The sequence below is a fragment of the Hesperophylax consimilis genome, chromosome 7 (assembly GCF_061612785.1).
Source record: "Hesperophylax consimilis isolate HC1 chromosome 7, BYU_Hcon_1.0, whole genome shotgun sequence".
In the NCBI taxonomy this organism is placed as follows: domain Eukaryota; kingdom Metazoa; phylum Arthropoda; class Insecta; order Trichoptera; family Limnephilidae; genus Hesperophylax; species Hesperophylax consimilis.
In genome coordinates, this window is record NC_142842.1 from 16,496,028 (window position 1) to 16,568,116 (window position 72,089).

At 34.1% G+C, this 72,089-nt stretch overlaps 3 protein-coding genes across 3 annotated transcripts; 1 reads left to right on the forward strand and 2 right to left on the reverse strand.

Annotated features, from left to right (window-relative positions):
• Nucleotides 1-23,327: 23,327 nt before the first annotated feature.
• On the forward strand, nt 23,328-25,857 carry LOC149422376 (uncharacterized). Its single transcript, XM_089633762.1, has 4 exons — nt 23,328-23,980; nt 24,480-24,641; nt 24,873-24,971; nt 25,635-25,857. The coding sequence occupies exons 1-4, from the start codon at nt 23,818-23,820 to the stop codon at nt 25,739-25,741; spliced, it is 531 nt and encodes a 176-aa protein (XP_089489888.1). The 5' UTR covers nt 23,328-23,817; the 3' UTR covers nt 25,742-25,857.
• Nucleotides 25,858-33,973: 8,116 nt separating this feature from the next.
• On the reverse strand, nt 33,974-36,400 carry LOC149422377 (uncharacterized). The gene is made up of 4 exons (XM_089633763.1): nt 35,851-36,400; nt 35,190-35,351; nt 34,860-34,958; nt 33,974-34,196 (listed from the first exon to the last, which is right to left on the reverse strand). Exons 1-4 carry the CDS (start codon nt 36,011-36,013, stop codon nt 34,090-34,092), a joined length of 531 nt encoding a protein of 176 aa, XP_089489889.1. The 5' UTR covers nt 36,014-36,400; the 3' UTR covers nt 33,974-34,089.
• A 4,495-nt stretch (nt 36,401-40,895) lies between these two features.
• emc (Basic helix-loop-helix domain-containing extra-macrochaetae) lies at nt 40,896-53,319 on the reverse strand. Its single transcript, XM_089633764.1, has 2 exons — nt 52,765-53,319; nt 40,896-42,122 (listed from the first exon to the last, which is right to left on the reverse strand). The coding sequence occupies exons 1-2, from the start codon at nt 53,140-53,142 to the stop codon at nt 42,078-42,080; spliced, it is 423 nt and encodes a 140-aa protein (XP_089489890.1). The 5' UTR covers nt 53,143-53,319; the 3' UTR covers nt 40,896-42,077.
• Nucleotides 53,320-72,089: the final 18,770 nt, after the last annotated feature.

Genomic DNA, 72,089 nt, shown 5'->3' on the forward strand with positions numbered 1-72,089 from the left:
CATTAGGGCAGATGCGTGACACATCTGGCCTGAATTACAGTGTCCATCATTAGTTCAGATGTGTGACACATCTGAACTGCAATATTTCGGACATCATTATAGTTTTCACCATCGGGCAGATGTGTGACACATCTGGACAGCATTACAGTGTCCATCATCAGGACAGATGTGTGACATATCTGGCCTGCATTATTTCGGACAGCATTATAGTTTTCATCATCAGGGCAGATGTGTGACATATCTGCACAGCATTACAGTGTTCACCATCAGATGTGCGGCATATCTGGACAGCATTTCAGTGTCCATCATCAGGGCAGATATGTGACACATCTGGACAGCATTACAGCATTATAATATATATAATAATGCAGTTATCTTGTATCACGATGAGCCTAGACATTGGAGAAGTTTTTCATTGCACTTTCAGACGCTTATATTTCTCATTTTGATACGCCACAGAGCAGTTTGTTCATTTTAATTAATTCCCAATCCTAGAATCTTTAGTTGAATATCACTTTTCGTTAACCGATGTCATTGCGTATTATTTTGAGAAACAAATTCTCTTAGTTGTTTGCTTTTTGTTAATATATTTTGCTGTTCCAACAGAAATCCCACACCCGAAGAATCTAGTTCTGAATTCATAACATGAACTCCAGCGACCAAGGAGAACTATGAAGTGTATGAAATTAACAATGATTCCTTTCCCATGTGAGGAACGACTGGAGTTGTGGTCGAATATAGAATTAAATTATTTAAAACCCAGGTTAATACTTACAGAGTATGACTTTTCGTGTGAGAAATTTCGTAGAAAAGTGCCTACCAACATTTTTATATAAACATGTTTAGGAAAAAGAATGATTGATAATTTTGATAAAAAAAATACATAACACATACTTAGAAAAACCACAAAACATTTTGTGATGTGTTTTTTTAAGCAGAAATTTCAACCTAACTGATAATAAATATTTTACCTCGTCGAGAAACACAATTTTCAATTTCCAAATAATAAACAGGATGCATTGTGGTGTGTAAAAAATACACTGTGGTATTTCTCATGACTGCTACAGTGGCGAGAAACAAAAAAACATTTTTTATAAAATAGCCAACTTTAAAACAAAATATATAATAGTTTTAAATTACTAGTTAAAAGTCTTAGTTGTAAATCACTAGATATTAATCTTAGTTATAAGGCACTAGTTATAAGTCACTAGCTATTAAACTTAGTTGTAAGCAACAAGTAATAAATCTAAACCATAGGTATACATTAAATGTATTAACTAAATTGTTAAGCGCCTTTGAGGTGATTTTCTTACGAAAACAGTACGAATCCAGTAATAATTATTATTATTTATTTTAAGCGCTTTTCGATAAAAAGTAATGCAAGTCATAATTACGGTTAGTGCTCAACAACACTTCGTTATTACACCGACCGCTGTTGCTTTCCGCCATTACATTTACCTATTGTACAGGATTTTCCAATAAGAGGTGTTATTTTGAATAGTCCGCTATTTCGGTAGATGTTACTTTTGAAGCTGTCATTTTTTGACATTTGACAATTAAAAACTACGCCATTAATAAAAATGGAACAATGCACGCTTCAACAACGCACTGAAATTCACTTGAGTGAATCAAATGCAAATCATCTTGAGTGATGAGGCCCATTTCCACCTCGGTGGCTTCGTCAAAAAGCAAAATTGTCGCATCTGGGGCTCGGAAAACCCAAGAATTATTGTTGAAAAGCCTCTTTATTCTCAACGTGTGACTGTTTGGTGCAGTTTATGGTCTGGCGGAGTCATTGGACCTTACTTTTTTGAAAATAAGGCTAGAGCAACAGTTACGGTGAATGGATTGCGCTATCGAGAGATAATTAATGATTTTTTACGGCCGAAATTGAATGGTATTGATCTGGAAAACGTTTACTTTCAACAACACGGTGTTACGTGCCACATAAGCAACGAAACCATTGATCTTTTACGGGAAAATTTTCTTTAAATATCAAAATAACACCTCTTATTGGAAAACCCTGTATTACCTGAGAATATACATAAAATATATAAAATGATATATTGTTTTTTTTTATTTGTACAGTTACCAATAACCGAAAAATAAAATTTGTAGGGACGTGAACGACCAACACTTTTAATGGTCACATCATTGATAAATGAACGTAATGGAATGGTGTTCCGTATTTATTGTTTGTTGTCTACATATTATAACTGAATTCTAAGTTTCTCGTTTTTCCATTACTATTTACTGAAACTGAAACTAATCAAAAAGTGTATCAACATATATTTAAAAAATACTTCGGAAGAATTCTTCCCTAGTTCGTGCGAAATTAAGAAAGTCGAGAAATTGTTTTGAACGAAATATATTTACTAAATTTTGTCTTATCATAACCCACAATAAAGCATTTACGAATGCAATCTTTAAAACTTGCTCTTTATTTTTCTATCAAATTATTAATTTTACCTTTGCAGCTGCCAACAGTTGATCAACCCTGATTTTTCAATCTCATTTTATAAATGTATAAAATGTATTATCAGATCTTCCAATTCTTTCTTAAGGAAGAATCCTCCAAGGGGTTACATCGTGCCTCTTTAAAGTGATTAAACCATGGCAAAACTAAATAATTTTGCTATAATTTTATTATTGAGCTTGTGTGTTTGGGCGCTAGTCGTTTCCAAGTCTCTCAGGCACCAGAGAAAGCACATTAGATGCGCGAGTGACTATAGAAGATGTATTTCAAGACGGTGTGTTATTCCAAACCCTCGAAGAGGACCGGGAAGAAGGACATGTCGTCTTTGGCGACCAATTTTCAAGTGCTGTCGCAAGAAAAGTTCAACTACTACAGAAATTCCTCAAATAACAAATACACCATATTCCACAGCAAATAATGTTCCTGGAAATTTGAATTTAACAACGGATTTTACGAGTTTTCTTGATCCTACGAATGTTACTTGGGATTCGCCAGCTTATACCACCGCTATTCAGTACCTCACAGCAAATAATACTTATGAAGATTGGGACTCATATAATTCGTCAAGTTTTCTTGATCTTCTGAATAATACATCGGATTCGCCAGCTTATACCACCGCTATTCCGTACTTCACAGCAAATAATACTTATGAAGATTGGGACTCATATAATTCGTCAAGTTTTCTTGATCTTCTGAATAATACATCGGATTCGCCATCTTATACTACCGTTACACCGATCCCAAGTGTCGCTGGATTTATTTCGACTAACATCATAGTTGCTCCTGTAAATTGTGGTGAGGGGAATAAATTGGATCATTTTGGAGGATGCAGAGAGATTCTGTAACTAAAAACAGGTATTGATAAACACATTTTGATTTATAAATGCTCTTAAATATTTAAGATTTTCATAAAAATATTGTTTTGATTTGATCGTTAATAGTCATTTTACTACCTTAATCGCATAGCGCCCGTTAGGTGACTTTTCACAAAAACGGCGCTATATCATGCAAATATTACTATTATTTTATACTAAAATTTATATTTGGTAAAGTTTCATTGCGTTATTGTTGTGTAACATTTCCTCAAGGGCTAAAATTGTTGAACATCTACTGATATTACCTGTAAAATCATTCGCTCTACCTACTTAGATTGTTTGAGGCTTTATGAAAAAAATGAGAATTGTTTTTTTACAGATGTTGCGGTCTTTGAGCAGTTTCAGAGTTGTGGGATATTTAACTACATTTAATGAAATCATTAAAGTCAAACTGTTAATCGCTCCTTTGTCAATTTAAAGAAGAATCATTCGAAATGTTTGTCCGTTAAAATATTCGAAGAAAATAGTTTTTAAGAAATTAATAATTTGAATCGACGATGGAGCCTTTATCACAAGCAAACACTATTCGTTTATACAGTTAAGAATCCAGTTAAGAAACTGCGACCTGGTGCCTACTTGTTTTTTAACTCTTTAGAAATATATTTTTATTATTTATTAAAAAAAAATCACAATACATTTGTATTTTCATTTGTAAAATTTTATAAGCTTTTTTAATGTAATAATTGAAACCATGTAGGCAGATGTTTGAAATATCTGGACAGCATTATTTCGCACAGCATTATAATTTCCATCATCAGGGCAGTTGTGTAACACATCTGGACAGCATTACAGTGTCCATCATCAGGGAAGATATGTGACACATCTGTAAAGCATTACAGTGTCCATCACCAGGGCAGATGTGTGACACCACTGGGCAGCATTATTTCGGACAGAATTTTAAATTTCCAGTCACTTGAATTCAAATAAATTATTCGCAAATCGTCAATACAGAAGCGTACAGAAAGTTCCAATCAACTGAAACCGGACTACTTCGTATGCTATCAGACATAACTCTTACCGTAGAATCAGGTAAGTTATCACTTATCTCACACCTAGACATGAGTGCAGCATTTGACTCGATTGATCATGAATTCCTCATTAGGAGATTATAGGAAAAATTCGGTTTGAATTCCGACATCAAAAATTGGCTGGTATCCTATCTATCCAATCGCTTACAAGCCGTGAGAGTTGGAAATAAATTATCTTACTTCGCAACACTTTCTTCCGGGGTACCTCAGGGACCTGTTTTGGGTCCACTTCTCTTCATCCTTTTTACAAATGATGTCGCCAAAATAATCAAGTCATTTGTTCTCTTGTCTCACTGCTACGCTGACAATCTTTATTTTTACTGCGCTCCAAACGAAATCAATAGTCTCAAGATCCGTAAAACTGAATGTCTAGAAGCAATAACTCGTTGGATGTCTTCAAACAAGCTGAAGCAGAATCCATCTAAGACTGAGTTTCTCTGGGTGGCCACAAAAAACGTCAACATTTCATAGACGGCAGACTAATGGAACCTAAGCGTAAGCCAAATACTGAGTTTGGTGACTGCGCTTTCGGAGCATCTGGGCCGAAGGCTTGGAATAAACTCCCTCCGGAACTAAGATCCATTACAAGTCCAACAGACTTCAGGTCTAAACAAAAACCTTACCCTTTTGAGCTGTCATACCCTTATATTAAATATACCATTCCTGAGTCAAAGTCCAGTTATATTCAATTTTCTAATTATGTCCAAAATCCTGTATCTAAATTTCGCTAATAAACAATTAGTTAATGTTAATTAAGTGTTAATCTCAAGTGACCTACCATGTAAGTAATGTACTTTATATTATCTCCATATATATTTAGTAATAAAATAGATCATTGTAGAAATGTATTATATATTTGTACAGCTCCCATGAGGTGATTTTACACAAATCATCCAAATATTATTATTACCAGTTTTTGTACATTATAGTCTTGGAAGTTTTTAAATGTTTCTTCAGTCGGAGATCTAAAGCACTTCTAGTTATCTTCTTTATTCTATCACAGGGTTGGTAATAATTTACAATTTTTATAGTCATACCGATTACACGTGAGATACATAAATAAATAGAACAATTTTCTAATTTGTGTACCTATGTTAATATTATGTTTGTATTTATTTCAAAAGTTTTTGATTATTGTTTAAAAAATCATTAGACCTAAATGTAAAGACTCCTCCCATAAACACGAGCTCCTGGAGCTCAACTTATGGAGAAATAGAATAATAACGAAAAAATTATATATATAAGTCTGCATATTGTTATCATTAATAATGTTAAATAATAAATAAATAAATAAATAATAAAAAATAAAAAATAAAATAAAATAAAATCGTCAAGCTTTAATTCAAACTAAAATTCATTTTTTTGTATATATTCGATAAGCACCCTTGGGGTGACAAATTATTATAAGCAATAATTATTATATATAATAAAAACACATAAATTTGTTTTTGACCACGATAGTTTTATTTTCACTCTACCGGTTTCGGAAGATCCCTTCCTTCGTCAGGAGAATATTTAAAAGTTTTACAGTTTTAAATATTCTCCTGACGAAGGAAGGGATCTTCCGAAACCGGTAGAGTGAAAATAAAACTATCGTGGTCAAAAACAAATTTATGTGTTTTTATTATAAATTATGATGAGCCACAAAGTGAATGCTTTTTACAATTACGCAATAATTATTAGCCTAAAACCCTATTATAAATTGAAAAATTAAATGCTGAAGGAATTGAACCCGCACCTTCTGATTGCCGGTCAGGTGCATGGAACCACTGTGCTACGTCGGCTTATTTTTAACCGCCAAATATTCAATAAATACTAGTATTTCAATCAACAATTATTGCTTTTTGATTTTTTCCCCTTGGTGTGGTTTAATCGACAAAACGTCACCAGAGAAACTATTATTATCTACAATAATTACATAATTTTACGCAACGTTTTTTTAAATTTTTCGCAGTGTCGAGGTAAAAGTTTTGTATTTATACATCTTTATCAGTAACAAACAATGGTTTTTAATCTTGCGGTATGCGGAAATACTTGTCCAGCGTTATCCGAATATTAAAAATAATAATTACCTTCTATAAATCTTGGCTTCTGATTTCTGAAATTCATAAAAACCTTGTAAGATTTTCTTTTACAAACACACGATAATCAAACATCAAAATTTTAGAGTGCCATATTAGATACTTGCAACGTATCTTAGGATTCAGCGCCCTAAAGTCTATTTTCTTATTATTAGTAGTTGTTCTGTGAACAATCAGTAAACAGTTAGACAACTAGTGAACAATTAGCTGTCATACCCTTAAATTAAATATACCATTCCCGAGAGAATGTCCAGTTATATCAAATTTTCCAATTATGTCCTAAATCCTGTATCTAAATTTCGCTAATAAACCATTAGTTAATGCTAATTGAGTGTTAATCTCAAGTGACCTACCAGGTAAGAATTGTACTGTATATTATCTCCATAAATAGTAATAACATTGATCGTTGTAGAGGTGTAAACTCAATGTAATAAGATTTATAATGTAAAGAACCCGTTATATAAACTGCTAAAAAGCAGTTTATAGGGACTTTTTGCCTTATATTTGTAAAGTGTGTAATATAAAATAAAAATAAATAAATAAATACATACATTTGTACAGCTTCCTTGAGGTGATTTTGCACAAAAACGACGCTATACAAATCATCCAAATATTATTATTATTAAATCTACATGATTATTCAAATATGATATTATGATTGCCAACCGTCCGGACATAGGTAGTAGGTAGGTACATAAAAGGTAGGTACATTTGCATTTTTTAATAAATATACTTATAATATTTTTCAGATAATTATAACTATGGTTTAAAATAAATCTGTCTTTGTGATGCGTCATCACAGAAAAATGTGTGTAACTATTTATTAAAATCCTTTTAAAAACGTATTTCCTAATATAATATTCGTCCATTCTGAATATATCGTAACACGTGTTCATGCAGCTACGTTTTTCATAATAAATTTAAAGACGAAGTGCTACAATTTCACTATTTGTACCATCATCCTCATGTTTCGTGGTTTACTGATAGTTTTTAGGAAATCTGGTCAATTCATTCGTTAAAAGCGTGCAGTCCCCTTTTTAACAGGAATATATATAATTTGACCAGAATTTGAATAAATTAGGCATATTTTATACTAGTAAGTTTTTTCTGTGCCCTTGCGGTAATAACTCACTAAAACGTCATTATAAAAAGTGTATAAACACTCGAGTGATTTTCGGCATATAATGCCGAGTTTGCGAAACGTCTTGAGTGATCACACGCCATAATATGCCATTTTAGACTCGCAGAATTCACACATTTACGTTTCTTTTTAAAAATACAGGATAAACGGTAAAATATAGGTGAATTCATTCGTTATATAGCACTATAATCAGTTTATATGTCTCCCTATTAAATAGTGAGGTACGATTTTTTTAAATGGCGAGAAAATTCCAACTCGAACGCCAATCACTCAACTCATATTCCAGTTATTGCCGCGAGTACTTGAGTGGTTATGTACATTGTATTGTCACTATTATGAAGGTGTGGACTGTGGATATCCACTTGCACAACGTGTTATTATGATTCGAGTATTTGTCGGTATTCTGTATTGACGTTTCAGTTCAAAATGTCAAACCACACAATAAACATTTGCAGTTGGGTATCATTCCTACAAGCTCACCGCAATATAAACGTATCAATTTCCACATATTATATTATGAAGTCACATTCACAGAGATGTTTTTAACATTTTGTAATTTTTGTTATCCTCTCCACCAGATAAAATTTTTTTGACGTTATGTCTTCATTATTACCCAAATAAAAAAAACATTGCATTTTTCTTTATTTTTGTTTAAACACACTTTTAAAATTATTATCTCTACGGGTTCTATTTGAAATTCTAAAGTGGCCATTTTTGCTGAAATTACGCCCCACAATAGTAAGGCAACGTTTATACTACACAATTTTTATAAGCTACCATTTTTTTTAAATTAATTTGCTTTTCATTTATAAGATTATTGGGTTTGTTTTCTTAGATAATCACTAATAAACACCCCTAAAGTTTCGCGGTATGAACATCGATCCAAGGTAACATAACATTTGTTATTATTTTTTAAAGATAAACTAATGTTTATAAGACAAGGTTTTATGCATAGCATAAAGGATAACACATAATTAAAAGCAATAATTAGTCGCTTGAAATATCAATACAAATTGAAAATATCTCCCAAGTAAAAATAAATGCCGCCAACGGGAAAATAGGAGATATTTTCAATTTGTATTGATATTTCAGGCGACTAATTATTATAACATTTGTTGTTAATATGCATTTTATACTTACAATGAATCAGCAACGCACACTATAAGAAAAATATACGGATTTTCATGAACACTTCTTCCGACATCGTGATAATATATTCGTAATTTACTAAAATTTTATCAGGAAACCTCTTGATTAATTCGTTGCCTGCAATCCATTTTTTACGCAAAACTTCAATAATTTAAATAAATTCTTAATTATTTAGCAGTACTCACTTTTCTCCGTGCCTTTACCTGAATTAATTCCGGCCAAATGATGATTGTTTATGTATACCTACTGTCAAAGTTCCTACTTTTTTTACTTTATCCCACATTTGTGTGGGTGCAAAATAAATCAAATTTCTCTTCACCCTCCGTTTTTTCACACAATTGAGTGGTTTGCATTTCTATAAATGTGTACACTGTAAAATATTTATTTTATTTTTCTCGACACAATATAAACCCAATGGAAAGAAAAAAATAGTCTCAGGACCGAAAGAGTTATGATGCACGAATAATAATTCAAATAATACGTAGGTACAAAACAGCACATGAGAACCTTTGAACCAACCAGACTTATCGAATGAGCATTGTAGCTCTACAGCGATCAATTCTTGTGTATTGACTAATACAAAATATTTGTACGTGCAAACATCAAAGTTCGTTTGTTCCACGTTTGTTCCCATTTATCGGCGGCCCAAAGAATCTAAATATGTATTTTTTTGCTGCTGATTGACTTGAGTTCATTACATATTTAAATATTTATTCAGTGAGGTCTAACACCGGACAACAATTAGAATTGCATTGCGTGTTTTGAGGTCATATGCTGATGAGTTTTTGTGTTGCGTACTCACTACCTACTCGTGCATATTTAACACAATAATTAATCCAGTTTGTATCTAGGTAAATAGTTTGTATGCAGCCTTGCCTTACCTTGTAGCATTGCAGATAACGACTTTGGAGGTGAGATTATTTTTTAAATTTATTCATTTTTACATAAATGATGCACTGTGCCTTAGGCTGGAGAGAATTTTTAAAATTTTTAGAATTTCAAAATTCTTATGTTGATGTTATGATTGACCCGATAATATATGAGAAAAATCACCAAATTAACCTACGATGACATCTTCAGGATGCGCAGTTAGCTTTTCAAATACAAAATAATATTTTTTACTAGTTTTATTACTATACCACTAGACATATTAGACTATACAGTAGGCCGGAGTGATTTTTTTATAAGTTTTCGAATTTTAAAATTCCTACATATTTATAAATTACGCTTTACTATATGAGAAAAATCAAAGAATTTTATTGGATTGCATCTTCACTTGGCGCGGTTATTCATACATTTATAAAAAAACTTATTTTTACATGTTACTAGAGCACCGTACAAAGCGCAATTAAAATAGCTTTTATTGTTATTATTTATGGTGGCATTTGTTGTACCATTGTTACTCGCTCTTGCAACTCTTTCTAGCGACTTCCGTTAAAACAAACAGTAACATATTGTATTAGATGCAATTGTATTAGAGCATGAAACTCAAAATTACTCTCGCGCATGGATTTCTTGATGCCAAACTTATTTACAAAAAAATGCCCTACGCAACAAAAAATTCGTGTACCTACTCTGTTTCGTGAAACAAAACAGTTCATTTATTTCATACAACTTTTTACCGTCTTACTGTAATAATATAAAGTAACATTTGAGGTGGAAAACGATTGATTATTTGAATAACGGAAAAGTGTTTCGATTAGATAAATTGGCATTGCGAAAACAGACAGTGTAGTTTTGAAGGGCTTTTACAAAAGACGGCACAACTAACAGAAATTGGTTTGATTTTATTTTATTCAGTACATCATACCGTTTTATGTATCAAGTCCTGTAGATGACATCAGAAAGATGGTGGCCCCCTAGAAGCGATACATCGATGAATTCGATTTCTGTCGGCTGTATTTTGACATATATCGACAAGTATAATGGCAATTTCTTTCCGAATTCGATCTTTGAGTTCTTCCAAGGTGTGAATCTGATGTTTAAAAAATGGTTAGGTTATGGTTTTCACAAACCTTCAGCTAGCCCAAATTGCAGCCGGAAGGCCCGCTGAGTGGCGACGAAAGAACAACCATATTAAAGAAACATATGGATGGCGAAACCCCGGTGTTGTCCAGACCAAACCATGGTAACGACTGAAAACAGCACGACCCTTCAAACAGAATGAGACCATTCTCAAGTTCCTGCTCCAATCACACTGAAAATACCGGCCCTTCAAAACTGCACGTTTCTGCACCCTGTGTTAGCAAAATATTTAGAAAAAGTCCTATAAAAAGCTTATATTCCTGTCAAAAGCCCTTAGCAGATAATTAAAAAAAAAACATAAAAGCACAATTTATTTTTAATATATATGAAAGAAAATAGAAATATCAAAGAATTTTCTTTAAAAACAGACTTTTATGGAAGTTTTGGGATACGCACAAGTCCGGTAAATATTGTAAGAATCTGTCTTTGATCTTTTGGGAATTCTCGGTCTATAGATACTAATTTTGGATATTTAGACAGTGTTGGAGTGGGAGTCACGATTTTCAGAAACGAGGAACCGTCTCGGAAAGAAAGAATGCTGAACGCACAAATAAAATTCCCATTGTGGCTGTGGTATAAGGGGATGACCCGTTTATAGTGACACATGCGAGTAGAGTTTGAGTAGATGACATCAGCTTTATATATTATACATGGATGGCTCATTCGAACTAAATAGGTAGTACTTCGTGAAAGTTTAAATGGAATCCGAGAGCTGCAAAACACGTTGAAGATAATTTTATAATCTCAAATAATTCTGAAAATAACGTGGTCCATGGTTGGGTAGGATGCTTTACTGGCAGTCAGAAGGACCGAGGTTTAAATTCGTAACGACTTACTCTCTTTTCAAGATTAGTCATTACTAAGTAAGTATATACAATATCTATTATTCATGAGTAAATAATTTCTTTAAATAAAGAAATTAAAAAACTAATATTAATAGGCAGGTAAACAATCATTTACTCGATATGAAAAGTAAGGGAAACCAAAAACATTTCAGATGCAAAATTTAAAAAAGAACAAAAAAGGGAATATTACAAAAAATTTATAACGTATAAGAATTATTTATTTTTTATAATCTTTATTTTGGCTTTCACCCATTAGGGGTGATCTAAGCCATAAACAATTAACATTTTTTCTTATTTACAAATACAACAAATTACAGAGTATAATTGATTACACATCATAAACATAACATAACGTAACATAACAATAATAATAATAATAATAATAATAATAATTGGATAATTTGTAGAGCGCCGTTTTTGTGAAAAATCACCTCAAGGGCGCTGTACAATTTATTTCCTAGGATCTACATTTATTATAACGTAACATAAATAAACCTAACATAAACATAACATAAACATAACATAAACATAACATAAACATAACATAAACATAACATAAACATAACATAAACATAACATAAACATAACATAAACATAACATAAACATAACATAAACATAACATAAACATAACATAAACATAACATAAACATAACATAAACATAACATAAACATAACATAACCATAACATAAACATAACATAAACATAACATAAACATAACATAAACATAACATAACATAAACATAACATAAACATAACATAAACATAACATAACATAAACATAACATTAACATAACATAAACATAACATAAACATAACATAAACATAACATAAACATAACATAAACATAACATAAACATAAACATAAACATAAACATAACATAAACATAAACATAAACATAACATAAACATAACATAACATAAACATAACATAAACATAACATAACATAAACATAACATAAACATAACATAAACATAACATAACATAAACATAACATAAACATAGCATAAACATAACATAAACATAAAAAAAACATAAACATAACATAAACATAACATAAATATAACATAAACATAACATAAACATACAACATAAACGGTACAGAGCTGGTAATAGTAGGTTATCACAAAATTATAAAAATAGGACCCTAAGTACAATATAAGTGGGCGTTTTTCGTTATTTAACCAAAGATTTTTCTAAAATTACCAGACATATAAGAATAAAACATGCAAACGTAATACACAATACCATTAAAATACACACATCATTGAATACAACCGTATCTCATAGAAGGTACCATAATTAAAGATATTTTTTATTACCTTCTTTATTAATGTGCTGTATTTTATTTTACCTCAGTTCTATTTTATTTTATTACAATTTATTATTTCATATTATCTTTTGAATTGAATATTATTAAATTGTAAAATGGGGGCTCAATACGGATAAAGCACCCAGTGAGGCCCACATTCTCAGTTATTGTGCACCTAGAAAACTTACTGATATATATTATTTCGAATTTATTAAAAAAAACTCTTCAAATTATTCGTATTCCGGTTAAAAACGGAATTGCAGGCCAGGAATGATTTATAGATTTCCTAAAAAACTTTCAGTAAAACACGAATGTTTTATTGCGATGTGTTTGATCATTTCTAATATTTTCATATTTCGCACGTAGAAAACTTGCTGATATGAAATACTGTTAATTTATTAAAAATCTGGTCAAATTATTCGATTTCTTGTTAAAAATGGCACTGCGGGCCTATAACGAATGAATTGAAACAAAGTATCAGTAAAAAGCAAATGTTTTATGAGGACAGCGTAACACGTTTTCATACAAATACTGATATTAGGACTGACATACTTATACCTATTATAGCATGCCGCCGTGATATCTATTCGGAAAAGGACACGTGTTCTTGATATATTCTGAATTACTAATATTTTATCAAGAACTTAGCATGCTGTAACTTGATTATTTTTCTCCGTGCGTCATTGTAGATTAATAGGACTAACGCAGTTGAATAAACACGTGTTCCGATATATTATATAAGTACCAAAAGTTTATCAAGGAGCGGCCTGCTATCACGTCTTTAACAGGATTTTAATAAATCCGTGTATCGAAAAAAATAAAATGCAAATAATATTAATACTAAACCTCCGGAAAGAAGCGAGAATTGCTCACCTAAAGGGGTGGTTTTTTAAACTAGAAAAATGTTAGCGCAGACCCGTGAAAACCACGGAATATTATAATTGGAATATTTGTGATGCTGAGAGTTTCAAAATAATAAATTTTCCTTTCAAATATTAGCTACATAAAAAATAACAACATCTGTCAAGCATTTTAACAAAATAAATACGCATTTCAAATAAATTATTATTAATTAATAAAATGATTTTGGTACGTGCTTTATCGCCTGTCTGATATAATTTTATACTTCTTAACAGTTTAATTTTTTTAAATTAAATTTTGTTCATTGAACTTGAATAATTTTTAGGCATTACGCAGGAATAATGGAGAAATTTTTTATAAATTTGACAGCATGACCATTTCCTAATAAAATGTTAGTCTTTCTGAATATATCTGAAAACGTGTTTACGCAGGTCTGCCGAATAAATATAATGTTCGAGATGCGAAAATATTATTATTTTGAAGAACACGTGTTCCGACTTCCTGTTTGTTTTGAAATTTGTCAAATCATTATTTATGGTCCTTCAGTCCCGTTTGTAACAGGAGTAATATCAGTAAGTTTTCTTCGTGTGGTAGATATTTATGAAACAAAAGCATACACACCAACAATATTGGCCAAAATTTGATCAAATTATGACACTAGTCGAGAATCAGGTAATTGGAGAAAAAATTGTGATCGATGCTCGTTCTACCCATTTCTGCCTTTTTAACTAATTTGTGATTTGAAAGCTAGATCTAAATGTTTTTTTTATAATTAGGAAATTTATTTAAAATATTGTTTAATTTGAAAACTAGGTTGTGTTCATTGTTTTTGATCTGAGTCGTAGATTCGTCTTGCCATTGAAATACTTGATATTCAAAAGCCATACCAAAATTAAATTATTCATCTACACACCGCCTACTACTGCGGTTGCCAGGTTGGTTTATTTCCAGTCTACAGCAGTATTTTCCTTATTACGCTATAAAATAAATCGCTTCTGAGTAGGTACCAATACTTACAGTTCTTGCAAATCATTCAATTTAAAATTTCACATCGCTCATTATTCGCTTCGCGTAACACGGTAGTCGTGACACCAACTTCTCAACCGGTACTGCAATGGAAACATAACCATATTGCAAAGCAATTTGAAACCACCTCATAAAAAAGTATCGAAACGATTCAGAGACAATTTTGCAATTGAATTCAAATAGACTGAACTTTTTATTGAGTGTTCTATTCGTGTGGCCTGATTAAAAATGCACACCCATTAGTAAAAAGAAAGTTTTCAAATCTTCCATTTTAGTTTTTCAATGAATAGTTAAAAAGGATCTTTGATGTGTGTTGTGGTTTTCGTAGATATTTCAAAACAATAGTAAGTTGTTCCGGATTGTCGTGTGTTTTCTAAACGTTTTTTTTGTACTTTTGTTAAACTCAACAACAATGCCAGAGTCAACGACTTCATCATTTCCTACTGGAAAATCTCACTAAAAGCATAACGCTGACATATCCGTTGTAACGTTGCAACGTCAAATAAGGTTACAACAGAACACACATTGGAAAAACGATACGAAAAAGAGCAATAAATTCATAATTTGGACGATATGTGCTACAGGATAGGCGTAAATCTTACGTACGGGTGAAATACGTCAACAAAAGATAAATTATGTATTTTAATGATGATCAAACAAGAGAGTCTAAAGGTGCGAATAGATTTGCGAACGGAAAACGCGAGGCGAGCCTCAAATTATTGGTAAGGAAAGAAGCAACAGCAAATGGCACAAAACGTCGCTTACGGTTGCTTCGTTCCTTTCTGTGTATAAGTAAGATATGTATACGCAGCATAAGATATCTACTCTAGAATCTAGATCTAAATATCACAATCTAAAGAATCTAATCTAGATAGATCGAAAGATCACCTTTACAGTAAAGCAAGGAAACAAGTATATTTGCTGAAAAAACTTTCAGTGGGTTCTCAATATACATTATCTTTATAAAAATCTGTAAGGGATCTTGTTGTTAATTTTTGTAAATATAATATGTGAAGACGGAATGATAACCTTTGTAAAATTTGTGCGAATAGGTTATTTATTTATTCAGGCCTTGAAGGCTTTTGCATGCATACATTGTTTCAGGTTGTTAATAAATTTATAATAAATAACATAATAAACATAATGAATGATATAAGCAGGTACAATACAAGTTATCATAATCTGTTATACAAAGAAGTTCAATAATATTGTATAATAATAACAAGAATACAAAATAAGTACGTAAGAGGAACGGCCACGCGCCTTCTTCATACAAAAATTAAATTTGAATTTGAGGCCAAAATAATTGACTACATAATTATTTTTGTAATCAAAATGTGTAGCAAATATCTAGTACGGATACGTGCAGCTTATTTGTATTTTAAATTATAAAATATATGCAATTAAAGAATTAAATTTTTAACGATTATAGGGGCAACTTTGACAGTCAGTTAATGGTAATTATTAAAAAATAATCTTTCCCAATGAACTAATGAAAAATACAATGAAATATAAATTTAAAAATAGGCATCTGAATTTAAAATTTACATGCGAAAAATATTTGTTCAAACGTAAATCGGTCGTTTGAAAATTATATTTTAGCCCATTAAAATAATTTATTTAACAATTATTATTTTTTTTTTTTAAATTTAATAAAGCTGTAACAAAAACAAAAACCAAAAAATACTTGCAGAACTTAATAATTATATTATTAAGTTTGATTTTAATTAAATTTAAAAAAAAATTAAATGGAGTTCTACGAGTTAAACACAAAAACAATAAATATATTAACAATTCATATTGTTTTATTTTATATTTCATCATATTTGCATAATGGGAAAGACAAGCTTTTTTAGTAATTAACATTAAGTCACAAATGATTGAAAAATTAGACTATTTCTTTAATGGACCAAATTTTATAATTTGAAACACAAATAAATAAATTACTACACTTTTACTATTCTTTTCAAAATAAACAAATAATGTTTCAGTTTGGTTAGGTATTTTGGTCTCAAATTCAATTTTATGTTTCTTATGAAAAAGGCCGCGCTTCCCCTCAATAGTCCAGTCAAGATGTACATCCGTGCTTGCAAAAGGTCCAGTCATTCTGAATTTTTTATATGTTGTTAGGACCTAAACCAGTATTAAAAAAAAAAATTTGCAACTTCGAAAGTGCTGTGCGAGCGGCGGTGGACCTAAAAAACCAGGAAATTTTCGGATTTTTTTCAGTTTTTGCTCAATATCTCAGTAAAGGAAGAGTCTGACCGGTGTAGTCTGTATACACACTTTTAAAGTAGACTAAATTTGCTATAATTTGAAACCAAAACAAGCTATATAAAATCATTGGTTTTCAAGATACAGTTCTTCAAAAATAGGCAATTTTTTCCAAAAAGTGAAATTTTTTCGAAATGGTCACTTATTTTGTAAAATAATTTCTAAAATACGCATCTCACGTCAAATATTGTATGGAATAAAGTTGTTGTAAATTTAATAAGCTTTTATTTAAGACTAGATTGATATCTGTAGACTAAACGGTTCTCTCAAAAATGGCAGATAACCAAAAACAGTCATAAGTGGGTTTTCGGTGAAATGCAAATAAACTGTTCTCGCGTCTTTTTATGGTTTTATTGTGATGTGAAGTAAATCCATTAATCTTCGTGAGTTTATCCTAGGGTTATAATATAATTACGACTATTTCAAATTTCAAGTACCCATTAGAACCTATACCCATGGTTACCCATATGAATGGGCACGCATATTCACGAGCTGTTCGAGCCCACATTTTGGCAAACCTCACACTGGCCAGCATTGTTTTTATGAGGTTGACATAACTCCTGAGGAGCGAGACGAGACTGAAAAATTGCTGCGAGACACTGAAAGGTCTCTCACTATATCAGCAGAAGAAATTGATACCTACCAAATACTAAAGGCAAAATTTAAAAGTGCCTTGGAGGAAATTAAAGCGAATGGTCTAACATCACAGTTGTGGGTCCAATACTTTCGTATGACCACTTTGATAAAACTATTCATCCAGGCAGAGTGTGCTGGTGATTGGAACCTTCATTTGTACACTGTCCACAAGATGCTCCCTTTTTTCCACGTAGCTTGACATTTTTTGTATGCTAAGAGCGCGCACCTCTATCTTCAGGATATGATGGCTCTATAAGATCGGATGGATAAAAGTGAATACGACATGTTCACAAAAAGATCCTTCACCATTTGCCGGTCTGACAAGTTTTGGTCTGGGTTGTGGTCAGACCTAACAATTGAGCAGAAGCTGATGCGATCCATGAAAACCTACGGTGGGTTGACCCAAGGAAGAGGAATCTCCGAAAGTGTTCTGGCAAGGTGGACAACAGGAATGGTGTTTATGTTGAACATTTGTGAAGAACTGGAAAGTTTTTGCAGCTTATCATGTCATACTGGAGAGCAGCATGTAGACATGAGACCTTCTCGAATCATCCGAGATAATAGTGATGTGGAAAAACTAAAAAACTGGTTTGCTCTCCACCCTCCATTTCCCAAAACTGACAGTTTAATTTCTATCACTAGTGGTTTACTGGCAGGTCCTGAAATTAATTGCCACACAGCCCAGAGAGTTGGATCGGAAGGAGTAATGAAAATTGTGGGGAAAATGTACGACAAGGTAGTAATATAACGGAAAAATAAAGTTACCACGCTGGCATCGATCACCTCAACCGTTAAACTGCCGGACAAAAACAGAAAAGTGGCTGTGGATCCGCTCACAATTTTTCAGCGAGTGTGTATTGCAAAGAAATCTGAACAGGATTTACAGGATGACTTCAAATATGAGTTGGCCCCGTTCCCGATGTCTCTGTTCAATGAACAAGGGATGCGCAAGGGCACAAAATCTACTCTGTACTCTGCCTTCACTCCTCTTTCCAGCCACACGCCGATAGATGCCAGCACTCACGTCACTTTGGATGTTGGCTACCTCTTGCACAAGGTCGTGTGGCAGCGGAAAAGCACGGTTCGAGCACTTTTGGCGCGTTATACCACCTACGTCCGAAACCACTTTGGGAAGAACGTCTCCATCGTTTTTGACGGCTACCCCGAAGATGCTACCAAAAAAACACCAAAACAGCGGAACGACTCCGGCGCTACGCAGCTCATTCCAGCTACGACTTGACTTTCGATGAATCCACAGTAATTCAAATTGCTCAAGAGCATGTTTTGGGCAATGAAAACAATAAGAGACGCCTTATAACTCTTCTCTGTGACGCCTTTCAGAAGGAGGGAGTAGAAGTGGCTGTTGCCGAAGAATATGTTGATCGAGAGATCGTCATGATGGCGTTATCAAAAAGAGCAGATGCCAATCGGGTCGTCATAGTGGGAGAAGATGTCGACCTGCTCGTTCTTCTCAATGGTTTAGGCGCTGAAGAGACAAACGTCTATCTTCAGAAGAGCACGAAGGGTGAAACTGGTTGCTGTTACTACTCTACGACCTCCTACAATAACCAGGACTCCCGACAATTACCAGGAACGGTACTATTTACCCACGCGTTTGCCGGGTGCGATACCACCTCAGCACCGTTTGGCCAAGGAAAGACCAAAATCAGCACACTTCTGAGCAAGAGTGAACCACTTGCTGAGCAAGTGGAGGTCTTCCTTCGGCCAGACTCTACCCCACAAGCCGTGAGTGAAGCAGGCATCAAGTGCTTCGTGGCTCTATATGGGGGTGACATCGCGAGGGATACTTTGAATTTTCTGAGGTATAAGACGTTTGTCACTTCAACAAACATAAACCTCGCCCGTTTGCCACCGACGGAAGATGCTGCAGGCCACCATGCAGCAAGGTGCTACCTCCAAGTGCAGAAGTGGCGGGGAGTCAACTTGAATCTCACTGAATGGGGGTGGAAGCTGTCTTCTCAAGGACTCACCCCCATCCCCACCACGATGGATCCCGCACCTCCTGCCCTTTTGCGAAAAATTTCGTGTAAATGCAATAAAGGATGCTCTGGGAGCTGCTCGTGTAGAAAGCCTGGGCTCCACTGCTCAGTCCTCTGTCAGTCATGCGGTGGCAAATTTTGCATTAACGTCCCGGATGTGGAGCTGAAATGCTCGGACGATGAAGATGACCCGACTACAGACTGGACGCCTCTCCCAAGTAAGATAAAAAGAAAGACATGATTTGGCAACCAAGACACAATACCTACATGATTTATATTAGTTTTATTTTTTGTGTACATGTAATTTGTCCTTATAGTAGGTACCATAATGTTTGTACAAGCATTTTGGTATGTAGGTACATAAAACAATGTTTGAAGATGACGTAATTCCCGATAAATGTAATATCTTTTCTTTTTTTCATCAAAAATCTGTAAACTGTTTGATAAATAAAACCATAAAAAGACGTGAGAACAGTTTATTTGCATTTCACCCAAAATCCACTTATGACTGTTTTTGGTTATCTGCCATTTTTGAGAGAACCGTTAAGTCTACAGATATTAATTTAGATTCAAATGAAAGCTAATTAAATTTACAACAATTTTATTTCATACAATATTTGACGTGGGATGCGTATTTTAGAAGTTATTTTACAAAATAAGTGACCGTTTCGAAAAAATTTCACATTTTGGAAAAAATTGCCTATTTTTGAAGAACTGTATCTTGAAAACCAATGGCTTTATATAGTTTGTTTTGGTTTCAAATTATAGCAAATTTAGTCTACTTTAAAAGTGTGTATCACAATTACACCGGTCAGACCCTTCCTTTACTGAGATATTGAGCAAAAACTGAAAAAAATCCGAAAATTTCCTGGTTTTTTAGGTCCACCGCCGCTCGCACAGCACTTTCGAAGTTGCAAAATTTTTTTTTTAATACTGGTTTAGGTCCTAACAACATATAAAAAATTCAGAATGACTGGACCTTTTGCAAGCACAACCCCCTTTTCATGTTTAACTTGACTGGACTATCAAGGTACACAGAGAAAAATGAGTACGGCTTTTTTTATCACGACTTTCCCAATAAAATATTAGTCATTGAGAATATATATGAACACGTGTTCACGCAGGTCATTGTCCGAAAAATGTAATGGACGAGATGTGAAACAATTATTATTTTGAAGATCACGTGTTCCGACTTTCTCATAACATATTCATAAAAAACTAATAATTTGACAAGATTTTGGATAAATTAAGTTTAATCAGTTTTCTCCCTGTATTATGAAAGTACTTACAGAGAACAATATTCCTGTCATTTAATTTTTCAAAGTCATGTATAAGTAGACACGTGAAAAGGGTATTTTTTTACATTAGCTCCATACAGGAGGCCTTGAGGAAAACAAATCCCTCAGGGCCTATGTCATCTTTGAGGATTCGGTGTGGAGGGTCTTTTTACGGAAAGGAGAGAGTAGGAGAGAAAGTTGTGAGAAGGAAAAAGGTATGAGGGGTAGTGCAAAAATCTGAGGGTTAATGTGTCCTGGAGTGACAGACGTATTAATCCATCCCTCCCACTGCAGTCAAGGCGATTGGTCGAGAGAGAGACCGGCTGGAGAAGTCAAAATATCTCAAACAACCTAGATAAACCTCACCCCATGAACCCGGGCACTCTTGCTAAGTCACCAAATGCAGCGAACCACTTGAAATTACATATAACAGATGTCTTGGTATTCCAATAAATGGTTCCAAATTATAATTATTTATTTACCTAATGAAAAGCCAACACAACCTCACATTTTTTTCACGTATTGTTTGAAAGTGCACACTGAACAATTGATCAATCAAAAAGAAATTGGTACTGACATACCCCCTTACTAATAAAGACGTTTTAAATTTTACACAACTAATATACGATCATTAATATATTGTAAGTAATGAGGCCCATAAATCGTGCAGTCATTTATATTTAAATACGATACCATCTGAAACACTGATTATGAGAAATGCGATTTAAACAACAAACGATATCGCTTTTATAATTGCCAATTATTGATGCCAATAAACGATAGTGTTTAGTAACAATAAGTAGTTGTACTTCAAGGCAATAAGGAACTATAAAGGTGTTATTCAAGGCGTAGGTAGATACTAAATACTTCCTATATTAAGGAAACTGAACAAATATTAGTTTCACAAATTGCTTAGCAAATATCCTTTTTACTAATACATATTTTTTTAATAATATTTATGGCACTTTGTGCAAAACAAAGCGATAGCTTTTCCAACGTTACATGAAAATTAAATACTTTAAATAAAAAAAAATTATTATTATTTTTATTTTATTTAATTTCCATTCTTTTTTATTTACTGTTTATATAAGTTTTGCTAAAACCTCACTGGGAAAACCTGTGCTGATGTGTTCGCATGTATAAGGAACGTGTTATTATGCCGTCATAAGTAAAAACACATTATACCGTGGTTGCACCCATGGAGGCAGTGTTGCATATGGCAGTATATAGGTCAATAGCTGTTACATCATAATGTTACATATTACATAGACATAATTTCGTGAAAAAAAGAATACTACAACCAATGGTTTCTTCGTCAGGATAAACATAATGTAGCTTTAATTATATTATATTATGTATATCCTGACAAAGAAACTATTGATTTCGAAACATGTCGATCCTTTTTGATTAAATTGCGGTATATGCAAAGTATTTAATTTTCATTGAATTAAAATGACGGTAATTTTGCGTTTTTCGAATTCTCGGACATTATTAAGTTATTTGTTTCAATTAGTATTTAGTGATTAGGTCTGAATAGCTAGGTAATCCCAACCAACCTTCCTACTCATCTTCTTTCCTACCCCACACTTTTGGCACTATAACATTCCTAATTCGTCGGGTTACAACAGAGCAGTCGGAGCTTTTTAAGAGCCCTTTAGGTGATTTTCTCACGAAAACGGCGCTATACAAATAATCCAATCATTATTATTATTAATTTTTGTGCATTATTCACAAAAAAACCTTAAGTTTTCACCTTATGTGAAGAAATGGAATTAATAGCATATAACAATGGCGTATATAAGAGAGGGGGAGGCTACTAGGTTCAACCCCCCCTACCGCCCCACATCAGCTTCAGTATTGCATATGAAAACGAGTGAATTGAATGCTATAGCTACGCCACTGGAGAATAATATAAAATACATTAACTCGCTACTTCAAATTTGTATAGAGGATAATATATTCGACCAGTCGGTGGCTGAGTTCACATAGCATTTGTGTCCCACCCAGACGTAGTGTGTTCAATTCATTGGCTGGCTAAGGTCTCCATCATATCACAAGCAACATTTTCGCATTCTGTGGTGGTAGTAGGAGATTTTCAAATATTGTCAGGTTATTTGTAACCCAGAAATGTTTGTATTTCTTTAAAAAAAAAAAAAAAAAAAAAATATATATATATATATATATATATATATATATAGGTTTATGATACGGCACTTTGTACATCTTAGCGTCTGCAAATAACCGGAACTATTGGATCATTTCGACTTACTTGATCATTGAGCACTTACTTGATCATCGACAAATTGAGATTTAAATGCCATTTTAATCGTCTCGGCGAGACGAGATCAGTGGCATTTTCAACTCAATTTGATGTGACAAGTGCGATTTTCGTGAGCATTAGATATGCTCCTATATGCGATTTTATCTCAGATATTCAACCTGACTTTGTTAATTATTTCTATCGTATGTTAAACTAACTTCATTGATCTCAAAAAGCGACGTTGCCATCGTTATTTGTGTCAAACGCAGGTGTACAAATAATTTTCTAAAGTAATTAAATGTTTTAACAATTGTATGCAAAAATAGCCTCTAAAGTAATATTATTTAGAGCTTATTATCGTACGACATTGCGTATTGGTCTAAACAATATTCGAAAGGAACTATAAGGCTCAAGAATTGTATGCAAAATTAACCTCTAAAGTTATATTATTTAGAGCCCATTATCGAATGATGTTGTTTGCTAGCACAAGGCTGGTTTGTTTGTATTGGTCCATTTGAAGCTAGCTTCAGGTTAGTTTTCTGAAACACTTAATGACTTGTAACTGGCTAACAGATAATATTAAATATTACCGTTATTCAATGTTCGTATATCACGAATCAGTTGACAGGTTGATTTGTTTTTGCGTTTTATTAGCTTTATTACGAAGGAGATTTAATAAAATCTTTCAGCTTTGCGAAATGGATTTTAAATACGGTAAGCTATTACATATTTCTAAATAGGTAATAACCTAAATTGTAAAATATAGAATTAATATAATAAATATAATATTAACAATTTTAATCTATGCTTATCAAATGAGTACAGAATAATTACCGTATTTTATTATATAGGTCATGATTTTTTTCTTTCTTTTTTGAGAACCCAAGCAGTAAAATTATTTTGAATAATAGATATATATTATGTATTAACAAAATTCAAAAAAGCTAACCTAACAACTTGTGGTAAAAATGTCAAATCAAACTAAAGCCATATTCCTATACTAAAATATGCATTTAAAAGCATGTTTTGTTTTCAAACAGTTGTTTCTTAAAATAATTAAGTTAAAACGAAGTTTTACACGTCGGATAATCACCCATTAATTTGTTCATATTCAAATTAAACAAATTCCTTTGTGGAAATAAAATTTGCAAAAACAGAAAACTGCAGGTACATATATGTATGTTTCAATGTGTTTGTTCTTGATATTTTATAGATGTTCCAAGAACCAGTGATTTACGTACATCAATAAACAGTACTGACGACATGATCTCGTCTTCACCCTTTTCGCTAATTTCCAAAGGACAAAGTTTAATCATCAGCAATATGCAGAGCATACTGGGCGAAGAAATTAACCATGAAACTTCCTCAGATTCAGGTAATATTCACTGATAATAATCTGAAATATTACAGAGCTACCTTAGCTTATAGTAAATTGTTATAGGTAATATCAGAAATGCTGCTAATTAAATATTCCGTTGCAAATGCTTAATTAGTCTGTTGTTTTGTCATTATATTAGGTTAGGTTTCATATTTGTGCACATGACTTACTTACTACATTGAGATATTATTATTGGATAAATATATAATATATTATGCTTTATTTTAGAAACCAAAACTGAAGTAATGTTAGAAAGGAGTCCGCCGACGTCCGAAGATGATGATTCACTATACAAACCGAACAACGTTACTTCTTCGATAGAATCAGGTATCTACAGAAAACATGTTTAATACTCTTGAAACAATCAATACGTAACATATAATTTGATTATTATATGGTCAGAGGTGCGGCCCAGAAAGCCGAAGGTCCGGTGCGAGTCCCAGATGTGACCGTATCTTTTCTGTTTCAGATTTTAGATTGAGTGATGCTAATATTGTCTTCATTTAATTAAATAATTTAATTTAATTATAATTATTTTAAAAGCAATAATTATTCGCCTGAAACACTCATCCACATTGAAAAATCTCCTGATAAAAGATATTTTATTTATTTATTTATTTATTTAAACGCCCATAGGGCTTTTACAGATAATAATGTACATCTTTATTTATTTATATATTTTTTTAATTATACAGATCTTATATCTTATATGATAAATATATGTTATACAAAATAATATAAGAAAATATCCGAGTTAACAAAATATAGGTACAAATAATTGAGATTTACATAACGCCAACGGGACTCGAACCCGTGTCCCCTCGATTTCCGGTCGACAGCTCTGACCACTGAGCTATGGCGGCTTATCGCTTATCCGCGAAATAATTCAATATATACTAGTGTTTCATTCAACAATGACTGCTTTCTTATAATTTGAGGTTTTACTAATTAAGTTTAAAGAAAGCTAAATAATGTATTGTTACTTTTTAGATATGAAAATTTCCAACGCCGATGATGAGCAACATCATTTAGAGAAGCAGGAGGCAATCGAAGTGTCATCGACTACAACTCGAAGCACTATTTCTACTAGTAAATGAGCACGAGTGCATGACCGTAAAAACTCATGTCCATATTGTACTAAACTGGTAACGAACATACCTTCAATTTCAACCTTTGATTTAGCGTTTGACCCTGTGCATTTTGATGTTTTTATTAAAGCCGTACAAATAAATAGTGGTTACGATGAAATTACAGGTTCTGTAAAAAATCCTAGCATGTCTCAACGACTTTGTACAATCTTTTATAGCCGTACAAAGTCGTTGAGACATGCTAGGAATTTTTACAGAACCTGTAATTTCATCGTAACCACTATTTATTTGTACGGCTTTAATAAAAACATCAAAATGCACAGGGTCAAACGCTAAATCAAAGGTTGAAATTGAAGGTTTCTGTTCTTTAATAACTATATACACCTTGGCTAAATCCCTCATCTTCGATGTTATATGTGTATTCAAATGGTGTTCCGTGTGATTACTTAATAATAAAGACCCATATGAACATATTAATGGGTCAGACATTGCTATTTTTGCAATATTTTCATTTTTAAATACATGAAATATTTGAGTTTCTTAGAGATTCTGAAATTTCAGAATTGTCTGGGCATAATAATATAGAAGATGATTTTAGTACTCTAACACGATCATGTGGATTTTTCTCAGGTAACGTACTTTTTGTACATTTTAAAGATAATTACCTCTGTTTCTAAAGGATGAGTTGAATTTGCATTTATTGTAGTGTCTGTAAAAGTTGGTTTTCTAAATATTTCAAAAGTATGTTTATTATTATTCTTTCCAATTGTTAGATCTAAAAAAAATATTTTACCTTTGATCTCATGTTCGACTGTGAAGCAGATTTTATTATTAACAGTGTTGGCCCAATTAATAAAGATATCTAATTGACGGTTGGTGCCTTTCCAACATATTAAGATATCGTCTACATATCTGACATAGTATATTATATATTTAGCTAAGGGAGACTTTAGAATAATATTTTCAATATGATCCATAAATATCTCCGCTAGAAGTGGGCTTAAAGGGGATCCCATGGGAAGTCCGTCCAATTGCTCAAAATATGTATCATTAAAAAGAAAATAATTTGTTTGTATGCAAATTTTATGAGCTGGAATAACTCTTTTCTTATTATTGGGTTGACATTAGATTGTTCTAGGATATTTTCAATTATTTTAAGGCATTCTTTAATGGGGATGTTGTTAAATAAGGATTTTACTAAATAAGGAAAATTAATTAGTTGAAAATGAATGCAATTTTTTTTTTAAGTGTGATTTATTTCTCTATTTTGTTAAACTCTGATAATGTCAGTTTGGTATGACGTTTTCCATATTATTTTAAACTGAAATTATGTAAAAATCATTAATTAATTATTTTTTAAGTATGTTTTATTTCAATCGATTTTGCTATTATATATTTTGTTAATATCTGATAATGTCAGTTTGGTATGACGTTTTCCATATTATTTTAAACTGAAATTATGTAAAAATCATTACTTCATTATTTTTTAAGTATGTTTTGTTTCTCTCGATTTTGCTATTATATATTTTGTTAAACTCTGATAATGGCAGTTTTGTATAACGTATTGTATATTTTTTAAACTGCAATTATGTAAAAATCATTACTTAATTAGTTTTAAAGTTTGTTTTAGTTCTGTTGAATTTCCTAATGAAAGTTTTTAAAAATGTCTGAAAATAAATAAATTAAAATGTGAATTTTTTCAAATTTGTTTTTATTTTACCAAACAATGAATTTGTGCAAAATTTTATTAAAACACAAGACTTGTGCAATATGTGGCTATGGTAGATTATACTACAGCTACTGCCGGGTACATTCCAGAGTGGAAGACGTGACTGGTAACCCCATGGGGAATGGCGACCATTCAGGAAAGTATCTTCTAATCTATTTACAATTTGGTACTGCCACCCCGGGAACCATTTATTGGATAACTACACCTCTGCCATAGGTCACCCCAAGTGGTTTGGTGACTGTGCCCGGGTTCATGGGGTGAGGTTTGCTCGGGTCTTGGCGGTGGATGTGTCCTCCAGCTACGTGGAAGGCCGGAGAGACAGGTTGAGGGAAACCTTTCAGGCAGAACTCTTTGGGAACATCGTCTTGCACCGCAGTGGGAGGGATGGATTCATACGTCCGTCACTCCTGGACCCACAGACCCCACCCACCCACCCCTTATCCTTCCTCTCCTTCCCTTCCTTTAAAATACCCTCCACACAGCATCTTCAAAGATGACATAGGCCTGAGGGAAAATATTTTCCTCAGGGCTTCCTGTGTGGAGCTATTGTTAAACAAACAAAAAAATGGCTCAGTAACATAACTAGTTCGAAGGTCGCGGGTTCGAACCCGGCGTGCGCAAATAAATTTTATTTGATTAATTTGTGTTATTTCACAATTAATTAATTAAAATAATATATAGTATATTTGCGGCACGTTCCAGAGTGGAAGATACTACCAGTATCGCCCTGGTGTAAGACCACCATTCAGAATTGAAACGTTGCTCCAAATGGGTTTAGCCGTGTTTAGTGACTAGATCTGAATAGCCAGGTACTTCCCCACCTTCCTCTTTCCCTTCCCCACTTACCCTCAGCCACACAACATCCCCCAATTGGGGATGCCATATTCTCACTGGCTCTAGACGGGAGCAGTTGGGACTCTTGTGAGGTATTCACTATAAAACAATTCACTATAAAACAGTTCTGAATATTTCAATTAATTGAGGTTAATGAGGGCGTACTGTACAGGGCCCGCAAATACTTGAATAGTACACAACTGCTAACCCTGTACAAATCACAAGGGCGCCCCACGGTTGGATTTGGCAGCCACCTCTGGTGTGAAGCCCGAAAATACCTGAAAAAACCCTCGACTCTGTGCAGAAACGGGCGGTCTGTTTGATAGATTCTCCCATCTTAACAAACGGATTGCAATTTTTAGAGCATATGCTTGTTCTACCGGTATTTCTATGGAAGATGCTCCGAGGAACTAGCATCATTAATCCCTTCAGCACCGGAGCATAGTCGGGAAACACGCCAAATGCATGCCCAACATATGTACACGGTTAACATTAGTCGCATGAGAACGGGTCGTTTCTACGACTCGTTTCGGTGTTCAACGGCTCGGCTCTGGATCAAATTTCCGGCCTCTGTGTTTCCTCCCTCATATGACATGGGTCTCTTCAAGACACATGTTCACTCCTTCCTCTCCTCAAAAAGACCCTCCACACAGCATCTTCAAAGATGACATAGGCCCTGAGGGAAATTATTATCCTCAGGGCCTCTTGTGTGGAGTAAATGTAAAAAAAAAATCAAAGATTTATTCCACTAAAAAATAATAATAATATCTTTATTTAGGAAAGTTTACACATTACAACTATACATACATATTATGGTGTACATTGATTTGTAACTTTTATATTTAAGGTTATAAAATTAACAAAAATGAAGAACTATTAATACAAAATATGTATTAATAGTTATTATTATACACCAGCACAAATATTGTGTACAAAAATCGTTTTCTGAAAATCATATAATAGGTATTTTATAATAAAAGGAAAGAAAACAACTCAAATAAATCAGATTTTATAAAATATACTTCCAATAATACTGTAAACACAATACTAATATTATTGAACTTTGGTATTTTAATTGTAAATCAATCTACATTTTCAAATAATAAATTAATGCTATTAAAAAGATAGAATATCTTATAAAAGCCTGTTCTAAAAAACTAATTTTAAAATAATTAATTCAACTGTAAACGTAATATAAATAAGTTTTGATTGTATAACTTTACTTTTAAATAAACCCGCAATTTTAAATATTCGCGCCAAACGTTCCAATGCATTACGTATTTTCGAATATTCAACCAACAAATAAATCTGTTCAAGTCCGTCCAAACAGAAGCTCGACAGAAGGACAAAAGATTTGGCAACATTGCATATCAAGTAAGTGCTTTCATAAAAAAGATCAACATGCGTTCATGATTTAATGATGAAAATTTTGTGAGCATATGCATAAAATAGCTGTATATATAATAGCTGACCACATTTTAAATTTATTTCACAAAAAAACATGTTGCCACGTAATTTATAGCGTTATATATCACATGTGAAAGGATGATCAAGAAAGGTGGTTTACTCAAAGATGTTCCAATAAGTGTTGTCCGATATAAATATATATATATATATATATATATATATATATATATATTTATATCGGACAACACTTATTGGAACATCTTTGAGTAAACCACCTTTCTTGATCATCCTTTCACATGTGATATATAACGCTATAAATTACGTGGCAACATGTTTTTTTGTGAAATAAATTTAAAATGTGGTCAGCTATTATATATACAGCTATTTTATGCATATGCTCACAAAATTTTCATCATTAAATCATGAACGCATGTTGATCTTTTTTATGAAAGCACTTACTTGATATGCAATGTTGCCAAATCTTTTGTCCTTCTGTCGAGCTTCTGTTTGGACGGACTTGAACAGATTTATTTGTTGGTTGAATATTCGAAAATACGTAATGCATTGGAACGTTTGGCGCGAATATTTAAAATTGCGGGTTTATTTAAAAGTAAAGTTATACAATCAAAACTTATTTATATTACGTTTACAGTTGAATTAATTATTTTAAAATTAGTTTTTTAGAACAGGCTTTTATAAGATATTCTATCTTTTTAATAGCATTAATTTATTATTTGAAAATGTAGATTGATTTACAATTAAAATACCAAAGTTCAATAATATTAGTATTGTGTTTACAGTATTATTGGAAGTATATTTTATAAAATCTGATTTATTTGAGTTGTTTTCTTTCCTTTTATTATAAAATACCTATTATATGATTTTCAGAAAACGATTTTTGTACACAATATTTGTGCTGGTGTATAATAATAACTATTAATACATATTTTGTATTAATAGTTCTTCATTTTTGTTAATTTTATAACCTTAAATATAAAAGTTACAAATCAATGTACACCATAATATGTATGTATAGTTGTAATGTGTAAACTTTCCTAAATAAAGATATTATTATTATTTTTTAGTGGAATAAATCTTTGATTTTTTTTTTACATTTACTCCACACAAGAGGCCCTGAGGATAATAATTTCCCTCAGGGCCTATGTCATCTTTGAAGATGCTGTGTGGAGGGTCTTTTTGAGGAGAGGAAGGAGTGAACATGTGTCTTGAAGAGACCCATGTCATATGAGGGAGGAAACACAGAGGCCGGAAATTTGATCCAGAGCCGAGCCGTTGAACACCGAAACGAGTCGTAGAAACGACCCGTTCTCATGCGACTAATGTTAACCGTGTACATATGTTGGGCATGCATTTGGCGTGTTTCCCGACTATGCTCCGGTGCTGAAGGGATTAATGATGCTAGTTCCTCGGAGCATCTTCCATAGAAATACCGGTAGAACAAGCATATGCTCTAAAAATTGCAATCCGTTTGTTAAGATGGGAGAATCTATCAAACAGACCGCCCGTTTCTGCACAGAGTCGAGGGTTTTTTCAGGTATTTTCGGGCTTCACACCAGAGGTGGCTGCCAAATCCAACCGTGGGGCGCCCTTGTGATTTGTACAGGGTTAGCAGTTGTGTACTATTCAAGTATTTGCGGGCCCTGTACAGTACGCCCTCATTAACCTCAATTAATTGAAATATTCAGAACTGTTTTATAGTGAATTGTTTTATAGTGAATACCTCACAAGAGTCCCAACTGCTCCCGTCTAGAGCCAGTGAGAATATGGCATCCCCAATTGGGGGATGTTGTGTGGCTGAGGGTAAGTGGGGAAGGGAAAGAGGAAGGTGGGGAAGTACCTGGCTATTCAGATCTAGTCACTAAACACGGCTAAACCCATTTGGAGCAACGTTTCAATTCTGAATGGTGGTCTTACACCAGGGCGATACTGGTAGTATCTTCCACTCTGGAACGTGCCGCAAATATACTATATATTATTTTAATTAATTAATTGTGAAATAACACAAATTAATCAAATAAAATTTATTTGCGCACGCCGGGTTCGAACCCGCGACCTTCGAACTAGTTATGTTACTGAGCCATTTTTTTGTTTATTTAACAATAGCTCCACACAGGAAGCCCTGAGGAAAATATTTTCCCTCAGGCCTATGTCATCTTTGAAGATGCTGTGTGGAGGGTATTTTAAAGGAAGGGAAGGAGAGGAAGGATAAGGGGTGGGTGGGTGGGGTCTGTGGGTCCAGGAGTGACGGACGTATGAATCCATCCCTCCCACTGCGGTGCAAGACGATGTTCCCAAAGAGTTCTGCCTGAAAGGTTTCCCTCAACCTGTCTCTCCGGCCTTCCACGTAGCTGGAGGACACATCCACCGCCAAGACCCGAGCAAACCTCACCCCATGAACCCGGGCACAGTCACCAAACCACTTGGGGTGACCTATGGCAGAGGTGTAGTTATCCAATAAATGGTTCCCGGGGTGGCAGTACCAAATTGTAAATAGATTAGAAGATACTTTCCTGAATGGTCGCCATTCCCCATGGGGTTACCAGTCACGTCTTCCACTCTGGAATGTACCCGGCAGTAGCTGTAGTATAATCTACCATAGCCACATATTGCACAAGTCTTGTGTTTTAATAAAATTTTGCACAAATTCATTGTTTGGTAAAATAAAAACAAATTTGAAAAAATTCACATTTTAATTTATTTATTTTCAGACATTTTTAAAAACTTTCATTAGGAAATTCAACAGAACTAAAACAAACTTTAAAACTAATTAAGTAATGATTTTTACATAATTGCAGTTTAAAAAATATACAATACGTTATACAAAACTGCCATTATCAGAGTTTAACAAAATATATAATAGCAAAATCGAGAGAAACAAAACATACTTAAAAAATAATGAAGTAATGATTTTTACATAATTTCAGTTTAAAATAATATGGAAAACGTCATACCAAACTGACATTATCAGATATTAACAAAATATATAATAGCAAAATCGATTGAAATAAAACATACTTAAAAAATAATTAATTAATGATTTTTACATAATTTCAGTTTAAAATAATATGGAAAACGTCATACCAAACTGACATTATCAGAGTTTAACAAAATAGAGAAATAAATCACACTTAAAAAAAAAATTGCATTCATTTTCAACTAATTAATTTTCCTTATTTAGTAAAATCCTTATTTAACAACATCCCCATTAAAGAATGCCTTAAAATAATTGAAAATATCCTAGAACAATCTAATGTCAACCCAATAATAAGAAAAGAGTTATTCCAGCTCATAAAATTTGCATACAAACAAATTATTTTCTTTTTAATGATACATATTTTGAGCAATTGGACGGACTTCCCATGGGATCCCCTTTAAGCCCACTTCTAGCGGAGATATTTATGGATCATATTGAAAATATTATTCTAAAGTCTCCCTTAGCTAAATATATAATATACTATGTCAGATATGTAGACGATATCTTAATATGTTGGAAAGGCACCAACCGTCAATTAGATATCTTTATTAATTGGGCCAACACTGTTAATAATAAAATCTGCTTCACAGTCGAACATGAGATCAAAGGTAAAATATTTTTTTTAGATCTAACAATTGGAAAGAATAATAATAAACATACTTTTGAAATATTTAGAAAACCAACTTTTACAGACACTACAATAAATGCAAATTCAACTCATCCTTTAGAAACAGAGGTAATTATCTTTAAAATGTACAAAAAGTACGTTACCTGAGAAAAATCCACATGATCGTGTTAGAGTACTAAAATCATCTTCTATATTATTATGCCCAGACAATTCTGAAATTTCAGAATCTCTAAGAAACTCAAATATTTCATGTATTTAAAAATGAAAATATTGCAAAAATAGCAATGTCTGACCCATTAATATGTTCATATGGGTCTTTATTATTAAGTAATCACACGGAACACCATTTGAATACACATATAACATCGAAGATGAGGGATTTAGCCAAGGTGTATATAGTTATTAAAGAACAGAAACCTTCAATTTCAACCTTTGATTTAGCGTTTGACCCTGTGCATTTTGATGTTTTTATTAAAGCCGTACAAATAAATAGTGGTTACGATGAAATTACAGGTTCTGTAAAAATTCCTAGCATGTCTCAACGACTTTGTACGGCTATAAAAGATTGTACAAAGTCGTTGAGACATGCTAGGATTTTTTACAGAACCTGTAATTTCATCGTAACCACTATTTATTTGTACGGCTTTAATAAAAACATCAAAATGCACAGGGTCAAACGCTAAATCAAAGGTTGAAATTGAAGGTATGTTCGTTACCAGTTTAGTACAATATGGACATGAGTTTTTACGGTCATGCACTCGTGCTCATTTACTAGTAGAAATAGTGCTTCGAGTTGTAGTCGATGACACTTCGATTGCCTCCTGCTTCTCTAAATGATGTTGCTCATCATCGGCGTTGGAAATTTTCATATCTAAAAAGTAACAATACATTATTTAGCTTTCTTTAAACTTAATTAGTAAAACCTCAAATTATAAGAAAGCAGTCATTGTTGAATGAAACACTAGTATATATTGAATTATTTCGCGGATAAGCGATAAGCCGCCATAGCTCAGTGGTCAGAGCTGTCGACCGGAAATCGAGGGGACACGGGTTCGAGTCCCGTTGGCGTTATGTAAATCTCAATTATTTGTACCTATATTTTGTTAACTCGGATATTTTCTTATATTATTTTGTATAACATATATTTATCATATAAGATATAAGATCTGTATAATTAAAAAAATATATAAATAAATAAAGATGTACATTATTATCTGTAAAAGCCCTATGGGCGTTTAAATAAATAAATAAATAAATAAAATATCTTTTATCAGGAGATTTTTCAATGTGGATGAGTGTTTCAGGCGAATAATTATTGCTTTTAAAATAATTATAATTAAATTAAATTATTTAATTAAATGAAGACAATATTAGCATCACTCAATCTAAAATCTGAAACAGAAAAGATACGGTCACATCTGGGACTCGCACCGGACCTTCGGCTTTCTGGGCCGCACCTCTGACCATATAATAATCAAATTATATGTTACGTATTGATTGTTTCAAGAGTATTAAACATGTTTTCTGTAGATACCTGATTCTATCGAAGAAGTAACGTTGTTCGGTTTGTATAGTGAATCATCATCTTCGGACGTCGGCGGACTCCTTTCTAACATTACTTCAGTTTTGGTTTCTAAAATAAAGCATAATATATTATATATTTATCCAATAATAATATCTCAATGTAGTAAGTAAGTCATGTGCACAAATATGAAACCTAACCTAATATAATGACAAAACAACAGACTAATTAAGCATTTGCAACGGAATATTTAATTAGCAGCATTTCTGATATTACCTATAACAATTTACTATAAGCTAAGGTAGCTCTGTAATATTTCAGATTATTATCAGTGAATATTACCTGAATCTGAGGAAGTTTCATGGTTAATTTCTTCGCCCAGTATGCTCTGCATATTGCTGATGATTAAACTTTGTCCTTTGGAAATTAGCGAAAAGGGTGAAGACGAGATCATGTCGTCAGTACTGTTTATTGATGTACGTAAATCACTGGTTCTTGGAACATCTATAAAATATCAAGAACAAACACATTGAAACATACATATATGTACCTGCAGTTTTCTGTTTTTGCAAATTTTATTTCCACAAAGGAATTTGTTTAATTTGAATATGAACAAATTAATGGGTGATTATCCGACGTGTAAAACTTCGTTTTAACTTAATTATTTTAAGAAACAACTGTTTGAAAACAAAACATGCTTTTAAATGCATATTTTAGTATAGGAATATGGCTTTAGTTTGATTTGACATTTTTACCACAAGTTGTTAGGTTAGCTTTTTTGAATTTTGTTAATACATAATATATATCTATTATTCAAAATAATTTTACTGCTTGGGTTCTCAAAAAAGAAAGAAAAAAATCATGACCTATATAATAAAATACGGTAATTATTCTGTACTCATTTGATAAGCATAGATTAAAATTGTTAATATTATATTTATTATATTAATTCTATATTTTACAATTTAGGTTATTACCTATTTAGAAATATGTAATAGCTTACCGTATTTAAAATCCATTTCGCAAAGCTGAAAGATTTTATTAAATCTCCTTCGTAATAAAGCTAATAAAACGCAAAAACAAATCAACCTGTCAACTGATTCGTGATATACGAACATTGAATAACGGTAATATTTAATATTATCTGTTAGCCAGTTACAAGTCATTAAGTGTTTCAGAAAACTAACCTGAAGCTAGCTTCAAATGGACCAATACAAACAAACCAGCCTTGTGCTAGCAAACAACATCATTCGATAATGGGCTCTAAATAATATAACTTTAGAGGTTAATTTTGCATACAATTCTTGAGCCTTATAGTTCCTTTCGAATATTGTTTAGACCAATACGCAATGTCGTACGATAATAAGCTCTAAATAATATTACTTTAGAGGCTATTTTTGCATACAATTGTTAAAACATTTAATTACTTTAGAAAATTATTTGTACACCTGCGTTTGACACAAATAACGATGGCAACGTCGCTTTTTGAGATCAATGAAGTTAGTTTAACATACGATAGAAATAATTAACAAAGTCAGGTTGAATATCTGAGATAAAATCGCATATAGGAGCATATCTAATGCTCACGAAAATCGCACTTGTCACATCAAATTGAGTTGAAAATGCCACTGATCTCGTCTCGCCGAGACGATTAAAATGGCATTTAAATCTCAATTTGTCGATGATCAAGTAAGTGCTCAATGATCAAGTAAGTCGAAATGATCCAATAGTTCCGGTTATTTGCAGACGCTAAGATGTACAAAGTGCCGTATCATAAACCTATATATATATATATATATATATATATAAATATTATATTATATTGTGATACTACGAATCATAATCCTTTGTCCTGGTGTTAATTCCTAGATTATTTGCTTTATGTCTCTATCTCAAACTATGGCAATACTATAGTTAACAATTTCCAATTTGTCAGTTTGTTTTAGTTGGAATTACGAAAAATATACATCTAGACAACTACGCACATTGCTTATGGCGTTTGTTATTGCTAGAAAATGGAATATAAATTATCACTGTCACGTGCTATTGACTAAAAGTGAGTCAATTCTATAGCACGTAAAGCGAATTTTTTTATAGAATTGTTGAAAGTGCCAAAAGATGAAAAATTTAAAGATGGTATATATATATATATATATATATATATATATTTTTTTTAAAAGAAAGACAAACTTCCCGGGTTACGAATAACCCAACAATGTTTGAAAATCTCCTACTACCACCACAGAAAGCTGAAAATGTTGCTTGTATTGTGATGGAGGACTTAGCCAGCCGAGGAATCGAACACGCGACGCTCGGGTGAGACCCAAGCGCTATGCCCACTCAACCACTGACCGGTCTATATATATGTAATGTTTAGATCAAACAAATAGCCTTTTCGCATAAAAATGTAATAATACTTCTTATGTCGGTACGAAATCTCAATTCAGAAATGGAAAGAGTAAGAAATAAACGCTCAGGTTGTTTGTACATGTACAGAGAATGAGCGAATAAAGGAGTATAAGGAAAATATATGACGCAAATTTGAATGATATCAGAAGTCGAGGACGCCCAAGGAAGACATGGCACGATCAGGTTAATCAGATACTTGAGTCGGGCCATGTCAGAATAATAGAAGATCACATCATACGTACTAGCCCATTCCTCGCTGTCATCACTTCTAACTGCATCTTCCTGATGACCTTCTTCCAAAGATCTTCCCATCCAGGATCAATCACGGGAGTTCACATTTGTCACCCCTTTCGATGTGTGTATAGAAGTCTAAGGTTTCACGATGAATTATCATTACATTTTTCCTAATTCAGATTTATCTCGATAATTTACCCATGTATTTCAATATCGGTTTCACCAGTATCATTTTATTCCAAGATTTATTATTGATTAGTAAATCAATAGACGTTAATCTTAGTTATAAGCCACTAGTTATTTGACGAGCTATCAAACTTAGTTATAAGCCACTAGTAATTAGTTATAAGTTGGTAAGCGCCCTTGAGGTTATTTTCTCACGAAAACAGCGCTATACAAATAATCCAATCATTACTATTATTATTTGATTGAGCGTAACGAAGACTTGTTTTAACTTGACCATATCATTTTTATCTCTAGGTTATTTGTAGGTTCCGTCTCCGTTTTAAGATTGTGGCCGTTTTAATGGTACAGTAAAGATAATTTTTAATATGTAAAATCATCGTGTTTATTTGTACTTTCTTACTGCTTGAAGAAAATTTTAAAAAAGAATTGTTATTGATATAGTGACGATTCTGTTAAAAAATTGAATAATCTCTTATTTTTATGTGAAACATCTTTTTGCGCGCCAAAAAATCTGGGTAAAACCAACTCTAGCAGGTAGCAAGCGTGATATAACGGAACGACGCTCTTCCAGCTCGCCAGCCTCGTGACTCGTCGAATCCTTCCGCCCGGCCGCTAAAACTCTGTGCGGTATATTTGCTTATATTCTCACTAAAATTGGCAATGGAGCTATTCTAAATGACGATGATTTTTAATTTTTTTATATTTCTTTGTGAATATTTAAAAATAATAAAATATTTGTTTTATTATCAAAAATATGAAAACTTGTTTAACTTTAATTTTAACTTCCTACAATAAAATTCAATTTCTTGTTTCCCATCTGCCAGGCGTTCCATGGTGGCTATATTTTTCAAATAATAAATATTACATTGTTTATAATTAAGTAGGTAGGTATTTATGTACCTACTTACAAAGTTTTGGTGTTGATTTATTCAATAAGAAAAAATTAGAAACATACTCTTTTGGACGCCTGGTCTACTGTTCGCAAAACTACTAGTTGTAAACTAAAATGTATACTCAGATTATGATCAATATTCCCTGACATCCTGCATACATGGAGGTCAATCTGATTAATTTGATCAAGTCATTCTACCGAAGAAAATCCGCAACTTGCACGATTTTCATACCCATTTCATGTCTTGTCAATAGACACCCGATACCGTGTACAGTAAATTTTCATTATCCTGGTAACTCAGATCTTAGCTTACTGACTTATTGAAGCGTGGGCTGATATTAATGTTGACTATTGAATTATTCCGTTAAATATTAAGTATATATCTCAATACCTGAGAGGCTACTCATACTAATATACATATTTATTACGTGGAAATATACCTTGGCGACATGTCATCGAAGCATGTGACTCACTTATGCATAATAATTTACACATTATAATAATATTCATAAATTACTCTTATTAATAAATGCCACTCCCTGTTGCAGTAATTCCTGCTAGTTGGAAGAAAACAAGTATGCTTCAAGCTTGTGAGTTCCTAGTTATGCCCATTATGTCCATTACGGAAAATTTTATAAAATCCACTGGTTGGACCATATAAGATTTGAATTAAAATCAATGTCGCCACTTAGTACCCTTTGGTTTTAGCCCATTTAGCATGCTCTCTCCCTCCACGGAGAAAAATGAGTATTGCTAATTTATTAAGAATTTCTTCAAATTTCTGGTAATCCGGTTAAGGCGAAGCTTAATTCCAAATCACTATTTTGATTAATCTTTATAACGAATTGGTGTACAATATTAATACCAAAAAAAATGTTTTACATAAATTGAAGGTTTTCATATCGGCTCGCTTGAGTAGAATACAAATAAAAAAATAAATTACTCAATAAAAAATACAAATGTAAACGATAAAAAAAATTTTTTTTCAATAGAAATGTATGAAAGCATAAAGGAAACAACTTTTAAAAAATATAGTATTTTAGCTAAGATCATCTGTGACAGTTTCACTTGATTAACTTTTTTGCTTTCTTTTAAAATTATTTACAAAATAAATAAAAACTAGTTTTGTGCTTGAAATCGAACGTTTCTAGACACCGTTTGTCAAGCGATTTTAATGCCTATTACCTACGATATTAGGTAAACCAAGAATATACACATTTTTGGCTTGTAGCTTCCTCTTAAAGCGGGATTGCAAGCCGTTTCCTGATACACTTTTAGTAAATTCCTAATATATTGGAACACATTCGCAAGGCCTGAAATCCAGTTTTTAACCGGAATTACTAATTATATTTGGAGATTCTAAATAAATTAATTTGTCGTTTTTCTCCGTGTTTTAGTAAAAATAATAGTTGCTCATTGGAGATATAGAATGTACTCACGACTCTATAAATTGTAGACGACATAATCTACTTTTTCTCTCCACCAACCGTGAAACATTATGGTAATCCCATATTAAAACCGTGACTAAAACTGCTTTTGAAAGGGTATAATTTGTCGTTTTGGAAACACTAGGTGACGTTATACTCCTCGGGCAATCTACACTAAAATTTAAATTTGAACAGCAGATGACGCCTAACGCCAGTTACCTGTGGCAGAATTTAATGGTAGCTATTGCGATATTATGCTAATGTCTTATGTTAGAAAAATAGCCGCAAAATGTTTTAAAGAATTTGGTGTGCTCTATTATGACAACAAGCCCTTGAGTACCTACAACATTAAAAATAATTATTTCGGTCGTCTTTCTGGAACTTTTATTTGCTTACATATTTTCAAAACGCCACTATTGATATCAGTAATTCTGCATTTGATATCTATATTTCTTTTACAATAATTTTTTGGCTGAATTTTCAAGTTTGCATGGAAAAATTTAATTGCTAATTTACTAAGAATCGCCTCAAATTATTCGTAATCCGTTTAAAAACGGGATTGCAGGCCCTTAACGAATTAATTGATAGGTATCCTGTTAAACTTTTATTAAAACACAAATGTATTATCACGATTATATATTTCGTCATCATATATCATCAAGGCAAATGCAGATGTATTAAAAATTTATATTTTCTAGTAGTAAATTACCTTTTTTTCTTGTTTCTAACTTTTGTTGTTTGGTATCTTCAAATCTTTATTTCGAAGGTCATCAATGAACTGACATTCGTAGTTGCTATACTTTGCTTTTCAGGTATTTGATGCAACTTTTCTTGGTAGTTTCCTTGTAAAGAAAGTAAGAAGGAATTGGAGGAAAGTAGGGATTTTGAATATAAAAGACATTTTTATAGTTGTTGTGCAATATAATTTATATATCTCCCAGTTCAATGATTCAAACTGCGCATCAAATACAATAATTCGATTGATATGAGAATTTAGTTTTGCACACGTGTGCAGTACTTTTTTCGTTTATATTTTTTCTATATTACAAGATTTTAAATCATAATTAAAGCAATTTCATAAACTAAATCATGATCATTAAAATCGTTAAATTCTCTTCTACTTACAATATGTACAATTCTTAAACCTAATAAACTTATAGAGGATTTAATTTTTATAGAACAAATAAAGAGAACAATCACAGAACAAAATGTTTAAAAGCGTTTTGTTATTAGAACACCCTACACTAAAGTATGGTCAACATTTAACAAGAATATCTTCTTTGCTAATAAGTATGTCATCTTCAGGTAAAATGCACTATTTTCAAATGAGTCAAACATTAAACATTTTGTTTTACAAATTTGGAAATCAAAAACTCAAGCAAATGAAAATATAGATATAATAAACCATATAAAACAAGTAACATTGCGACTTGAAACAGGTACATTCAACAATCTTTCTTCCTTCTCTTCATACTTTCACGTCCCCTGTTACATTCAACACAATAAAATATTTCCACGCCTCCAATAATGGTCCGTTGGCGGGTGTCGTCAAATACACGGCATAATACGATTGTTAAAAATAATAAAATGCCCAAGAGTAAAGTGTATGGAACAACAATACGATAAACTAGTGCGGCAAACTTAATATATAATAGTACATTATATTGTTTGCAACTGTCCCAGAGATTAACTGCTAGCAAAACTCCACGTTCATTCCTCCGTCCATCTGGCGTCCGGAGCTCATTCCACATGTTTTCATTATATTTATAATTATAGGTTTATCGAAAAACGAGATCGGCTATAGGAGAAACAATACACGAATATTAAATGATATTAAACTAAACACGCGAATCACACACGCGATGATAAATGCTGATAAGAGCCGAAAAGATTGCGATGGATGCTGTTCCGATCATCTCAGTTGTTCTGCACCGTAATAATATGATGGTCCCTTCTGTTCAGTTCTTCGCAGGTGATCCGCTTCTGGATTTCAGGCCAAATCCACTCCGTACTTGATGATTTAAATATAAGCGATTTATATTTTAAAACGAGGTCTATAAATTATTATACTTTATTTGTGGTTCAACACGAAAGCGGCCTGTCTTGTTGTGATGTCTTTTCAGAGTTCTGTAACAAAAGAAAAAAACATATCATTAGTTAATTATTTTTTACAAATAAAATGAAATAAAAACTTTGGTATCAATAATTAGGACAGCGACAAATATTAGAAAAACAACAATAAACTTTAATATTTCAAAATTATAAGCTCGGAATGTTACGAAAGCCTTGATTGAAATTAATAAAGCGATTCCTATCAAATAATCAGCCCATAACGGCCCGGGTGCAAGAAATGACAAGAGGGTGTTCCCCTTTACAATATAACCTATTCATTGACATCCCGAATTTGTTTGATCAAACAAATACCCATATTAAATGAGCCCCTTTATTGCGTTAGTCCCGGTGTGATCTGTACGTACACAGGGAAGCTAGTGTGAATAAAAATAGTTTAAAAAAAACTACACGTGAGATCGTACAACTGTTCACGGATCTATGGGATATTGTGCTAAACAGAAAGGATATCCCGAGGTATGTCTGAATCTTCAAAACATTCTCAGAAAGCCTTCAATGAACGTCTTGTGCTATTAGAGTATTATACGCATGAATTCGTTCCATTGTTAGAATTTTAGCTTGAAAAATAACTAAGTATAAACATAAAAACACACGTTATTGGTGAAACATTCTGCAGTTGTTTGAAAAAAAAAACAGATTACACAACGCGATGCAAATTAAACGTGATTTTATTCGGCCAGGCAATATAGCATAATTTGGTTTGTCAACTGAACTAAGTGAACATAATGGGGATATCCTGGACATCTGTGCGACGCATCTGCGCCGTTGAAACGGGGCCCGGACAGGGGTGCTCGGGGGCTCGGGGGCGCGGGGTCTTCCCGGCAATAGCCCATTGTTCCACGGGTATATCATATCAACACCATTTGGAGACCGTTTAATCAGGAATTACCAAGACCAACCGAGCGTAAGAGCGAAGGAATTTGTTTTCAGGATTATTAGTTCATTAAATAGAACCTCTCCTCAAGGACTCGTATAATAACTATGGATATCGCGGACTGTGAAAAAGTTCGGACTTTTAGGATAAAATATAAAAATAATTTAACATCAACAAAAAAACTGTAATAATAACGAATTTAGCTCTGAAAATACGGTTTCGAATCTGTTATTTTGATTTAAACATTCACAGTAAATTTTACTAAAAGAGATAGGTACTAACTATTAAATTGTACATAGTAATGTACCTAATACGTATCTCCTTAAAATGTGTTGGTAATTTAGTCTTGGATGACCATTATTATTCTTAATTCTTACTAATGGTCTGGGTATGAGTAATAATAACAAAAAGTACCAAATAGGAGGAAAGTGTGTGGAGAGATGAAGACAAAAAATTAAAAAGAATGCGAAGCTCCTCCTTTTAGTTGTAATCGTTTTAAAATGATTTGATCAATTTGTTATCCATATTTCGATTTTTAAAGAGATTAATTAATTCTTTGGTTTAAAGTATGTATTTTCGAAGTCTTGAGATATGTTAAAACCTACCACTCCTACCAGTTCCGCGATTTATTTCTTAATACTTAGATAATATTAGTATAATTTAGTCAGCTACGCTACACAAGCAATGCCCATATTCGACCACACGTGCACTTACAAAGGGTGTTTTATAATTTCGCACGTGTTCCTGGGAACAGCAATGATCTATTCATGGCATCTCACCCGGGGATTGAACATCGAACATCTGACGGTATTAATATGTACCCAGTCTACCACGTGTACGGGGGAACAAACGAATTTGTGTGCAGACCGAAATTCTTAATTTTATTCGGGGATAATGAAATTTCATTACTTCGGGAGCTGGGAATGACATTAGCCGAAATTAATTTATTTTGTACGGAAACTGGTGATATAATTTCTTGACCTTACGACTTTATGAAGCTAAGTCACGCCATCAATAATCTATGAAAAGCCACACAGCTCTGTTTAGACAACTATTCCTTCAATCACTTTTGATACACGCTATTCTGTTGTAACTATTTTGACTTAACCCAACTCGAGTATTTGATTGGAAAATGTCTTCCTGTGTTTTCCTTGATTCCCCTATTCATTATTTAGGTCATAAACCTTCCGGACACTCCTCCTGTATTCAATTAGGTTAAGGTTTACTTCACTCACTCATTGGAATGTGCGATCAAGTAATAATGGTTCTTGTATTGTTTAAGCAGCGGTGCTCGTTGGTGTCTGTGCTACAGAAGCAAGAGGCAGTACTCCGCTCGCTGTACCCAGTGTACCCGGCGTACTCTCAGTAGGTAGAGTCTCTCGGCGTATCGCAGCCAAGGTCTGGCGCCGGCTGACCCCGGGTCACGCAGCTGCGCTGTCTTGTCTCGTCAACACAAAGTAACGATCCGCCGAGCCCGACAATCGAATACAAGTAATGAATGGATCCGGGGTGCCCCGCTTTATCAATAATACCAGCATCTAAGATCTGCTGCACACTACTAGGTATCTACCAAACATAACCGCTTCTGCGACCGTTGCCAGTATGACAAAAGCTTTCAAAATTATTCCATTGCATTGATCAGTAGATAATAACACGTTTAATCGATCTTAGAACAATCAGGATCTGGGGATCCCCGCTCGTTCAATAATATCCACATCTATGATATACCACACTACTACTGTAGTTGTAGGTATACAATAACACGATAACAGCTTCTGCAGTCGTTGGCAGTATGTATGAAATGCTTCTCGGAAACTTGGAAAGCTTTCAAAAGGGTTTCATTGCCGATGGATGCGCACACGTGCGGTTCTCTGATGTTCAATTTATTCGAGATGCTGCGGTATTTATATGGGTATCATCAAATAGTTTCGATTCTATGAACACGGATGTAAGTGCGGTCTGGCCGTAATGAAGAGTGACGAGACCACGTGCGGGCGCGGGATTGGGTTGGGATTGCGAGTATTCCAGGCATCCCGGCGGCAAGGAGTCAGGCCGAGGAGTGCCCATGTGTCCATCCCTATTTTGGGCGTCTGTCGCCCTCGCCGAGTGTGGAAGCCAACAGGATAAATATATTCCTCTTTGACATTGCCACGTGCACTGAGGAAATAATCATTTGTTAGAAATGATGCCGTGAACTCGGTTAGCTACTTTTTTTCGGGAAGCTTTGATAAATGCGCACGTGGTGAAGTATTTAGGGATGTATTAATACATCTACCGTAATTAAAGCCGGCTGTTTCCTTCAAATAATATTTACGACCAATTTTACTTTGTAGTCAGCGATTTCTAAATAATCACGAGTACGAATGATAAAAGTGAAATAAATTATAGGCATTTGGCGATTTCATATTTTTAATGAGCTTTAGATTACTCCTAAAGAGAAAATGTTGTTTACAAAATAATAGCTGATCGTAGAATAAAAAGCCCACACGGAGATAGTGGCCGGCTGCGTACAGACTACTACAGAGGTACGTAGTGCACATTTCCCCACAATAACAGCGAGCCAGATGTTCATGCATCGACCAGATTTTTATACCATCGGGTACTTTCAACGCGATTCCGTGATTTGGTTTTATATGCGAGTGGGTATAGCGAGCGAACACCTGGCCGAAAGTTTGCCGCGGAATAACCAACCAACTGTTCATAGACTCGAACAACAATAACTGTTGGCGGATCAACTCGCTGACAATATCTCTCCGGTCATGTGACACGACTGCAAGCCGCCGAGAGATAAATATTCCGAACAGATGTTTGATCACGCGGGGCTACAGCACTAGCTTGTTACAACACCAACACCAAGTGGATTAAAACGGCAAACGGCCACATTACCTCAATATGTCAGGTGGGCAAATCCCATACAAGGATTATCGCTCGCATATTATATCCAACCAAACATCACAAACCCCATAAGGCAGCACTCATTAAAAGATCACAGTTTTTGGACAGAAATTGAATAAGCACCACTTAATACCAATAAATGCTGTCGACCAGATGCGGGTAACAATATTGGTTGATGGATCAACGAAGCCCCTATATCTTTCAATATTAATTAAGATACATTTAAAGTCACTCTTAGTAACGGTAAAATAACGGTTACTTATAGTGGGAAAAATTGTTATTGATTTGATTCGACAAACATTACATTACAAGATCACTTCTAATTCTCAGTTTGTAGGGGCAGAACGGTTACAGGAACAAGTCAATAGAGATGGATTTAAAATATAAATCAAATATATATTAAATAAATTATCCTCAAGGTCTTTCGAAACTGTAAAATCAAGCCGCATCCGCGTTAAACACAAACAATTGCAAGATACTCGCACCTGGTGTAATTGTAAAATAATTGCGTTGACCTTGTATGCAATTAATATACCTAGTTTGCTTTTAATCGAGGCTACGACGAAATTTAGTTCGGTATTTCAGCTGACAACTTCCGACATTGACATTTAACCGCTGGTAGTATATTCGTCAGACAATCTTTTGGCTTACTTGCAACAACTCATTGCTTAACTTCCTGCCTCTAAATGTGAAGGTATTGTGGAGCTAAGTTCATTTGAAACTGATTGCTAGTGAATGCAACACAAATTTCGGAGTTATATACAAGATAAATCATTAACAAAGCAGATAGGCTCGATACGATCTCATTTGAGCGTGTTTGCATTGAATACAGTGGAGTGATCCATTTATCAGCCCCATCGCGGGTGTCTAATTGAATATACGTATTATAATACGTGAGGCTAGTATATGTGGATTGTTATCATTAGTGCCTGCTCCTGCGTGACTTAGTTTAGCAAATAACATGGCTTTACACTACTTTGTATGGATCGACAATGAGTGATAAGTTGCCACTCACAACAAAAGTTTCTCGATTGTTACGTAGGAAATTATAGTAAACATAAAGCTTGAAATGTCAGCTATGTGTGGGAAGCGGACAAGATCCATACAAATCTGCCGTATTATTGAAGTTAGGTAATTAATTGAGATATAATCGCGATGATTTCCTGTTAAAAATCGTGAACAAACCACTTATTTCGTGAAATCGACTTCTTCTATAATGTCGTAATACTGCATATAACGTTGCATTGGAGTGTGAATCGTGAGAAATTGGTGAAAACTGCTTGGGATGAGCACATCCTCGTTGCAACGTAATTGCGCAATTTAAAATTAACGTTTTAATGGAGTTGAAAGAGTTGAAACATCTCGATCGCAACCCGCGGGTTACTATGGACATCTCACAATAATGTAAAGTTGCTGGTTCCGCTAAAGTGAGATTGCTTCAGCCTCCGCTCACGGAGATCGTGATTCTCGAGTCCGCTGCGTTACCCTAATTATACACAAATTCCTAAGTCAAATCATCGTTTTAATTTATTCAACCGATTCGCGAAGAAAATATCAACACCGTTAGCATAAATTATTTTTATAAAAAGACTCGAATAACATGTTTGTAATGACATATAGTATTTTATGTATCCACATATCATAATTTATATTATGCCCGTACGTACAAAATGTGGTCATCGAATACGGTTTAACGTTCTTCGAACGGCCTTGCCTAGTGTGGATATTTGTGGTTTTGCCTACAGGCAATGTCACTGCCTAACAGGTTTTCTATTATATTTGACATTAATTTCGTGCCACGATTTAACGGACCGAAATAGATAGGAACGTACTCGCCGTGATTTGATCGAAGTACAGCTGGGTGAGATTACACATCAGAAGCTATTATCATCATGGAGTAAGCGTTACAAACGGCCATTCATTTCACTTTAAATTTCGCTTTCGTCGGCCATATTGCACTGGTCATTAATTTTCCGATTAGACAATTCCATCAGCCAATCTCGCTGATGAACGATCAACGCTTGGACATGTAATCAAGTTACCGAAGTAATCATTCAAGTCGGTAGAAGAGTTTAAATACCCTTAGTTAGTATAGTAGAAGCATGCCTTCAAACGAATTTCATCAATCGTATTGAATCTGTTAGTTTTCTATCGGAATGCGAGTATTTTATTCTTTTTACCGTCAAAGTAACGGAAGTGAGCTGATAAAATTTAAAATTCGAAAGAAACAGTTCTCAGAAATGTCCGCGCTGGAGCAGAGATGCATAGCTGTTTACCTTGGTAATCATTATTCACTCTCGCCGCAGCGTCTCTTTCTTCTCGTCTCTCGAGGAGACGTGGCGAGAAAGAGAGAAACTAGCATTGTTCCCGGCGAACAAAGACTGTCCCGCAATACTGGCGATATGAACATGAACACGTGTGTCCCATCATTCTTGCATTCTCATATCTGGTTCTGTCCTGGCTTCGGGCATGTCTCCCGGACTAGGGAGATATTCTCCTTATGCTAAATATAAGAGTCCAATAGAGTGTGTGAACACATGTGTTAGAGGATGAATTGTTTGACGATTCAAAGGTGGGCCAGGTATAACATACTACATTTATCTCGAATCCCTTTCTAGTCCCGACAATGATTGTTAGTCTAAAAATATATTTACACGCGATGTCCTCATTTTTTTTTCATTATATTAAAACATAGCTTAATTTTTTTTTAAAACCGTATTAAATTAATCGTACGGAAATGCTTGTGGGAAAAGTCACGAAGTGGCGATTTGTTTTCTAATTGGCAGCATTCAGCCAGTGTCCGGAAAGATTCCACGGGTCGGGGAATATGTTAATATCATGAATTATGAATTTTCTAGCTCGGATGAGAGCACGACCGAGCTACCAGCATCACCACTAGCTCCCAACAATAATCACTAAGAATCCGTGAACAGTCATTAATACCAGTTACTTAGTTCGTGGCGCCAAAGCTAATACCCTATTCATTTATTCCGATCCCAGGCTGCCGAGTCATTCTAACCTTGGATACAATAATGATTATTCTTATATTATTGTAATCGATCAATGGTGTTTTTTACCTTTTCAAATTTATAAATAGAACTTGTTTATATAAAATTATGTTTATTGCTATTGTTGACGATAAAGTACTTTTTACTAGGCTTTGGAAGCGGCGAACGCTTGACGAATAGGAGCAGATGCATTCAGAGGGACAATTTAGAGAAAATGATGCTTATTGCATTTTCTCTTCTCCGTTATGTCCTTTCTTTGCCACGAGATGACGTGCAGAAATTATGGTTGACTAGCGAGGCAGACGGGCGGACAGGGCAGACAGCACGCCGCGTCTACCATATTTCACGGAGAGCGGCGTCGCTCGGCGTCCCGACGCCAGTTGTCGCGAACATGTCACAGGTTAAGCCCAATCACTTTGATCTCTGGCCCAACGCGGGAAACAGGTGAAGGAAACACGTAAATACGGCAAATTAAAGATGCCTCCCTGGAAAATATCTTATGATTTACAGTGACGACTGGCAACAAATTACAGAGATTTCCACTTATTCATTTAATTTTATTTCGGGAGAACGTTAGTCAATTATCACGGCTGCGCTACACTTGCCGCGTTATTCACAGCTGAAATGTGCTTCATTATTAATTTCTGTCGGTGAGAGGCGATTTGCGACGGGATTCGGCCGCTGCCGGCGGAATTATGATAAATAGGTCTTAATTAGATGAAAAATCTTCGATCTCGAGCGGATCTGGCACAAGTTAATGCTATCCCACCGCGAGCCCTGCACGGACCTCTCCGATCATAAATTCCGCGGCTGAACACCTGCAGCTACCTTCCTACCATTCTGCCGCGCAGGCCTCTCGTGAGACCGAGACTCGCCAGCGAGCCATTTAAATGCATTCTTGCTGTGAGGATTTATGGCGGACGAGAACTAAAAAACTAAATCGAAAAGCGGTTCGAAATAAAATTGGGATGGAAACTTTTCGAAACGCAAATGCCGGGATGACACGAGACACGCTAAAATAAACCATCAATTTGATTGTTATTTTAAACTTAAATAAATTCAGCTGTTAAACACCTAAAGTCATGCATCTGCTAATGAAGTCATCTGATTATTGATTATCATTCCTGCAGCTTCTGAGTGAGTGATGGCGGGCAATTGTTTTTTAAACAATCAACAGATGTTTTAATGCAAGACGAATGTTAGTTGGAGCCATTCTTGACAATATACAAATAGGAAACAGTTGTTCCACAGTTTGGAATAACTCCGCAGATGAGCCGCGAAGGAATCACGACACAGCTGTTGCAGTAAATCTGTGCTGAGAAGAAAACATTCCAACAATATCACTAAAGGAGAGAACAAGAACATTTGCATCGGTTGTTTCATAAATTGGTATCCAGATTTATCTCTCCACATTAGTGACTACTGTAAATCCCCCGACACCTGTTTTCTCGTCAGAGCGGAGTGGATACATTATTACAATGGATGCTGGGCCAGAGCAGGGCTGTTCATCATTTCGTAGCTCATTATTTAATACCAGGATTGATGGCCACGGGAATAGCGTGGGTTTGACCGCCATGCTGCACTCGTGGCCAGTTCGGTCCAGGATGCCACCTGTGAACATTTCACTCATACCCAGTAATGCATTTAGTTCCCTTAAAACTTTATACCTACTCTAATTTTAGACAAAAAGTTCATCAACCCAATGAATCTAAAATTAATTACTATTTGACTCAAAAGTAAAGACTTTATGACCTTAGAATATGTTGATTTATTGGGAATCGCATTGCGATACAATAAACCGTGACTGAATAATATATTATGTAAATCGAGAATCCCGTGCTTCAAAAAAAGTCGTGATTTTTGTTTCGCCCAACAATTGATCTGCTAATGAGACATTTTGTAACAAGCCACCCAAAGGCACTTAACCGGGGCAATTTTCTTATCGAGCTTTTACAAATTCTATAATGACCGGTGTTCCGCATGATACGCTCCCACAGGCGATCGAGCCCAGCCGGATAACTCTACGGTTCTGGCAATTAAGATAAAAACGGCAAAAAAGGTAAATATTGAGTCAACCGACCAACTCAGACCACGGGAAAAGGAGAAGTTGTTGATTGTGATACGCCAAGACGCTTAGACATTTTAAGAAGGCGGTTAATTCACGTCTCTTCAACAATTCAATTAACCTTAAACCCTTGAAACTTAAAAATATAATGATGCATAAGCAATAATGCAAGACAGTTCTAGTATTATAAGTCCATAGTTCTAGAAGGAAACTTGATGTTAATTTATTAACGAAAAAAGTATAAGAGAAAAGCTAATATCTTTAGTTCCACAGTCTCAATTCTTGGCTGGCATAACGTCAAGGGTGGGCTTTTGCTGCAATTTAATTTTCGATTAACGCTGTGTGATTTAAAACTAAAGCGATTATCATTCTTCCCTTTGGTCGTATGTAAATGATGTTAAATAAAGCAGCGCAGGTGTCCACGGCAATTACCAAGGAGGTCGATGGATAGCATTGAAAACAAACACGCCTTGGATGGCTGTGGTACTGTGATGGTAAGATAGTACAATGGTGTGAGAGTCCATATGAGTGGGAAGAATTCACCTATACACGAGACGACTGGATATTGATAAGTTTTTACTATGGTGATCCAACAAACTAGTCCGTGGCGCCAACTCTAGATTGAACGGCAGGGTCGGATTGATTGGCTTAATTTAATTGTTGTTTTATAAACACCCATGTTAGATTCTTGATGAAATGTTAAAAGGGTTTTTATTGCAATTTGTATTTCTGGACTGTGATTAAATAAATCATAAATAATTCTGGACTGTGATTAAATAAATCATAAATAATCAATAAAGTTATATTAAATTGGTTGTTCGTAGATTAGATTGAACGGCAGGGTTGGATTGATTGGCTTAATTTAATTGTTGTTTTATAAACACCCATGTTAGATTCTTGATGAAATGTAAAACGGTTTTTATTGCGATTTGTATTTCTGGACTGTGATTAAATAAATCATAAATAATAAATTATATTAAATTTGTTGTTCGTAGATTTAAAAACTAGCCCATTCTAATAAAATCAGATAGTTATTCGTAAACGTGTACCCAGTTTACGGCAAATTAAAACTATTATGAAGGTGTTGTATTAATCTATGGACACTTACATGTTATTTTTGTAGCCGAAAATAAAATGTACAGTAAAAATATCTCGCATGGAATATGCCAGAAAACTTAAGGAAAATTTTTAATTAGCCCATTTTTAAAATAATACTTACTAAAAGCACAAGTTTGTTTATGGTAACCAAGTTGACAGCAATTAAAATGAATATAAAGGTTTTATGTTACTTGACGATAAAGAGTACAAGCGCTATGCGAGTAATCACTTGTGCTGAAATGAGTACATTTTTTGTTGAAGTGACAAAATCAACAGATACTTTCCACTTTCGAAACGATTTTTAGACGGGGCAGAAATAGAGAATCACAGTTGTCGGCAGCGGAGAAGCCGATAGCGTGATTTTAGGTTTTCGTCATCTCCGCAGGTGCAAAGATTGCGGACCAAGATGTGATACGTCATCCGCGAGATGTCAGTGGACCGGATTGCGAGAAAAACACGTTAGGTCATCCGGTGATCTTGGGCAAGCAAACCATCACGGCTAATTGCTTTTCGGGACGTATTGATTTGCGTTGCAGGATGTTTTGAAAAACATGCTCAACAACATTGCTCATAAATAAAATTGTTTAAAAAATTTACAAGGTGTGTGAAGCGCTGCGATATTTGGAAAGAGACAAGAAAATAATGATTTTAGAAATTTAGGAGTAGGTTTTGATTTTTTTTAAATATTTAGATGCTTACCGTGTATGTGTTGTGAGGTGAGGGGGGTGACATTGGCGCGGGGGCTGCGGATAGCATGGAGTTGAGTTGAGGCAGGGGGCCCAGGGGTCTCCGGGGAGCCATGGCTGCTACGGGTCCCAACACCGAAGCCGCGTCGAAGGCCCCCGCTGCGGGGTGGGTCTCCAGGGCGGTCTGCAGCTCGCAGATATAGTCTATAACGTGCTGGATCACCTCCAGCTTTGAGATCTTCCTATTCTTTGGCATGAACGGCACTAGATCCTGTAGCTTTGACAGATACATCTGGATCTCTGCATTCTCTCCGCCCCTGGCCCTTTGGACTCTGCCAGATGAGATTGGGGGCACGGCTCCGGTGGCGCACACTGCTGTTATAGCCTTCATTTTTATGATAATCTTCTTGGTAATACGGTTAAAAAAAAAAGTCACTCGACACTTCTCACAAACACAAGCGGAGCAAAATAATCACGGAATCGCGAAGTGATGTTGTCTAAACTGACAGATCAATATTATCGCAATCAAGTAAGCTTGGCGAGTTTCACAGGAGCACACGACTCGGCAGTCAACTGATGAATGACGTGCTAGGCGCACACTCGGCGGTTATATAGCCTCGCGCCGGTCTCCCCTCCCCGGGTTGACGGACCTATCGGAGCGCCGGATCTAAACGCCAGGGCGTTCGGAGGCGCCGTCTTGACCAATGGGAAGGCGGCGTTGTGACGTCTGAGGAAAGCGGGGGGAAACTACCTGTTCCGAGTTCGATTGTGTTTTTTGAATTGACTCAGTGGAATGCTTCTGCCTGGATTTTTTCCCATGGTAGGCCGAACGGATTATTGAAATGCAAATCGCCTGTTGTTTTTTCTCGTTTCATAATGCGCGACTGAAACGTCGGGCGGAATCGTAATCATTTTTATTGTTCAATGCGCAGCACATATTTATTTTACGCATAAAGTCCAAATAATATTTTTTTGTTCGTGCCGCTAAGGCAATAATATGGTCATTCCTTACAAAAGACAATACCTAGTTACATTCTTATTTGTATTCTTCAGCTATGACGTAAAATATTATAAATTTTAATTTCGCTTGTATGTGCTTCCTGCGTAACTCTAGTTCAATGAACTCAAATTTTAATTTGTGTATTTTTCAAAAGTGGAACTGATTTGTGAAGAATTCGGACTATCCGGTGATTTTTTTTAGTCTTCGCTAGAGTACAGTAATGATTATTTTATATATTTTGTTAAGTATACAGCAAATAGCTAATTTCTTGTTTCTTACCACAGGAAGTAGGAAGCAATCATGATGTAAATTTTGCACAAATACGGCGCTATACAAATCATCCAAGTATTACTATCATTTTGTGTCACCTACAGTGTAATAACCGCATCTACTAGTTTTGTTTCCTATCAAATAGAATCTGCATAGATTTAGCAGAAATCTGTTTTCGGAACCAGAAAAAGTCTCTAACGGTGAGCTATGGTGTCACTAAATTTGCAAAGTTTTTCCAGACTGGTTTTTGGGTCAACGTAGCTAAATTAAATTCGAATTGTAATTCAAGCTTTAAATTTTATATCAATTTTTACAACATAACACTAGAAGTGCCTGCCACACAAATTTCGAAAACATAGTTTTGTATGGAAATATAATCCTAGATTAGGCAAATATTTGGACCACGTAAAACGGTCTTAAGGTATTTCTTTTTTTATTCTTTATTCCATGATTTTACCTATCATACTTTTAAATAAGATTAAGAAAGGGACGCTTAGATGGTTTGGGCATGTAGAGCGAATGAGCGAAGATAGGAGTGTAAGGAGGATATATGATGCAAATTCGAATAGTAGCAGAAGTCGGGGACGCCCGAGGAAGACATGGCACGATCAAGTAAATCAGATACTCGAGTCGGGCCATGTCAAGAGTCAGAATAATAGAAGAGTATGTATGAGACGATGTATGAATGTGAATGAGGCAAGAAGTGTGTGCCAAGACCGAGTTGTTTGGCGGTCCGTCCTCTCTGCCTAAATAACAAAAGAAACGGCGTGATGGTTAGTTAGTTAGTTAGTTACTTTTAAATAATTTTTTGTAGTGAAATCTGGAAAAAAACTGGAACCCACAAACTTTTTACACTAATAGTTTTGACATTGAACAATAAAATTTATATGTAAATAGATACCAAACACTACAAATTAAAAATGTATAGCTTATACGGCGAAAACTGATATAATATACTGATAATTTATTAAGAATCTCTTCAAATGACTTCTGACAGAATATACTAGAGGTCTTAAGGGTTAAACTTTTAGTACAGTCTTAATAAATCGGAACACGTGTTCATGCAGATGCATTTGTCTTGATAATATACAATGACGAAATGCGTAGATATTAGAATTTTTATGAACATGTGTTTCGACATTGCGATAACATTGGAAGTTTATTAGAAAACCTATTAATTTAATTCATTAAAAACCTGCAATCCCGTTTTTAACCGGGTCTCAATAAATCAGCAATGATCATTTTTCTCTTTGAACAAAAAAAAATTAAGTAAAATTACTTATGCATTTATACAATCAACTTTCACATCACATGTCTCGTAAACGGCAATATCATTTTTACAACCAAAGTAACACGCATGTACTTGTAGCAAGCTGTAGCACAAAGCGTTCAATTTTTGTGATAACTGAACTTTAAAACCGGATCGAGTAATTGTCGTATCAACACCTGCAGCCGCAGCACAATATTCCCACGAAAGTCTCCAACACCTTCAGCTCTGTGGTAGTTGAGGAAAGTTAATTAATTCCAAGATGGAATGCTAAATTAAATAGGTACCTACCTATACAACAACAACATATTACATTGTAGGTATTAAAAATACCACCGAGGTGTTAATTCAGGTGAACCATTAAAATTCTCGTGAACATTTAATATTACTTACCTTTGAAATGCCACATTATTATGTTACACTTTTAAATATGTAGGTGCATCTGCAATATGATTGTAAATTAACTCTTTTTTCAAACTAGTAACTTACATCTAAGACTTACAACTAGTGACTTACGACTAAGGCCCGTAACCTATAAGTACTAACTGAATGACATATATTTACAACTGTGGCTTAGTGTTATATACTTACAACTAAAATACTTACATTTAAAAATATATGTATTGTGTTTACCCTTGTTGTTAGTGATAAGTCAATTATAATTAAAAAAATAAATTATAAATAATACTCTGTGTTGGTACATGTGCAAACAGGTTAAGAGCAAAGGTATGTTAGAATTGTGAATGTAAATGAAGCAAAGAAAGTGAGTGTTAAGTTAGTGAGAACATATTCATAAGGCAATAAACCTACTTTTACAAAAACATTAACTTAAGAAATACATAAATATCTACGGAAATTTTTGTTTATTCTATAGTTACTGGACAGAACCACAGATAGTCTCATTTTTTTTTAATTTACCCAGTCAACACCTGAACACCACGTGTGTCGATTCTGATCAAAATTCTCGCGAAAGGTTAATCATTAATCTGAGAATTCTATGCTAATGAGTAAAGCCTTCCTAGAAGAAATATTTGACTGTGGATAATGGCCCGGTAAGGTCATTCGGGGATTATCCTTTATGTCCTTTATGTCTGTGGACGCGTTAGCCCAAAACAAAATTACTTAGAAGGACAGGTACTTATTTTATGGGCCGGTGCAGGTGTGTGAATTATGAGAAGCAGCCGATAGGTCCACAGGTAAAATACCTTATATATCACAGGTAACTGACAATTTCAACGTGAAGGTGGGAACCCAAGAAATTGTGTAACAATATTACCACAAAATAATAATTAATAAAGATTATAAAAAATAATTAATCTATCATTCCTGGAATAACCTGGCACATTAGTTAGCTGCTAGGAACATGAAATGATTTTGATAACATTTTTTAAAAATAATTTTAATTCTTAAAGACTATAAATAGTAACCTAAACAACCTAATTTGTATAAAAATATTCTACCTCAAGCGCCCTTGAGGTTATTTAATCACTGAACGGCGCTATATAAAATTACCACATTATCTAAGTTATTTTTTTCGGTTGTCTGTGATGTACGTTAGTAAGTCTGGTTTCATGAACTCAAATTTAATTTTGATTTTAAATTTTAAAAATATATTCTTTGTTTGGATGTTTTGACCTCGAATCTAAAAAAAAGCTACCATACGTTCCTATATTTAAGGAAGCTAGGTTGGACATTTAGAGCGGATGGAAGTAGAAAGGAATACCTGGTGAATACATAATATAGAATGGAAGAAGACGTGGACAGAAAAGTGTTAACGCTTCACATATATTTGTGACGTCCTTACAATCTCTCTGCAAAAACGGCCTGACAGTAGTTTCCATTAATTGAGTACTAATACATTTATTTCTCTTTGTACGGGTGATAAATTAATATTTGATATCTGTGACGAAACAATCTTAGGTGTTTTCGATTAAAACACACATTAAAATAGAATTACCATCGTGCTAATCTGAATTCTTTTGCATACATTAGGTACCTACAGTAATGATAAATATTCTTGCTTTATGTACATCATAAATTATGTATTCAGATAACCACGTTAATCGCTCACAAGTATGTAGGGTTTATTAACACTTCGCTGCTTTATTTTAAACATCAGAACCCATTACTCGTTAGACTGATCCATTCAGAGTAGTTATCAATTAACAACACAAAAGTGCCAAAATAAAATATACCTACTACGTATCTACATAAATAAAATAACGTCATTATCTTGGTAATGATGCTCTGACGCTTGATCCCTCTGCAAGTTGATCCCTCATCCAGTTGATCCCTCTGCCAGTTGATCCCTCTGCCAGTTGATCCCTCTGCCAGTTGATCCCTCTGCCAGTTAATCCCTCGGACAATTCAAAACCTCACAATCACATCCCATATATCTGCCTAGCAAGGAACTAATATCACTAAGCACACATTTAATAAAATAAAACTAAAATAATTGTTGCTTTGGATTAACTAATTAATTTATAACTACATAGTACTAGAAAAAAAAAGAATTATGTTATCGTGATTTATTTTTCATCCTGTGTTGTGCTTCCCCGTTCTTGAGTCGGCCCTGATGATGGACACTGTAACGCTGTCCGAAACATTGGGTAAAGAAGGAGGAAGTGCAACGCGGCACAATAACCCAAAATAAATAACGATAATATTTTTGGCCCTGAATATCTAACAGCACATCTTTGAAATATGTTGTTGCCTTTTTGCTACCGGACGACAATATATATAATATAGTCGAAAATATATATAATACAGTCGACAATATATATAATATAGTCGACAATATTTATAATATAGTCGACAATATATATAATATAGTCGACAATATATATATAATATAGTCGACAATATATATAATATAGTCGACAATGTATAAATATTCCTAAAATGCAAAAAGCGAATAAAATGTGATTTATTTTCCTGACTATTTGATGGTTCCTAACACCTCAAAATGAACAGTCCACTTTTGTAAAGTGACCACAACCTATAGTGCAAGGGTTTACTCGCGGCTGCCTGCTTATTTACCTGCCGACATGGTGCAGCAAGAGGTGTGCAGCGAGATTCGAAGGCCTAATGCGTTTTTCTCTGAATGGCTTAATATCCCTCGAAGAAACAAACCATAAATCTCTTCCAACGCCCTGACAAAACACGCCGTATAAAGTTTCAAGAAAGAGTCGTATAATAATTACGTATGATTATTATGAAGCCCTGCTTGCTTATTTGTATTTGTTTAAGGAAAATTCTACCCGTAAAGGTGAGTTTATTTGAAGAAGACCGCCTGGAATACTCCTTATTAGTACTTTATTTAATAGCCAGTCATTAAAGTGGAATTATGTATTCAATTTACCCTAAGTGTCTACAGTTTGATTTTAGCACATTAAACATATTGCTTGTAGTATCTACAAGTTACGAATGTACCTATAGTAAAATCAATTAGACAAGGATTAGTTTAATGTATTTTAGCGCCTTGAGGTTATTTCTAACTAAAAATTCAATGTTCTGGTTTACAATTTTTAGTTTAACTTTATAAACTACACCGTACTAGTGCAGACCGAGAAAAATCACAGGATATTTAAATTGTAATATTATCAGAAATTTAGTTCCAATTTTGATTGTTAAAAGTGCGATGAAATTCGAAAATATTTCTCATTTTCACGAATACGTGTTCAGACATCGTGATAATATATTTTTAATTTATTAAAATTTAAGGCCTGCAATCCCGCTTTTAACCGGATTACAAATAATTTAAAAAGATTTTTACTAATTGAGCAATACTCATTTTTCTCAGTGTATTAACATAATATAACGATATTTAGCACTCCTAATTTTCACATATTATGTTGTGCATTTCACACGTCAATAAACATAAACATTGATAAACTTACAATAAGTACCTACCTACCTAACAATAAATGCTTACAAATTGTAGGTTACCAAACTACTATTCATAAAAATGCTTATTTGTTTGTCCTCATTCGTATTATTTGATATTATTACTGTTTTTTACAAGAACAACGCTATATAAACACAAATATTTTATTATTTCAACACTATACATGCCTACCCTAATAGCTTATTTTAAATTTCTTTAGGATTGTAGTTTTTCCTGAGACATATATACTATTTTTTCAATTGACAATACAATAATGAGACCAAATTAAATAATATTACAACGTTTTTAAAACGCTATATTTGTTTAGACTGTCTGCAGGAAGATATGTGCTGGAAAATAACCTTTGCTTAGTTAGAACAACATTTAAATGGACAGCTTTCGAGGGACATTGATACAAATTTTGCATTTTTCAAGTTGATTAAAAATCATACCAAAATATTACAGATTAATAGCTTGAAGTCACTCACGCTTATTTCCCAACAAAGTGATTGTACATTTGATACTAACTTTTGTATAAAATAATCAAAATCATGAAAGAATAATGACATCGAGTACCAGGGGTGCATATTTTGGAGAGGGTATATTTTTCCCACGTGAAGAAACTATTACACATTTATTGTCGGCCAATAATAGTTCCACAAACGCAGCTGTCTAGCTTGTAGTTGAATGGAATGGGAGGCGCGTGTCGCTGCGATGGTAAACATTGGAACATTGGAACTAATGAAGGCTTTGTGCAAACATTGGGCGTTATTAGTAACTTTGGGATACTAACGACTCACGAATATAACGTGTCATCTTGGTAAGTATCTATATAACGACATTCATATGTACGATGTTCTTTTAAAAGTCGAATATACTACACTTCTACACTTTGATATATCATAATAGTTTAGTTTCATAAGGTTTTCCAATCTTTAGCTAACTACAAGTATCTCATAGATCAGGGGTCTCCAAACTTTTCAGCCGGAGGGCCACATTGACTACTCCAATGAGTTCGGAGGGCCAAAACTGTTTTAATTTCTAGACACCCATATTTTCGTCCACGGGGGGGGGGGGGGGAGCCACGATTCTTACTTAGGTTACATTTTATAAAATATTTTGTATAAAATATTCTTCTCATTAGTGTGTAAAATTATTCATATTCTTTATTATTTTTTTCTTTACACATTTTAATAATAGAAGCTTGCTTAAATATGTCAACGAAATTTGGTACTGGACATAATTTAAAAATAGTGATTCTGTTGAGAAGGTAGATTTTTTTAAGGATTACTTTAATTATGGTTCTTTGTGAAACTTTTACTGAGTTTAGATTGTTTTTGTAAGAACCTCCCCAACCTAAAATTCCGTAGATAAGCAAGGAGTGAACAAGCGTATTCTGCGTATTATACTTATCACTAAGCTTTGCCTAGCGTGTAAATAAAACCAAGATACTATGATTCTGAGTTTTTTTATCCACCTTATCACAATCACAATTAAAACAATAAGACCGATTTTGCCACGTATCGTTTCGCGCGTATATTGCATCCAGGAGCGTGAAACGCGCGAGCATTTGGAACCATTCCTTGTCACAATTTTGCCGCTCCATTTCCCTTGATACGTGTACTCGCTCTGCAGTTCCCGCGTAAACTGGACTTAAGTCTGGCGAAATACACACGATTTGCGCCCGTATTTTTCGCGCGATACTTGTGGACGCAATGTGTACCTCGCCAATGAGCATATATATTCGCACGAAAAAATTCGCGGTGAATTCGCCCCTTCTGAGTAAGGTCTTAGCCATTAGTTGTCGCGGGCCTGATTGATGAAAATGGTCATAAGATGTCGCGGGCCGGATGGATGACACTGGCGGGCCGGATACGGCCCGCGGGCCGTAGTTTGGAGACCCCTGTCATAGATAGGTACTCCTTAATTAACAACCTATCTATTTAAAGTCCGCTCGGACTTATGACGTACGACCAGCACTCCTGCCCAGTAATTCTTTCTGTATGAATACATTTTTGCTTGTTGGATTATGTTTAGTTCATCCCTTTTTAGAATGAACAAAACAAAACTGTTAATCACCTCGCTTATTTATCGACCAATTCGCTTGGCGATCTAGTCGTAGGAACAAAACTCAGTCGTGTATTGTCAATTGACAATAACTTGATTAAAAAACTGGAATGGCACCACTAGGATTGTTTTAATGTGAAACAGTACAAGAGTCCCAACTGCTCCGTACCGTCTGGAGATAGTGAGACTATGACATCCTCAATTGGGGTATATTGTGAGGCTCAAAGGACAGGGCGGAAGATACTCTCAGTATCAGTATAAATATTTGTCCACCTTCCTCTTCCCCATCTCTTTTCTCTCCCTAATACCTTCAGCCTCACAACGTACCCCGATTGAGGAAGCCATAGTCCCACTGGCTCTAGACGGTTGGGAGCAGTTGGCACGCTTGTGCGGATTCGTAATAAAATGAATTTACAAAATAAAAATCGAAAAAAGAATCACTTCGGGCGAAGTCGGGTAGTAAGGCTTGTTAAACATTTTCAGTACCTTAACTAAATAAATCCACCCAGTCGTTTATAGATTACCAGATGCGCGTTGAAATCCATCGCTCAACTTCTGCGCTTATTATGCCTGTTTATCGCGGGGATTTGAACGGCTGAAAGTGCAGAGGGCGGGGGTTAATGATAAATACTTAGGGGTTGGTTGGAGGTTGAAGGGTTAGGGGTGGGAGAGGGGACTGCCCGACGCCCGTGGGAGCGTGGAGTCCACGCGACTCCCACGGACAATGCCGCACGCCCCAGAAGCGTGGACTTAGATAATCGTGTGGGTAGATAACGATAACCGGAAATTTATAAAAAAGTGTGTAACTACACTAATTTACGCTTGCTATCTTTCTGTTTAAGACGACTGTTTCATAAAATTCTAACAATTCATCAAATTTCAAAGTCAAAAGTCAAGTTCTGTTTCTATCCAGGTACACTGAAGCCTCCGGCCCATGTTGAAATAATAACAAAACTTGAGTTGAACTTTGAAATTGAAATACTTACAAATATTATGAATTCAGAAGAAATTTTGATTTTGAAAATAAGAAAAATGCTTTTTTGGACGCAAGGTCTACTGTTCACAGAACTTCTGGTTTATGAAGAAACTACAGTACAGCGCTTGAGGTGATTTTGCACAGAAATGACGCTATAACAATCATCTAAATATTATTATTATTACTATTTCTAAGCGATAACAAATAGCTTGAAGGAAAACTTGAATAATATTAACGAAACACAACATGTGAATATTACAGGACAAGCACCCGTTTATTGCTTTTGAATTAAATTTACTCAATACCTTAGCCAAATGAAGATAATCATTTAATTAATTATGATTTGAATGATTTCTTATCCACAAATATTTATATGCAATTCAGAAACATTAGATCAAATAGTCAATTGTGATTGTTACAATTTAATAATGTACCTACCTACTTACTATTACCATTGATGATAATTTAAGTACCTGCTTACACCAGAAAGAAGCCCGGGAGTGTAGAAATTTGTAAGAAAACAAACAGTACAATTAAGTAAAAATTATTCGAATTTATGTTTGAAAAACGGGATTGCAGGCCTTTAACGAATAACTGACAGGTTTCCTAACAAACTGTCGGTAAAACACGATGTGTTATGAGGGATGTCGGAACACGTGTTCATAAAATTTTTGAAATGTTTTGCATTTCGTCTATATATTTATTAAGATAAGTGCAGCTGCGTGAACATGTGTTCAGATATATTCTGAATGTACTGATAGTTTGTTAGGAAATTAAAATTTATTTTTATGTGAATACCGCACAAGTGTTACAACTGCTTCCAACCGTCTTGATACTATGTCATCCCCAAGGGGTAGGTTGTGAGGCTGAAGATTGTGGGAAGGGAAGGAGATGGGGGAGAGGATGGCGGGGGAGTATCTGGGTATTGCGATCTGGTCAATAAACACGGCTAAAGCCAGTTAAGGTAACGTTTAAATTTTGAATGGTGGTCTTACACCAGGGCGATACTGAGAGTATATTCCACTCTGGAACGTGCCGCAAGTATACTAAATATTATTTGAAATTACTAAATTTATCATTGAGGCAAAACATCGGTATTTTACTTAAAGTTTTTAAGGATGCCTATCAATTCATTTGCCAATGAATTGATAAAAAATAAAAGAATTGATTAATTTGAAAAGATTTTTAATAAATTGGACATATTTTTTAACAGGATGTTTTCTCCGAGACTGTCCTTGAATTTTGAGAAAAACTATCATAGATATTCTGTTGATCCTCATTGCAAACCCTCTCAGGAAAGAAGCGCTAAACAACATCAAAAACATAGTTGTTCATTTTTTGCATGATATCTGTAATAATACACTAAGTAGGTACTTGATTCCTCTCAAAAAGCGCATCTGAAAAGTGTCACTGAAATTCCATAAACACAAAACGGATGGATAAGTCTATTCAGCTGCGAATGTCGGGAGGAGTAGTTTTATACAATATCCCACAATACGCACAAAGATAAGCTCTTGGGCAGATAATGGGGTACTTTTGGGAGTTAATAATGTTGCCATGTTGTCTGCTCTCTCCCCCTACGCCCCGACCACGTTGTACAAATGTTTTATAAATCGCGGTCACGTGTCCTCCGCGATGACGTCAGCCTTCCGATTTTGAAAACATTGGGGTTAAAACGTTCTACTCGTGGGATAATAGATAGTTTTAACTTTCCTCCCTTGGGTAACGCACACTATTTTATCGTGTTGGTAGATAAAGTTCTTGCATTATATTATCACGAAGGTAATTTTATTATGCACCAACTGAAAATCTTCTATGATATTTATCTCGAAGGAGTGTACGCCAGTTGTTGATGGTCCTTTCTGCCTACCTCGAAACGGGTTGATGGTTAATTAGTTAGTTAGACAAAATACGTCAGTAATATTGACATGGGGCGGTATTTTATTTAACCCTCATAGGCATGGGCTGTTTCAAACCTTCCTACGTTCAAATAAAGCAAACAAAGATAACGGAGACAAATATTGCCCTTTAATCTGTTGATACCAACTGAGATGCAGTTTGTCCCTGGTCTCATAGGGATGGATACGATATCTGATATGGGGGTGTAATCTCAGTCTTATTTAGGGCCCACGAGATAAGAGTCAATGTATCAAGGTTTCTGCTTACTGTGACGCAGATAATAACATGTTGACTCTGTCTATCTTAGCTGACTATCTCGGGACAGCTTCAATATTATTTATTGGGTTCTTAATAAAATAACGATGTCAAAGGTTATTCTAATCACAAACCTAAACCAGATTGTGTAATGAAAACAAAACAAGTTATGAATGAGCAAAATAGTGTGTCGCTGACAACACATTTATCTGTTTTAATTGAGTCAATAAAGTGATTTATATTAAGTGCCTACGCATATTTATAACACTTATTTGTTAATGCGTTCATTTATATATGCCTAAGGATATATTAAAAGTTTCTTATTATAAAAATGCTGATTTCAATACTAATTTTATGCTTGCGTTAGTATTTAGCTGAATTTTTGGCTTACACGTGTCTCAAAGAATATAGGTACTTAGGCGGTTTTTTTTTTATTAACCGACGCGAGACTTGACACATGATCAACGTCCAAAATAAAATAACACACGCGTAACTGAATACTAATTATTAACAAAATTATATTTGTCAAAAAATGCGCGGCCTTCTTCATACAACACTTAGATTTGGATTTGAGGCTAAAATACTTGACAAAACGAAATAAATAAAAAATTATAAAAACATCTAGTACGAATACGTGCTGCTTTATTTATTTGTGTTTTAAAATAGAAAATAAAGGTCATTAAAAAATTCAACTTTTCAGGATTTTACAAATATATATATAAATTTAAAAAATTGCGTTTTTTGTATCGGAATTTAAAATTTATTTACAACAAATTTGTGTTCCACGAAATCGGTCGTTTGAAAATCAAATTGAAACCCATCAATGGGTTTTTTTAGTAATTATTTTTTTTTGATTCAATATTTGCATATGGTTTTTTTTCAGTCACAAATAATTGCCAAACCTACCTCTAAAATCTATTTCTTTAATTGCCCATACTTAATAATTTTAAATAAAAATAAATAAAGAAGGACATGTTTTTGCTACATTATTTGATTAAAAAATAATTATTCAGTTTGGTTGCGTATTTTAGAAGTATTTGCACTGGAAAAAATGTTAAATTTTAATTTTCAACATAATTATTATAACAGTACCGCTCCATCCCAAGGTGAGATTTGCCCTACATACTTGTGATCTAACATCCAGGGTCTGCGTCTCCAGTCCTACATACATACTGCGTGACCCGTCAAGGGTCTAATTTCTTCCACTCGGTCCATCTACATGATCCTTAAACTGGCTCGCATACATTGTGGCAACGACACTAAGCCATTATTCTGTGTATCTGGTCAACAAAATTTATTCCCAGATTTCAATTTTATATATGAAGAATATCAGGAATGGAAAATCATAAAATTTACCAAAAAAAACTCATTTTTAAACTATTTTCAGCTACAATTTGAAAATTGTTTGCGTAGTTTACATTCTATAGGAATAAGTGCATACAGCACTTACCTAATGAAACACGTAACACGCTTTTCCTAGATTACTATTGACAATTCTCTTATCACACGCGTTTCGTTTTCACCGAGTATTCCAGAAACTCTGCGACGGAGCGTGCACAAACAAGTGAAATATTGGAACGGATTACTTACGGGGATAGGAGTCGATTGATGGCGAGGGTTGCACGGACGTCGCCGCGTGCCGGACACAGGGCGCGCGGCACTGGGCGTGCCCGCCGCGTGCCCGGCGTGTGCCGGCCCTGATAGATTAAAAGATATGAAACTCGCACCATTATGCCGATGGAAAATACGCCATTGTTGGGTATTTGAAGCACTTTAGTATGGAAATGGACCGCCGTCCCGCGTCTCGCTGAATGCCGCGGGGGATTACCAGATTCATTAGTGGAATTTATGAGCTCAGAGGGTTAAATTTTAATAATGGTGATTAAAAGATTGCAGATGTAGTCGTTATGTAATTTTTAATTGTACCTACCATTAATGAATTCAAAATATCAATGGTCGATTTTTCCAAGGTATATGCATAATATTCGAGTATTAGCAATCAGCCTGCCCCTCAAAGTTTCCAGTTTTGCCAATTTTCTCAGTATATACGCGGGAAGCACTTATTTAACCTACCGATAGCTTGCTGATTGCACATTGCTAATCTAATTATTGTTGATTGCAATGCACTATATTTTCAAGAATATACTGCGACTGTAATTCGAGTAAATATGTTGCAGTCATTTCGTTAATTGTTTTAAATACCATCCAACGAAGCTAAAACATTATTTTTCCCACCATTTCAGTGATGATTTTTACTATACTTTCAAATATGGGAATATAAACCTGTTTAAAAAAACGCCGGTGATGAAACGAAATAATTTAATAATAATAAACGAGTATCAAATAAATTAAAAGAAAAATTAACTACAATAAGTAGCTTCAACATTAAAACTAACCACGAAAGTAATTACATTAAGCCGAGACAATATCCTAGTATTTTCCCAGTAATCTTAACGACATAAGTGATGAAGTCGAGTAACAACAATATTCGGCGCGCGGTCCGGCTAAATGGACGAACCTAGGGCCGACTTTGGCCTAGCAGGCCTAGGAAATCGATATTTTCGTGGGGTTTATTTTAATTATTTCTAATGAACGTATTACTGAATTCTCAAATGTTTCTATAAGGATCACAAGAGAAATTATTAATCCATCGCCCAGAATAAACAAAATCTTGGGGTCACCGCTAATTTTATAATTGAAAAACGTTTTAAAAATTTTCAAACCGTTTTACAAAAAATATTTTAATGGTAAGGTCCTGTTTTTATTAATCTTCAATGTAAATATTTTAATGGTAAGGTCCTGTTTTTATTAATCTTCAATGTAAATATTTTAATGGTAAGGTCCTGTTTTTATTAATCTTCAATGTAAATATTTTAATGGTAAGGTCCTGTTTTTATTAATCTTCAATGTAAATATTTTAATGGTAAGGTCCTGTTTTTATTAATCTTCAACGTAAATATTTTAATGGTTAGGTCCTGTTTTTATTAATCTTCAATGTAAATATTTTAATGGTAAGGTCCTGTTTTTATTAATCTTCAATGTAAATATTTTAATGGTAAGGTCCTGTTTTTATTAATCTACAATGTAAATATTTTAATGGTAAGGTCCTGTTTTTATTAATCTACAATGTAAATATTTTAATGGTAAGGTCCTGTTTTTATTAATCTTCAATGTAAATAACTTACATCCGTAGGTAGTAGTACTTACATCCTACAAACATTTGAGATTTTCGCAATTCGTTCATCAGAAATAATTAAAAAGTTAGCGTCGAGCAAACCCCTGTCATTAGTTATTAGAGTCTAAATAACTAAATCAAATCTTCACTTAAGCAATTATGAAGAAAAAAACTGACTAGCATTTTTAAAACATCGTCGTAGAAGTTACTGAAAATAACCCTACCCAAACCAAGAAGTTGAACCATGAAAGTGACTTAAAAACCATCTGTCCAAAACCTACACAGGATTCTAATGAGAAGGATTAAGAAAATATTCTACATTTTTTTTATAACATTTTAAAATATATATAGTTATTAAATAAAACAAAATTAAAATAATATAATATTGATTATGTGATGGTATTTACCTTTTGTGCTGTGAGTAGGTATTACATAAATAATTTATTTAAATTTGTATTAAATTAAATTACTTCCTCGGTAGTCGAAGGGTGAGGCTCTTAACTAGCAAGCTGGAGGTCGCGGGTTCAAATCGCAAGTGAATAATATTATTTGAGTTATTTGTGATATTTCACAATTTCAAATAATATATACTATATTTGCAGCACGTTCCAAAGTGGAAGATACTCTTATTATAGTCTTGTGTACGACCATCAATTAGAATTGAAACGTTGTTTCAAATGGCTTTGACCGTGTTTGGTGATCAGATCTTAATAGTCACGTACCTCCCCACCTTCCTCTTCCCTATCTCCATCTCTCCCCACTATCTTCAGCCTCACAACAAACCTCAATTGGAGGTGCCATAGTTTTGTTTTTACGACCATCAATCAGAATTGAAATGTTTGCTTCAAATGTGTTTGGTGACCAAATAATAATAATAATAATAATAATAATTGGATAATTTGTAGAGCGCCGTTTTTGTGAAAAATCACCTCAAGGGCGCTGTACAATTTGTTTCCTAGGATCTACATTTGTTATTTAGACCAACTGTGCCAACACGAGGTTCGTCATCCGTTCAGGTATGTGTCTGCTGCTAATATAGCGCTGACATGTGTCTGCTGCTAATAAAGAGCGCTGACACAATATCCTCACATAGATAACAGACCTTGGCAGCACCGCTGTGCAAAATCACCTCATCCTAGACATTAGTGACGGGATACTAACATTTAAACATTTATTTTTAATTTAAATTTAATTTCTAACAGAAAGACAAACATTCTAGACAAGCTTACTACCACCAAAGTAAGCGGAAAACGTTGCTTGTGTTGTGATGGAGGACTTAGACAGCCGAGGAATTGAACACACTACGCCTGGGTGGGACCCAAACGCGATGTCAACGCGGCCACCGACCGGTAGTTTTGTATTGGAAATTTAAGCCTCGATCAGGCAATTTTTTGTATCACGAAACACGCCAAGTAAGAAATAATTGTAAAAATTGCTTTTGCAGGGCAAAAACAGTTTTTGTTGTTGCCATGTTTTCTGTCAGATACTTTCCACCTTATTCGTCTACATCTCCTACCCCTTCACTACATTCAGCTTCACGACCCACTTCAATTGTGGATGCCATAGCCCCGGTTCCGGGAGGTTGGGACTCTTGGGAAGTATTCACATGAAAAAAAAAACGCGTCTTGCATACCATTATATCGAAAAAAAAGTTTTAATTTCTTTTGCACTGAAGAAATAAATTGTAAACGCAACCTCTTTTATCAAATTAAGGCCCATTGTTTTAGCCTGGTAGACCTTTTTCTAAGGAAGCTACCATATTACAACTAGTATATAACTATTATACTACCATTACAGAAAGGGTTGAAAAATTGGTTAATTTCATTGTCAACATCCAAACATACGTTTCAGGGATGTGGAATTGATTTGTTCCTTTCATATTGCAACAAATTCGATTATATTTTTCCTCGTCTTTGGCTTTTTCTTCAAATATTCAAATACTGTAATATTTCCTAATTTGAAAACGTGTTCTTTGATAGCCTTTAAGCATTTTGCAAGTAACGATTACTTCTTCAACTTTAGAATCTGCTTTATTATACAGGGAGTCCGGGGGGCGTATTTCCCTTTCCGTGTTCAATACGAGGCAGCACTAGAATTTAAAAAGGGTAGCGTAACAATCCCGTGCGTGTTTAAAGCAAGTACTGCCTCCAATTGAACATCGAAAAGGAAATACGCGTCCGAGGGTAAAGTGCACTAACTTTGGAAGATTCTACAAGATAAACTATGTTGTTTTTTTTTATTTATTCGTTTTTAGGAGAAACAGACAATAATTGAATTTAATTATATGGTTAAATTATTAAATAAAAAAATTAAAATAGTTTTACACAGAAAAATTTTAAAATCTCATAAAAAGTGTACGTACTCCACTACTCAATAATCTCCACTACTAAAATATTAATCATGCATTTACCTATCGTGTCGTTTCCCCGTAGGGGTAGGCAGAGGCATAGGCAAATATTCTTCTTTCTACTTTTCACTCCTTTCTTCTATCATTTCCTCTACCATCTAAACGTCCCTTTTCATCATCCATCTAGATGGCGGCATTTTTTTTTTCTGAAGATTTTTCAATTCGTATGGGAGTTTCAGGCTAAAAAATAATAATATACAGGGTGTCCGGTGGTAAAGTGCTCCAACTTCAGAGGGTGACTCTAGTTGATTTTACAAGTAAAAAAGAAAAATAACTTTTTCTTAATTCCAATGTTTTAAGGTTGTTTTTAGGTTAAACAGTGGAATTGTTTGTACGGGAAAATAAATATTCTAATATGGAAAAATATTTTTGTGTGGGATAATAAAAAAGGTTATTTACTTTTTTTACTTCTAAAATCATGTAGAATCACCTCCCAAAGTTAACGCACTTTACCCCCGGACCCTAAATATTATATTATATTTATAATATTTTTATTTTATTTATTTTTATTTCTCTTTTTTTAAATAGAGATACATATTTTCTTGTTACGAATAACCAATATTTGAAAATCTCGTACTATCATTATCTTAAGCGGAAAAAGTCAGGATGGAGGACTTACCCAGCCGAAGAATTGAACCAGATTCGATGTCCCTCAGCCACTGACAATGTATGAATGTGATTGAAGCAAAGAGTGTCTCAACACGTAGTTTTGTGGCGTTTCTTCCTCTTAAAGTGAATACCGTACAAGAGTAATCTGCTCCCAACGGTCAGTTATACAACACTGTACATTTATCTTTATTAAAATATCTACGATACGTTTCATTAATGCAATCGGAATTTGTAAAATAAAAGTTTTGAAAATATACGACAACCAGAAAAACATTACTTTTTGTTGTCCAGACCGCATACTTTAAGCATTTATCAAATTGCAACGACACAAAACTCGATTACCTTTTAAACCAAACTTAATTTCACTAATTAATTGTGTCTGATCAATTATGTATGCAGGCCCCATTTAAATTCCTTCGTTTCTCTGTAAACGAAAGAATGAAACATAACAGCTGACCCCGTAATATGATTATTATTTACCCAGTAAACTCGATAGCCCCGTTTGTTTTATTTGGGAAAATACCACTTCAATATGGCTAGGCCTCGAATTCCATAGATAATTGAAAAAGGAAGAAGGACGCTTGTCATTGGCGGGTGTTTGAATAAGTACCTACTTTCTACTTAAATGGGGGAAGGGGCGAAATTGTCTCTCATAGTAACAGTTGGGGTAATTAATAGCTATAAAGAACAGAGGCGGAATTATTCGCCAATATTTTCAGTTATTAATTCGTTGATAGATTTCTTTTGGAAAACAGAATAAATGTTCGCTAATATTTTTTTAATACCTATATGTATTGTATAATGCTTTCTGATATAAAAAAATTCAAAATAAACTAAACTGAATGAAAATTGAACGCTGAGCTCTGCTGATATCTATAATTTGTATTGCTTGAATTTTATGTTTTAATTCTATGGAGCGTTAAAATGTTTACTAAAATACTAGATAATAATAATAAATTGTTTAGGGCAACAATGTTTTTATAAATAGATTACACACCATTGACTCTTATTCTATGTTACCTGATGTTTTGCTCTATTGAATTATAAAACCATACAAATTAAACATTTTAGCAGTGCATATTTTAACGAGGTTAGTGCATAACACGTTCGAGTTTTTGTTTCTTATTCATTCCTTTCGTTAACTTTGTATATTATTTTTGTCTTTTATTTATAAAATCTTATAATGTTTCTTTTCTTTCTTCTTTCTTTTCTGCACTACGACGGTCAATATCTATCATGTATACTCTAAATGATATTTGCCTAAACTCAAACATTAACGTTTTTTCAGATTCACTACCCAAATTCAAACATGGCATCATGTCAATAATATAAACTGTTCAATGCGCATACATACATACATACAAACTCACACACACATTACAAACACACACACACACACACATCTGGTATAATACACACATCACTTGATAATTATGGAATAAACATACCACTTACCAGATATTACAAGGAAACATATTATAGGTGCCCAACATGAAATATCTAATTCCTTTATATTGTTTTATCACT

What these genes read in the sequence shown, in the direction of transcription:
- emc (XM_089633764.1), bottom strand. Translation starts at nt 53,142, where the DNA reads ATGAAGGCTATAACAGCAGTGTGCGCCACCGGAGCCGTGCCCCCAATC. An exon ending in CACCTCACAACACATACACG is followed by an intron (nt 42,123 to 52,764) that starts GTAAGCATCTAA and finishes CTTTTGTTACAG; the next exon opens with AACTCTGAAAAGACATCACA.
- LOC149422377 (XM_089633763.1), bottom strand. Translation starts at nt 36,013, where the DNA reads ATGACTTGTAACTGGCTAACAGATAATATTAAATATTACCGTTATTCA. An exon ending in TGAAACTTCCTCAGATTCAG is followed by an intron (nt 34,959 to 35,189) that starts GTAATATTCACT and finishes GCTTTATTTTAG; the next exon opens with AAACCAAAACTGAAGTAATG. An exon ending in TACTTCTTCGATAGAATCAG is followed by an intron (nt 34,197 to 34,859) that starts GTATCTACAGAA and finishes GTTACTTTTTAG; the next exon opens with ATATGAAAATTTCCAACGCC.
- LOC149422376 (XM_089633762.1), top strand. Translation starts at nt 23,818, where the DNA reads ATGACTTGTAACTGGCTAACAGATAATATTAAATATTACCGTTATTCA. An exon ending in CGAAATGGATTTTAAATACG is followed by an intron (nt 23,981 to 24,479) that starts GTAAGCTATTAC and finishes GATATTTTATAG; the next exon opens with ATGTTCCAAGAACCAGTGAT. An exon ending in TACTTCTTCGATAGAATCAG is followed by an intron (nt 24,972 to 25,634) that starts GTATCTACAGAA and finishes GTTACTTTTTAG; the next exon opens with ATATGAAAATTTCCAACGCC.